This window comes from Aptenodytes patagonicus, chromosome 10 (assembly GCF_965638725.1).
Source record: "Aptenodytes patagonicus chromosome 10, bAptPat1.pri.cur, whole genome shotgun sequence".
Classification (NCBI taxonomy): domain Eukaryota; kingdom Metazoa; phylum Chordata; class Aves; order Sphenisciformes; family Spheniscidae; genus Aptenodytes; species Aptenodytes patagonicus.
In genome coordinates, this window is record NC_134958.1 from 12,066,156 (window position 1) to 12,133,103 (window position 66,948).

The 66,948-nt window shown below is 50.1% G+C and overlaps 6 protein-coding genes across 11 annotated transcripts in view; 3 read left to right on the top strand and 3 right to left on the bottom strand.

Moving 5' to 3' along the window:
- The first annotated feature begins 421 nt into the window (after window positions 1-421).
- RASL12 (RAS like family 12) lies at window positions 422-5,335 on the top strand. The gene is made up of 6 exons (XM_076348061.1): window positions 422-441; window positions 1,329-1,445; window positions 1,547-1,603; window positions 2,721-2,794; window positions 2,888-3,078; window positions 3,924-5,335. Exons 2-6 carry the CDS (start codon window positions 1,337-1,339, stop codon window positions 4,306-4,308), a joined length of 816 nt encoding a protein of 271 aa, XP_076204176.1. The 5' UTR covers window positions 422-441; window positions 1,329-1,336; the 3' UTR covers window positions 4,309-5,335.
- A 347-nt stretch (window positions 5,336-5,682) lies between these two features.
- SLC51B (SLC51 subunit beta) lies at window positions 5,683-13,718 on the bottom strand. Of its 3 annotated transcripts, XM_076348060.1 has the most exons (7): window positions 13,540-13,718; window positions 9,989-10,034; window positions 9,770-9,870; window positions 8,221-8,595; window positions 7,778-7,921; window positions 6,829-6,919; window positions 5,683-6,008 (listed from the first exon to the last, which is right to left on the bottom strand). In XM_076348060.1, the coding sequence occupies exons 3-7, from the start codon at window positions 9,807-9,809 to the stop codon at window positions 5,801-5,803; spliced, it is 858 nt and encodes a 285-aa protein (XP_076204175.1). In that variant the 5' UTR covers window positions 9,810-9,870; window positions 9,989-10,034; window positions 13,540-13,718; the 3' UTR covers window positions 5,683-5,800. The 3 variants fall into 3 exon arrangements, with proteins under 3 accessions (XP_076204175.1, XP_076204174.1, XP_076204173.1); XM_076348059.1 differs by lacking the exon at window positions 9,989-10,034; XM_076348058.1 differs by having other exon boundaries at window positions 9,770-10,034.
- A 4,461-nt stretch (window positions 13,719-18,179) lies between these two features.
- MTFMT (mitochondrial methionyl-tRNA formyltransferase) lies at window positions 18,180-24,099 on the top strand. Its single transcript, XM_076348063.1, has 9 exons — window positions 18,180-18,328; window positions 18,940-19,152; window positions 19,577-19,699; window positions 20,524-20,626; window positions 21,212-21,287; window positions 21,865-21,956; window positions 22,528-22,609; window positions 23,261-23,343; window positions 23,666-24,099. The coding sequence occupies exons 1-9, from the start codon at window positions 18,180-18,182 to the stop codon at window positions 23,864-23,866; spliced, it is 1,122 nt and encodes a 373-aa protein (XP_076204178.1). The 3' UTR covers window positions 23,867-24,099.
- Window positions 24,100-31,175: 7,076 nt separating this feature from the next.
- CILP (cartilage intermediate layer protein) lies at window positions 31,176-43,111 on the bottom strand. 3 transcript variants are annotated; one of them, XM_076348066.1, is made up of 10 exons: window positions 43,061-43,111; window positions 41,199-41,325; window positions 39,856-39,939; window positions 38,802-38,855; window positions 37,165-37,350; window positions 35,687-36,001; window positions 35,469-35,577; window positions 34,829-34,986; window positions 31,830-34,189; window positions 31,176-31,507 (listed from the first exon to the last, which is right to left on the bottom strand). In XM_076348066.1, the coding sequence occupies exons 2-9, from the start codon at window positions 41,257-41,259 to the stop codon at window positions 31,848-31,850; spliced, it is 3,309 nt and encodes a 1,102-aa protein (XP_076204181.1). In that variant the 5' UTR covers window positions 41,260-41,325; window positions 43,061-43,111; the 3' UTR covers window positions 31,176-31,507; window positions 31,830-31,847. The 3 variants fall into 3 exon arrangements, with proteins under 3 accessions (XP_076204181.1, XP_076204179.1, XP_076204180.1); XM_076348064.1 differs by having other exon boundaries at window positions 31,176-34,189; XM_076348065.1 differs by lacking the exon at window positions 43,061-43,111 and adding an exon at window positions 42,906-42,996 and having other exon boundaries at window positions 31,176-34,189.
- A 13,233-nt stretch (window positions 43,112-56,344) lies between these two features.
- On the top strand, window positions 56,345-62,725 carry LOC143164949 (gonadotropin-releasing hormone II receptor-like). The gene is made up of 4 exons (XM_076348067.1): window positions 56,345-56,618; window positions 57,892-58,401; window positions 58,947-59,148; window positions 59,430-62,725. Exons 2-4 carry the CDS (start codon window positions 57,895-57,897, stop codon window positions 59,837-59,839), a joined length of 1,119 nt encoding a protein of 372 aa, XP_076204182.1. The 5' UTR covers window positions 56,345-56,618; window positions 57,892-57,894; the 3' UTR covers window positions 59,840-62,725.
- Window positions 62,726-65,427: 2,702 nt separating this feature from the next.
- Window positions 65,428-66,948, bottom strand: part of PARP16 (poly(ADP-ribose) polymerase family member 16) — a 5,673-nt gene continuing 4,152 nt past the window's right edge. For both annotated transcript variants that reach the window (XM_076348069.1, XM_076348068.1), the window contains 2 exons: window positions 66,768-66,909; window positions 65,428-66,142 (listed from right to left, as the gene is read on the bottom strand). In XM_076348069.1, coding sequence (XP_076204184.1) covers window positions 65,998-66,142; window positions 66,768-66,909 — 287 coding nt within the window. In that variant the 3' untranslated portion in view covers window positions 65,428-65,997. The remainder of the gene's footprint in view (window positions 66,143-66,767; window positions 66,910-66,948) is intronic.

The following is a 66,948-nucleotide window of genomic DNA, read 5'->3' on the forward strand; positions in this document are numbered from 1 at the left end:
GCTCTGATTGCTTTTAAGGATCCTTGACCTGTGTCCAAAGGGGGTCGGGGGTCCCTGGAGGGGCTCTGCTTCCCGCAGGGGAGCAATCCCCATCCTCTCCATCCTCCCCATCCTCCTCATCCCTGGGGCTTGCAGGGACTTCCACACTCCCAGACTATTTTGGGAGGGTTTAAAAATATCCTCCCTGCATTAACGGGCAATAATCCCAACGGCGCAGCAGCCCCACATGGCCACGGAGCGGCCTTTGCCCCCCAGCCCTGGGTATGGTCTCCCACAGAAACCCCTCAGGGCCGGCCAAGGGGCCGTATCCTGCGGTCCTGGGTGCTGAGCCCCATCCCAAATGGCTGCGATTGCCATGACAACACTGACTTCAGCCTCTGCCACCTACTCGGGCTCCAAGCCCACTGGGTACTGGCTGATGGCTCGGTGCGGGCAGCAGCGGTGAGTACTCCCCGTGCTCCCCTTTCCCCCCTCGGGATCGCGTCTTTTGGGTGGAAAAAGGTTTTTTTTTTATCCCTGCAAAGTCTCTGCCAGCAGCAGGTGTGTGTGCTTAAATGGGCTGGGCAAGCAGTGGACAGGAGGGTGGCTGTGCTGGCAGCATCGCTCCCAGGTGCTGCTCCTGCCTGAGGGAGGTGTAATGAGTGCACCGGCCTCAGCCAGGGGAGTGGGACGGGGTTTTTGCTTGCTGGGGGCTTGACAAAGTGCCGGGGACATGGTGAGGTGGCCGCCAAGCACAGGCATGATGGGTTTCGGGGCCGGAGGTCCCTGCCCGAAGCCCCAGGAGCTTGGGGGGCCGGCGTCTATCCTGCTCCGGGGACCGTCCTCGGGGCGGCCGGGGCAGCATGTCCAGCCCGGCGCCGGCGCGGCAGCTTTCCTTACAAGGAGTTTGGCTGGGGCCCGAGCGGCGGGAGCCGCGCTCGCCTCCGCCTGCCTCATTCATCGGCAGCCCGGCGGCGCAGGGGCCGCTGCTCCCCCAGCCCTGGCCCCGGCCTCGGCCCCCGCGCACCCCGGCGAGCCCCACGTTTCCTCTGGCGGCGGGTTTTAAGGTGGGAGGCTGCGTTTCTCTTCTCTTTCTGGGGTGCGAAGGGTGGGCAGAGGGCTGGGGGGGTTCTCTGTCTTTGCTTGGGTGGGGTGCTGGCCGCCAGCATGGGATGCTGATGCTGGCCGCCCTGGCTCCAGGATGTGCATGGAGGAGAGCGGATCCCCCTCCCCGGTACTGCTGAGCCCCCCTTTCCCCCATGCTGGGGTACCCCATGAGCCAGGCGGTGAGAAGGTCCCCATCCGGCATGGCAGCGGGTGCCCCACGTCCCCCCCACTCTCTCCCACAGGACAGAGGATGTCCTCAATGTTTGGCAAACCCCGAGCCGGCGGCGAGCGGCCGCCCCAGAGCCCCCTCGCTGAATGCAACGTGGCCATCCTGGGGTGCCGAGGGGCCGGCAAGTCAGGTGAGATGGGTGCCCCGCCACCATGGGGATGGCCGGGCATCGGGGCAGTGCTGGTGCCGTGGGGGGACGCCCACCTCACCCGCTTCTTTCACCTCCTGCAGCCTTGACCGTGAAGTTTCTAACCAAGAGGTTCATAAGCGAATATGATCCGAACTTGGGTAAGACGCTTTCTGTGCGGGTGTTTCCCCCTGGTTGTCCCCCATGAGCTCCCACGGAGCATCCTTCCCGTCTCCTGCATTTCCCACGAATATGGCATTTAAGGGGGAAAAAAACCCAACACCCAAAATTACATGAAAAACAACAGAAGGGCTGGATTTGACCCAAACCCGCCTGTAAAAACAGAGGTGAAAGCAGCGCTCTCTCCACGGGCATGTCCCATGGGGGAACATCGGCTCCTTGCATCACCCTGAAGAAGCTGAAAGCTGAATTATTGGGGGTCCTTGGGGAGCAACTTGTGCCTCCTGCTCACTCCTGGGGGTGTCGGGCAGGGGCAGTGAGTGGGGGCCGCAGAGTGGGCGGCCCCGGGGGCTGCACTTTGCAGCAAGTAGTTCTGGGCATTTTTTTTTTTCCACTCGTTTGAGTAATTAATAACTATTTTCCTAGGCCTGACTCCAGGGCGCGGGGAAGAACAATAATGATTTATAGGGGACATTAGGGAGATATGGACCTTGTCCAGGAACCGACTCCAGCCTCTAATAACTCAGCAACTCTTTGGAAAGAAGGATAAATCCTTTCCTCCTTGGATCTTTTTTGGGAATGTAGTTTCATCTTCCCACGTCAAAACCTTTCTGAAACGCATCCATTAGGACTCAGCTGGGAGAAGGCATCTTCCTCCCAGGGGAACGGCTGAGCAGCTTTCCCTGCCTGCCCTCCTTCCAAAAGAAAGGGGTGCTCCTTTTGCCTGATTTATTGGGAAACAGCCCCGGTGTCAAGCCCCGAGCTCGCTTTATCTCACCAGGTCATGGCATTTAGATAAGGGCTGAGTCCCGGGTGCAGTGATGACCGTGCTGGCCTCCTTCCCCTCCCTCCTTCTCCCGTGGGAGCCCATGCTTGCAGCATGCAGGGGGAAATGCAGCGGCTTGCCCAGCAGCATCAATGCCAGTCCCCCAAAATAATGTTGTCTCAGGAAGGAGTGAGGTGGGAGGCATTGGTGGAGGACGTTCTTCACCTGGGGATGAGCTTTTTCCATGGTGCTCCAAGCATCCAAGGCTTTGCTTGGCTTTGGAGAAGACAGCACATCCCAGCCCGTCCTCACAACCACCCTTCTCCTTGCAGAGGACACCTATGCCTCGGAGGAGCTGGTGGACCAGCAGCCCGTGCTGCTGAAGGTGATGGACACCGCTGACCAGGTGAGGCACCAGGGCACTGCTGGTGCCAAACGCCTGGCATGACCCCTCTGGACCACGGCTGGACCACAGCTCAGCTGCTCCTCTCGCCCCCAGGACGGCCCCGGGAACTGCGAGCGCTACCTGCACTGGGCCAGCGCCTTCCTCGTTGTCTACAGCATCGATGATAGGAAGAGCTTCGAGGGCTGCCAGCCCTACCTGGAGGTCCTCGCCCTGCACGTGAAGGGCTGCCAGCGTCGCTGCCCCGTGCTCCTGCTGGGCAACAAGCTGGACATGGAGCAGTACAGGTATCGGGCACAGGGCAAGGCTGTCTTTTCCCGGTGAGGGAGAGCTCGCAGATCACCCCCCATCCCTCCGGCTGGGATGCAAAACCCAAATCTGTTTTTTTTGTGGTTATTTCCACTCCCGTTGGTGTTCGCCACATCCTCCTACATCTCCGAGGTTCCCGCTCTCCTGCCCAGGGGTTGATGTGTTTATTTTGAGCCCGTTGGTATTTTCAGCGGGATGCTTTTCGGCTGCGTGGTAATGCAGCGTCACCGTCCCCAGGCAGGGCTTGAGCCTGCTGCAGCTCCTCGCTCCCCTCTGGATGTGCCCTTTCCCTGGAGCCCTTTCTTGCCCCATCCCCGCTGCCAGGACTGGATGTCCCCGGTGTGTTTTTCTGGCCTTTTGTGTCGCTCTGGGGCTGTGCTGAGTGTTGGTCCCATGGGTCCTTGAGTCACACGCATTGCTGAACCCCCCTGTGCATTGCTGAACCCCCCCATGCTCCCAGCACAGAGGCTTCCCCCTCCTCATGGCAAGGACCTGCCCCGTCTCCTCCCCGCTTCCCAGTGCGCTGTCATCACATCCAGCCCCCTGCGTCCCTGGCACGCATCCCTGGCATGGGAGGTTGCATGATTCCCCAGGAACCCCAGCAGCCCGTTGCTCTGGGATTTCAGGAAAGGCAAAGCTCCTTTGGACTCATGTCCCCTGTTTGTCCCAGGAGGGGGGGATGAGTGGGTGCTGCCCCAGTGCTCACTGGGAAGCAGGCGTGGGATGCAGGGTCCGCTGCTCCCCGCCTGCACCCCTTGCTCCCCTTTTCGGGTGGTTGCAGCGCTCCAAGGGATGCTGCACCCATCCCATCCACTCCCACCAGGCAGGTGCCCGCAGCCGAAGGGATGTCGCTGGCGAGCAGGTTCGGGTGCCTCTTCTACGAGGTGTCAGCGTGCCAGGACTTCGCGAGGGTGCAGCACGTCTTCTACGAAGCCGTGCGGGAGGTGCGGCACCAGGCGGAGCAGAGCCTGCCTGTCCGGCCACTCTTCATCACCGAGGAGCGTCCCTGCCCACCGGTGGCCACGCCGGTCACCCTGCCCACCCGCCATGGCTTGGCCAGCTGCACCTTCAACACCCTCTCCACCGTCAACTACAAGGAGATCCCCTCAGTGGCCCAGGCCAAGCTGGTCACCGTCAAGTCCTCGCGGGCTCAGAGCAAGAGGAAAGCTCCCACGCTCACCTTGCTGAAAGGTTTCAAGATATTTTAGGACGCGTCCCCATGGGCTGCAGAGGGGGTGGCGAGAGACCCCCCTTCCCCCTGGCTCCGCAAGGGCTGAGACCATCCACGACAGACTCATGGGCACCGCAGCAGCTGCTGGCATATGGTGGCCCCGGTCTCCGCGCCGGGGCAAAGCCTGTGGTGACAATTCAGTGAGCAGACGGGGTGCTGAGAGTCTGAAATTGGCTGTGGCATCACTCTGCCTGCCCCCGCCCCGGCTCTCATCCCCCCTGGCCGAGCACTGCCGCGGTGTTTGCACCCTGTCCTGCCATTGGCACCGGGGGCCAGCCTGGCTTTCCGTGCGGATCCGTGCAGTTCCGGGAGCGGCCAGAGCCACGGGCACCACCGGGAGGGCGAGGGCCATCCCCAGGGCCCCCCAGCCAGCTTGGGCACCTGGCACACAGCGACGGGAGCCCAGGAAGGGGGAATTAATCATTAATCAAGCATGGAGGCACCCATCTTGTTCATCTCATGGGTCTCCTGACCGAGCAATAAGTAGGAGGAATTTTTATTTTTTTTAATCCGAACAAGAAAGGTGCAGATATTGTTTCAGTCGGCTGAAGGCCTCAGGTGTCCTGAAACCGACTCCCATGCATCGAAATAAGTCATACCAAAATAGCTGGGTTTTTAATCAACTTTTTACACTATAGTGCTCCTTTTCAAGGGCTTTGCAAGGAGAGATGCTTCACTGACAAGGACACGCTCTGAAAAGCCTTTGTTTAAAAGACCAATGCATTTCCAAAAATGTCTTGAATTATTTCATGGCTTCTACATGTGCCCAGCTAAGGGCGTGAAGTGAATCCTAAAGCAGACCAGGCTCCACCTGTGCCCAAGCCAGGGCCAAGGGCTGTGCGTTCGGCTTCATTTGCTCTATCAGGTTAAATATTCTGCTTCTTCCTGGAGTTGCAGTTACTCTGCAGAGTAAAATATCCACATGTATATTTGTACATATATACATATATATATATATGACCTTAATGATAGAGAGAGAGATTCAATACAGGATTTCGATCAACCACTTTGGAAAGTATTTTAATAAAGATGATTTCTGAAAAGAACAAAAGCGCCTCCGCTTCAGTGTGGCTGTTTTCCTGAAGGGACGTGACGGCGCGTTCCCTGGCTGACCGCAGGAAAAGCCTCCCGCCTCCCGCCTCCCGCCCCGGCTCGGCTCCCACCCGTTTGCGGCAGAGGCAGGCGGCATCTGAGGGAGGGGGTGAAGCTGGCGCGGGAGAGAAGGCTGGAGGCAGCCAAGCGCAGCGGGTAAAGACCAGCCAGCCAGGACCTGAAATGGGGGAGGCACAGGTTTGCCTCGAGTCCAGAGCCGCCTCTGCTGGTGCAGCTCTGCTGCTTTCTTTTTTTACTCTCTTATGTTTCCCCAGGCTAAACTGCATTTTTAAACTTCCATCACTACAAATTGAGACGTTCTGATACATTCTTTAGGGCCTATATGGTTTGACTTCAGCTGCCGTTGTAGGGCATCCTCAGATCTCTGTGTACAGAGACGTGACGGTCCCGTCCTTCCAGTGGACCACCACTTCTCCTGATCTCTGATCCTGGAGCACCGGCTCCTGCTTTCGCAGTTCAGCCGGGCTGTATTCCTCCTGCACAGGCATCAGGGCTTGCTTGGCCTCCAGCTCAGCCTGCTGGGTGGTTTGCACTGCTTCTCTATACACGTGGATCTTCCTTTTCCTGCAGGGAAGGCATAAAAAGGAAATGTGGAGTGAAGCAGCGAGCCCAGCCCCCACCCGGGGGGCAGGCATCTACCCCCAGCGATGGGTACATTCATCTCTTCGCACCTTGGCCCTGGGAGCACATTAGCTGCTTACGGGCAAACCCCGCCAGCTGCACTGTGTCATGGGAGTGGTCTGAAGTGTTTGAGTACACACAGCCACGGGGTTTACACTTGGAGAACACACAGCACGCAGCGCAAAGCGAGGCAGTAACACCCAGCAAGCCATCCTTAAAATGAGAGCATGGCAGACTTGTAACATTAGCTCTTCTCTCATTTTAAGATGAAAGCTCTGACCCAGCTGTAGGTTTTCTTGCTGTAGAAGACAGCAAGTTGCTCCTCAGCTGCAGGGTTGCTGTGCAGCAGTATGGCCCAAGGGAACACTGTGGGAATGTAGACGGGGAAGGGCTGGGGAGTCCTGTTCCAGAGCCCCTATGTGCTCCTGTTCTTACGGGAGAGCACCTCACACCACACATTTAACGTCACTTCCCTCCCAACAGCCCTGTTGCAGACTCTTTACCGGTGAGGATCCAGGGCCTGGAGAAGTGAAGTGGCTCGTTCCAAGTGACACACAAGGAGAACAGGGAGTCAGGCAAGGTTTTACAATGAAGCACAGTTCAAAGGGAGTTTGTCTTTGCTCTTCTCCCCATTGCTCAGGGCTTGTTCCTGCCCTGCGTCTCGGCATGCTGCCCTGCCCTGCCAAACCCACGTCTGTCTGCCTGGGGGGGGGTCTCAGTGCACCACCACACACCAAAAGACCCCCAAATTTTCCTGACTCACCTGTTTCGCACAATGTTAATGGCCAGGAGGAGAAGACCCAAAATCAAGGCCACGACGGAAAGTGCAAGAACGGAGTAATTCCACGTTGACGCTGGGGGAAAGCACGGAGAGGCAGCGTTAGCATGCACAGAGCACTGTGGCCCACAGAGCCCTGCCAAGCGTTTCCTGAGAATACCCAAGCTGACAGTGCCATGGCTTGGCTGCAGGATGAGGGCAGAGGTTCTGGTGTCCATCTCAGCACCCAGAGCAGAGCACCCAGGTCACATTTTTGGGGATAACCTCAGGCAACTCTCCCTCCCTGGGCAGAAGACTTACACAACTGCTTTCTGCTGCTCACAGCCCCCCACCTCGGGTTCTGTATCTCTCACTCTGACCACATGTGCCATGCATGGCTTTTCAACCTTGCCTGAGAGCTGTGAGCGGCTGTGCCCACGGGTGGGAGCAAGGCTGAGAGCTGCAGCATCCCACCCTGAGCACTGCTAGAAGGGCTCCTCCCCTCTGCAGCCTTTCTCGCCACTGCCACACTCAGGCAGGTAGATTTTGCCTTCGAACACTGACTGGGATGTGCAGCACAGATGGCAGCGGATGCTCTGCCCTTGATTTTTGTGGCTTTTAAGTTGATCCTCAGGGCACTGACCTGCTCGTATCGATCTGCTCCCTCCACCCTGCCAAAATCACTGGTCATCCCAGACCTTTGCTCTCTTGGCAGGCTATGCCTGGAAAGAGGCTGAACCCCTCTCTGGGAGGAGACACTATCTCAGTAAAGTCTCATGCCTGTCTTCACCCATGGCCTGCTTCTTCTGCAGGTGAGACTGAGGGTTTATATATCTGGGGTAAATCACCTCCTCGGGTAATTCCCTCGGGCATCTCTGTTAGGCAGGAGGGTTAACAGCCAAGGACTGTGTATCTCTATTTCAACTCTCAACCCAGGAACATCAATGGGACTTACGGTCTTCTCTGCGGAAGAACCAGAGCAGCTCCTCCAGCTCTTCTTGACCTATACCCAGCGCAAGGGTCATGTTGCCTGCTGTGTGGTCATACACGTGTGTGCTGGCAAGGGCTGCAGGGAAGTACCTGTCCTGCTCTGCCGTGGCTGTGGAAGAAAAGAGCAGAAAGATGGAATGGCCGCTCACTGTAATACTTTGGGCCAGAAATGGCCTTCCCCTTGGCTCCAAGGGTTGCCCAGCACATCCCTCCAAGCAGGCAGAACGCAGCCGTGAGGGTACAGCCTTATCTCATACACCGAGAAGTGTAGAGCGTTTCTGGCTCACACTGCAGATCCCATTCTGGTGGGGCACCCAGGGTTGGAAAGACCCCAGGACACTGAATGTGCCTTTCCACATTCCCCAGCAGTGTGTGTGCGGCACTGGTCCCCGGGTGTGCGGCACTTACCTGCTTTCTCCTCGCACACGCTCCTGTCTGCAACATCTTGCCATTGGGCCTTCAGGCCTCCCACGCTATTGAGAGCGACTCCTTTCCTGTTTGCCACCAGGTAGCCCTGGCTGCTGCCCAAAGGAGAGAGCAGAGAATTTGAGCAGTCCCAGCTTGTGTAGCCCGCGCTGCCGCAGAGACTTGTCTGCACTCTGTTGGCCCCCACCATGGAGAGGCAGCTCTGCGTGCCGTGATTCATCAAAGAATCGCCTTGCCAAGACCAGTCCTGGAAATCTGACTCTGGATTACAGTCCTCCAGCAGTAAATCCCCATTCATCGGGCTGGCTTGTAAACACAGCTTGACTTTAGCATTTTTCATCAGAAAAGCTTCAGTGTCTGCAAAGAAACCAGCATATGAGTGTGGCCACTCCCTAAGCACAGGACACATACGCTCACAGAGTGTATAGGGCAGATGGGAATGACACCCAATTCTAGAACTGGGAAATCAGCGTAGGGCAAAAGGCATTCAAGAGGCAAAGTGCCTCCAGTCCAGCTTCTCTCTGCCAGGGCTGTTGGGCTCGTAGCTGAGCTTTCCCTAACCCACGCTTCTCAGCAAACATGGCTCAAGCACGTTCTTTTGGGTGGGTCCTAGGAAGCCCAGCTAGACTTGCCCTTGCGACTAGTGCTGAGCTCTGAAGCTCTATTTGTAGCTGTTCCCCGGAGAAGAGATGACGGTAAGCTCCTCTCCTAGACTTGAGCTCTGCTGGGCCCCTTGGTGTGCTGGCTGGTGCCAGCCCACAGCACCATGCAGCCTGGCCCATGCTTAGCCCCTTCCTGCTGATTCTGGGAGGTGGAAGGCTGCTCTCTTGGTTTGTTCCAAGAGGCAGAGGAAGCTCAGACCTTTGGTGAGCCTCATTGCTGGCTTCTACTTTGCCTCTGGGGACAGACACTGCGATGTCCTGCTCCAGCTGGATGAACTAGGAACTGCCTCCAATGTCTCTGTTTCTGGGGAACCAGAGCGGGGAAGGGTTTGGGGCTCTGGTCTTTCCAGTTGTGCTGTCTAACCTTAAAGTGTCAGTTGGAACATCCCTCTGCACAGTGGAGGAGCAGATAGTCCCAACAGACATTGATATTTGGTTTTAAAAAATCAAATCTCCCTAAGTTAGGTGTCTTCCTAGGTGTCGAAGGATTGCAACAGTGCTGTGACCACAGGCTTAGGGTGCAACTTTCTCCATGGTTGAGTCAGGCTGCTGCTGTTGTATACTGAGGAAAATGGGCCCATGGAGAGGAAGAAACCATATTTCCAGAAAGTTAAGGTTTTTAATGCATGCCTTTGCCATAGTATTATCTGTATGTGTTTGCCCTCAGACAGTGAGATGCTCATAAGGTCATACAACAATGCTGGAAATTTTTGCATGTGTACATCCAACTCCCGTGAACCTGCCCTGCAGACAATGTCTTGTTGTAACCCCTGCTGAGCCTGGTGTGGGTGAGAGCCTGTGAAGAGATGCAGCCTCAGCACGTGTGACCTACTTCACCCACACTATTATCCTCTAAGCCAAGACTCTACCTTGCAGGAGGAAAAATGGGATTATCCAGAAGAACTTCATATTTGTATGTGCAGCTGGGAAGGATCACGCCTTCACCAGTGTTTCTTCAGTGCACAGATGCCTGGGAAAGAGAGAGAGCCGAGAGGTGAGGGATAACCTCGCAGTGTCCTCTGCTAGCTCCCACTGTGCGGTGCCACTGGTTTTATCAGCGGGAGCCCTGAAGTTATACGAGTTATTACTCAGAGGGACTGGATACAGCAGGCCAGTGAGTTTCTCCTCTGGTGTCTACAGATGAAAGGAGACAAAAGCACAAGTAGAAGTGATGATCTTTGAAATGACTCTGCGCTCATGCTGATTCCCCTCCCTGCTCCAGCTCTGTATTCAGAGAGGGGATCTGATGTACCCCTGCAGTTGTGGCATGTTTTCTTCTGTTAATGTGAGTCTGAGCTGCCAGGACAGGGTGCAGACATCCTGGGAGCCATTGAGGTGATAGCAGAGCGGGTCTGGCACGGGGTCTGCTCTCTCGGGTTGGACGCCTTGCCTAGGTGACCCCATGCAGATGCAAGCTCGGCTGCTGACAGCCAGCCCCTCCCCAACTAACCTCACTGCTCCCCTCCTTGCTCGCCTGCCATAATCCTTAGAGAATACATACTTTGTGGACAGTGACTACCTGCTGCCAATCCATGGATGGCAGAATAAGGGTGTGGAGATGAGTAAGTGGAGGGCTTAGCTCCAAGAGGAGGAAAAGCCAGCTTGCCATAGAGGCAAAGGCATCTCCCATCTCTCAGGGAAGCAGAAAGCTCCTCCTTGACCTTTAGTCCCTCATTTGTCAGTGGCATCAATCCAGCTTTTATGGCTGCTTGTCCAACTCAGTTCTTCAGCCTCCTTTGGAGAGACCTGACCTGAGCAGAGGGTTCCCGTCTGTCCACTGTGAGTTAGTTTGAGATGGTTAGGTGGCTCTCCCCAGCCCACTGCTCCACCACTGCTCACTGGCCCCATCTGAACCGTCACCCACCCGCAGGTGAATGACACCACAACACACATGCTTCCCTCAGACATGCTGGCCCCACAGGCCATTAATTATTATATGAAGACTTAGACTTTTACGACTGTGTGAGACTCTCAACTTTTACCTGCCTTTGTAGTGTGGCCTGGCACTGTCTGAAACTGTTCCCTGGAAATCGCTCACGAGCACGTTCCACCATGCCAGGCGTGCCAACAACACTTCTGCTGACTCCTCAGGGAAGCATCTGTCCTATCGGTTATAGACCTAATGATTGCTACTATTCCCCCCCCTTCTCAATGTCTTCACAATTCAAAGTTCACATTTTATAGCCAACCAGGCATGCAGGCTTGCTCCCTGCTGCCAGAAAACCACCTGTTAGCAATTCTTTGAGGACGGGACTCTGAAATACATGGTCCACTTTGACTCTGTATTTCAGAAAATATGGGTAAAGCTGCTCCCTGCAGTTAGGTATGCCAATTACCTTACCGTCCGGGTAAGCTTTAGCTTATTCACATGGATCACTCCTCAGAAAGGAGGAAATAAAGTCCTGGTGCCAATGAAATCAAGTTACAAGTCTGCTACACCCTAATAAGAAGTGCCACTTGAATGTGTTAAATCTTGCTGTGCAAGGCTTCCGTCTAATCATTTGCTCAAACAGGAATATTTGACATGCATGTTGCTGATTTTCTCTTAAGGTGTTTCATAACTTGTGGGCCACCTCCTGGCGTCCACACGAAAGCTGCCAGGCACAGCAGGGATGCTAGAAAGCTGCTAGAAGTACTTCACTACTTCATAAAGTAGTGACTGCCAAATCTCCCCCAGACGTGGGAGGCCGGAACTTCTCAGGTACAATACAGTAGCAGAATGGATATTTATTGTGCGTTAACAGGAAATTTAGGTAAAAGACTTTAAGGGAAACCTCAGGTATTTTAAAGATCTTTTACATCTACATCAAACTGACCAAACTAGTTTGGAAGTTTCATTCATCAAAGCTATAAAACAAAGTGTTCTCAGGCCAGCGGAGAGCCTGAGCAGGATCCAGCACACTGCCTGCACCACCCGTTTCCCCAGTAAGGAAACGGAGTCCCACAATTCGGCTGGACATGCTCTGGAGAGTTTGGCTCTTCCAGCCTGAAAGAGAGATTTTTAAAGTCATCTCCTCCAGCTTCCCCCACACAGCTGCTCTGCCCCGCTGCTCACATCCCAGTGTGGGTGAGCACTGCTCCACCAAACAAGCTGAGAGAGCATGGGTGATGTCTTCACTATTGCTCCCTTGCCCACATGTTTCAGCAGTCACTCTGGCTGCTGTTGGATAGGGATGAGCCCTTAGATCTGGGCCTTTGACAACTCTAAGCTGTGGACTTTGGTCTCCTAGCCCTCTGAAGACACCCAAGACCCTTCTGAGGTTGCTTCCCAGCTTGGGTACAACACAGGGAACTCAAATGAGAGAAAGCTCATGCATTTTAAGCTTGTATGGAAGGAGGTAGAAAGAACAAAGAGGCCAGCACCTCTCAAGGAAACACTTTAATTGTGTTATTTTGAGTTTATATTTACACCTGAACAATTTTGTAACTTTTTTCTTTTTGAAAATGAGATTTTCACACCAAAAGCTGCAAAATTTATATGCTGTGCATACTTCAGGAACAAAGAGTCACTTGCCAATGCTGTCCCAAATCCCCTCGTTCAAAATGAGGATCTGTGGACTTTGGTGGCATCCTATCAAATCTCAAGAAAGTACAGAAAAATGGCAAGTGACTCATTTTTGCTCTACATATTGATCCCAGCACTTAAATGGTAAAATTCTTCCTCATGATGGAAGCCTTTGGAGATATGAGACCCACCACACGCACAAGGCAGAGCTGAGGGATTGGTGCTCTAGAGGTTGGCATAACCCGTTGAGGGGCCTGTCCTGTGCGGGAACACGCGCGTCCCCAGCTGCATGTGGACCCTTTCCAGCCAGGGCACAGCACGCAGTGCTGTGAAACCGCCATGTGCTTTGTATGTTGGTTTTTACCAGGTGTAATACTCGAGGCTGCTTACCAAGCCAGATGTTGCCCTCACTCTGCAAATGAGAAGTCTTGAGATACTTACTCTATTGATATAAGTAAAGATGGGGAAAAAAAGTCTTCTGGAAAGACCATCAAGTACAGCTTCTGTTAAGATGATAATGTCCCTCTGGACACTACTCGCTACACAGTATGGGGCAATGCACTTATAATGTCCCAGTCTTTGTAAAATAGTCTCCTCTTTTCATTCAGACTCTCTCGCTGGTGGTTATCTCATCTTAACTGATTGTGTTAAAATGCGTCAGTTATTCCAAATATATTATAAAAGTGGGATGCCCTGTCTTTGGTATTCATACAGGATATACAATGGCACACCACAGAAATACAAATGGATGGGCTGGTTTATAAAGGTACATTAAGGATCGAGTTCAATTAAAGAACACAAGAAAAATGTTTAGTATTTAAAATACTAAAGTAAGAAGGCAGTCTGTACTATTTTTTAACCTTTGTAAAGTCAAAAGTTAAAGAGCAAATCTGAGTTATATTAAATATTTTCCTTTGACTGCTTTCCAGGCTGTTTATATGCAGGAGTTATCCCAGCCTGCTTCTCACTTGCCATTCAGTCTCTCCTTAAACAAGTCATACAGCCTTTGCTTAAAATTTCCAAGGATCCGAGCTTTCAAACTTAGATAAATAAATAAGCCTTTCTTCACAGATAGCTATAAATTAACCCACCAGCTAGTGCACCAGGAATGTCCGTTAATCTCCGCTAACTCACCAGAAACATGCAGTTCCCAGCAGAGAGGAAGCTACATTTCTCCTTTAAGCCCTGCTGTCTGAAGACGTCTCCTCCGAGCACCCGTCAGCGCCTTACTATGGCAACAAGGTCGCCTTTCCTCCTTGCCTTGGTGTGCTATGAGCTGTGATTCATTCTGCTCCTGAGTCATGTGTGAAGGACAGTCCAACAGGTGAGGTTTGCTCCAGCCCCTGAAAAAAACACACCTCTTTAGTGGGTACATTTACAGCATGGGGTGAACGACCTTTTCCCAAAGAATGAACCATAGGAACTTCCAGCTTATTTGCTCAAGCTATTGGCATAATCAGTATTAAAAGAGCACGCCAAGTAGAATGACACTCAGTAGTAAGTTACCCTGGGGTTAAAATAAACGATAACATTCTCTCTGCCTGGCTTAGTCCGCATTGCATAAAGGAAGCATGTCCTGATAAAGCAGATACTAGCCCTTTTTTTTTAGTGAATGATCTTTCTGAGGCCCTCAGAGCATCTTACAAGAGCGACTGACTTTGCAGGCAAAGCACAAAGCACCCATCAGAGATTTTGCCATCCTTGTTTCACAGGTGCTGGCAACGGAGTTGGCTAAGGCAATAGGCTACTAAGAGGCTTTGCAGCGTCACAAGGCTGATGTGCTGCCTTTTTGTGCCAGCCACATTTGGAAAGGATTCCTCCTCCCTGAACTATCTGATCCATGGCTGGAGCTGCACACTGCAAAGCAAGCTAGATACCTCTCAGTGATGGGCTTGGAGCACACAACTAGCACTGGTTAGCTTAAGCTTAATTGGAGATGGGCATAGTCTCCTTATGTTCATCCTCAGTGTTTTCCAGCTCGAAATGAAGTGTCTTTGGCATTGAAGCTGTGTTCCAATGCAATTAATCCTTTGAATCCCACCTTACATCCATCTCGGAGCTTCCTCTGGCTGCCCCTGTGAATTTCACCCAGCAGACATGCATACTCCCCAAACAGACATGTTTTACTGTTCAGCGTCAGCCTGGCAGCGATCGGATAGGAGCTCTCACTCAGAAACGCATCCTCCAGGAAACAAGAGCTCCTCTCTGCTCGGGGAGGCAGGTTGAGCCGGGACATCACACCACACTAAATCGTGCTGTCTTTCCTCCTCATTTTGAGTCGGATCATTTAAAAAGCGCCATCACACTAGGGAACGCTTTTCTACAGTGTCCTTGTGACCTTTCCATCGCCAGGGAAGGGGTACAGTGACAGGGCAACAAGCAGTCTCACAAGCTACACAACCAAATCCTCTGGCTCACTGCCTTTGAGAAAGGTGCAAAGAAAATGCCTGGCCCCTGTAGTGCAATCTCCGAGTAGAGGGATGGAGTCGCTAGCCATGGTGAAGAGCTGACTGTAACAGGAGGAGGGTGACTGCAAACCCCAGAAGGTCCCTTTTCATCCCAATTTCCTACATGGCTTGATTTATGTATCTGTATTTTAATTAAAAAAAACATTTTCCCCAACTGATGTGTGGAAGCTGGGCATGACGGTATAACCCACATTTCCCTAAACTGAAGCCTCTGAAACCAGGTGGAGAAACCTGATCGTAGGAGACAAGAGTGCCTGCAGCCCCTGGGAAGTCACGAGCACCTCTGCAGCTCCGCAGTGGCCGTTTGGGTCCCGTCCTGCCTTTGGGCTGTTTGCAGAAGAGGTCTCCGACAGCTCCTCCCGTACGGGAGACCCCCAAAGCCCTACTGCAGCCTTTGCAAGTCCAATGTCCCACAGCCAGTGGTGGAGTGATGGGCTACCTCCACTCGCCTCCCCGGGGTGGAGTGGTGTGGGTTGGGGACAAGCCCTAGTGCACCAGCAAAGCAGTTCCTATTTCACCCCCCATGCCCCCCAAAAATAGTGTCGAGATGCAGGTAGGTGGCCGAGATGCCTTTAGGACTCAGCGTGATGTACATGGAAATAAAACCAGTTTCCCACTGGTTAGAGTTGGCCCTTGTGCCCAGTAATCCTCTCCTTCCGCAGAGGACCACGAACGCGCTCAGGAGCAATCTCTTCAGCAATGGCTGTGAGTGTTTTATTTCATATTTCCCTGGACAATACTGGCACTTTTTAACGGGAGAGATCTTTTTACTTCTTGGAGACACTTTCAGTGTCTTTGGCTAGGAAGCAAAGTGGAGATAGGACGTTGATTTGTGTTCTGCTTCCTCCTCGGATTTGTCTTCACTACTCTCAGGAAGAACTTGTCTGACCTTGGCATTTTAATTTTCCTTATCTTTTTTGATCCCTTCTGTGTCTTTGACCCGAAATGCCTGGTTACAGAATAACTAAACATTCAGGGTTGGGTTGTTTTTTTTTCCATGTACAAAAGCAGAGTTCAAATGCAGCAGGAAAGCAAGATTTGTGAGCTTTTTTTTTTTTTTCATGAAACAATTAGATTGCTGCTTTCATTCTGCTGGAAAAATTTACATCGAAATAAATCTTCAGTTAAAATTCATGTACACCGTGTCCAAGGCATAATACTAAATAATAGGTGTAATCTGTTTGAACTGTACAGTTGTATCAGAGCTGAGGATGAATTACTTGGGAGCAAGTATAGTGGGTTGAATTTAAGTCCACTTCATAACCTCACTGCAAATGAAACATTACCTACTTCATGCGCAAGTCTGGCAAAAACTCAGCACGGAGTTTCAGTATTTCCAGGAGCCTTAACCACTGCCAGAACTGAGAATCCGTCTCCAGGGATTAAGTCCCCTGATGAGCAGCAGGTGAAGCTCCGCACACAGTACCGATGTGCTGCTGACACGTTCAGTGCCTCCCGTGCCGGGATCCTATACCTGGAAATTAACACCCAGCAGCAGCTGGATGCCGGATTCAAATTCCCAGCTTTCAGGCAGTATTTGGGCCATCCAGACATGCATGGTACGTCCCTGGCCTTTCTGAAGTGCTGGTGATAAATCCAGGGTTTCACCCAAGACCTGAGAGAGCTGGTATTTGCCGGCACGACACAGGACATCTCCTTCCAGCCTGCCTTCCAGCAATTGTGCTGTCTGCTTCTGGAAACCATGAGTATTTTTCAGCATCTGAGATAGGCGGTCGAACTACACGCTGTGTGGAACACTGCTTCCTCTCTTTTGGGTCCTGATACCTGTAAGTGCCTGTAATTGCTTAGTTATTGTGCAACGACTAATTGTTCCCTGTTTACCAGCTCCGTACTATCTATGATGAGACAGACTGCTCGCCTGCCCTTCTCCCCACGTCCGCTTTCCAAGAGGAACTATGCTGGTTGCTTTAATCTCTTCTCAAGCAGAAGCCATTCCTTCATCCTCGCTACCCTCATTCATCTCTTTATTTTTTTACAATATCATTTCATCTATGCACCCTGAGATGAGGCGGCTGGAATTGAAGGGTGTCCTGCATGCGACTAAACTGAGGATTTTCATGGGGCTCCCGAAGTAATAGAGAATTAAGTTTTCTGGAGCAATTGATTTTTATGTACTGATTCTCAGCTAGCAAATTACCTCAGTATTTGGTAGCGTGTTCTCCTTTCCTCGAGATGCAGGAATGTAAGCACTTCAGTTAGGATGGCCCAACTCATTTTTTTTTTACCTATAGCAGCACTTTCTCATTAGTTTTCCTTTGTCCGAGAGAAGAAAGCCCTAATGATGGGCGAAACAGACGTGACAAAGGGAATGAATATGCACGGTGCCGCTTAGCGCAGCACAGAATTTCACTTTCCTTCGTGATCCTTCCCTCATGTACCCGTCTGACATAAGTTCTGTCATCCAAGTAATTCACATGTTTACACTGGCATATGGGAAATGTTTCCAGATTCTCACATTCCGTGTTTTAGAAATTCCTAGTGTCAAAGACTGTAGGATATACTGTGATTTAGATGTGTAGGGAATTTGTGTATGTAATTTACATTAAATGAAAAGCTACACAAAAAACCATCTTCCCATGCGAGATAAGAATGTTAATAGAATGATAAAATATTTTCATTCTTATGTTATGGGAGAAGATAGTTCTTTAAGTGGTTATTCTGACCCCACAGTTTACAAGAAAACATTCTTTAAATTATAATCACTCTTAAAACAAAGCTGTCCACAGAGGCAGAGACAGAGATTAGCTTTTCAAACGCTGCATCGAGGCCAGCAGAAAATCAGTGGCTGCGGTGTCAACACCCCTTTCTGCCCCGACGTTTTTCCGCGTTATCTTCGCACTGCGGCAGAGCGGCCAATTTACGGTCATGAGGGCCAGGGTTACGGGTCCACCCCCACGGGAGACGCTCGCTCGGGCAGCACCGACGCTGTGAGGAGACAGAAGCCAGGGCTGGAGGCCGCGCTCGGGGCGCGCAGCCGAGACCGGGGCTGAGGCAGAGACCTGGCTGCGCTCCCCGAGACCGCTCGCCTTTTCCTCGGCGTGGTGCTACCGCCTCGGGGCCGGGGGGCCCGGGAAGCGCTACCCGCGGGGTAACACGATGCCCCGAAGCGTAGCTCGGAGCGTCGCCCCGGGCCGGCCCGGCCCGTGACTCCCCGCCGCCCCGCACCAAGATGGCGCCGCCGCCCCCCCCACAGCCCGAGGGGCGGCCGCGCGACGTCCCTCGCCCCGCCCCGAGGCGGGCTCCGCGCGCCTCCGTGCGTCATCGCCAGGCGCCGGAAGCGCCGCGATGCGGGGCCGGCTGCTGCGCGCCTGGCGCGAGGGGGGGAAGGCGGCGCGCGGGACGGCGGGGCGCGCGGGGGCGCCGCCATGGCGGGTGCTCTTCTTCGGCACCGACCGCTTCGCCGTCACCGCCCTGCGAGCCCTGGAGGCGGCCAGGTACCGCCCAGCCGAGGGGGCTGGGGACTGTGGGGAGGGGGTCGGGGCGGTGAGAGAGGGGCGGGGGGGATGGAGGCTGAGGGGCCGGGGACTGAGGGGGGGACGGCAGGGGCTGGGGAGGGAGGGGCTGGGGACGGTGAGGGAGGGCCGGGCACCGAGGGATGGGAGATGGGGGCCGGTGATGGGGTTCAGGGGCCACTGGGGGATGAGCTGGGGTCGGGGGGCAGGGACCGTGAGTTGGGCAGAGGTTGGTAGGGAAGCTGAGGGGGGAAGGGACCTTAGAGTGGGACAGAGACCATCGTGTCACGAGTGGGTCGATGGAGGGGAATCACAGGGGTGTCAGGACTTGGAGGGGGGGCAGGGACCGTGGGGCTGGGTGAGGGGGGTCTGGGATTGAAAGGAGGAAGCCAGGGGTGTTGAGGGGGCTGGGGGGTGGCAGGGTTGGGAGGCTGGGGTCAGTGGGGGGAGGCTGGGGACCAAGCAGGGGATAGGAATTGGAGGGGCAGGTGCTGTGGAAGGGCACAGGGGCACAGTGAGGGGTGGAGGTGACCCGGCCTTCGCTTCTCCCTTGCTTTGCCTGTGTGAGGCCTTCAGTGCCTTGTCCACCCCAGGGAGCCCAGCGAGGACTCGCTTGTGTCCAGGCTGGAGGTGGTGACTCTGCCCTCCCGCCTGCCTGGGGACCTGCCTGCGAGGAGGTGCGCCCGGGAGCTCCAGCTGCCTGTTCATGAGTGGCCACACACGGGACCTGTGGGGCAGTTTGATGTGGGTGTGGTGGCATCATTTGGACGTCTCCTAAGCGAGGACCTTATTCTGCAGTTCCCATAGTAAGTGAGTTAACAGGACATCTGTTGCTGCTTCGTTAGCAAAGCTGGACTCTCTTTTTGAGTCAGCACCTGTGACTTGTAGCAGGTGAGGTCAGCTTCTTCCCTGGGTTCATCTGCTTAGCCTGAACCCTACTTCTGTTGTTGTGAGGTTCACTGTTGTTCTTTAACACATTGATGAAGATCTATGCAAATGTTCAGCATAATGTGTTTACCTTTATTCCTCTCATCTCCCTTTCTGCGTTCACTGAGAAACTGAAGGTTATATAGTGGTTTAAATGTGTATTTAAACCAGTAACATTTCAAAAGGTCTGAGGAGTTAATTCTTAAAGTAGTTTCAGTGTAATAAATGTTGCACACCCCTGTTTACATATGGGTTCAGCTTCAGGTACCATTCCGATTCTAACTTTAAAATACTTTAATTCAGTGGCGTGCTGAATGTCCATCCCAGCTATCTCCCGCGATGGCGTGGTCCTGCACCAATAGTCCACACAGTGCTTCATGGTGATAAAGTGACTGGGGTGACAATTATGGAAATAAGACCAAAAAGGTATGTTAGATGTGCTTCCTAAAACAGCTCGCTGCTTCTGTTGCCTCTCAGGACTTTAAATCATCACCACTTAAGTCATCATTTAAATTATTCTGTGTAATCACTATTTTTTTTTAAATGTGTGTGTTTAATATTAAAATTTGAAACACTTAGAAACTTCCGTCTGACCATATGAGACTTGCCACAAGTACAGTATTTTAGTGAGTGCGTAATTTGCACTCTAGACTCTAGGCCTGTTCTCTAATTCTTAGCATTATTACAGGGAGCAGACAGAACAAACAGTCAGACAGCTAGATGGATAGCCTTGGTATGACGCAACAGAAAAGATCTGGTTTTCAGACTTCAGAGTTGCCTGTGACCTCCTGTAAGTGAAACAGAGGACAAGAAGTTGCCTGTCTAGGGATGAGAGAGAGATTATATGTTTTTGTTTCAGCAGAAACTCTGGCTTAAAAGGCTTGTGAAAACACATTATCATAGTTCTCTTTTCTTTCTTAGATGCTTGTCTGATAATAGATCTCAGGAAAGTGCGAAACAAACTTCTGAATACTTCAGGTTGTTCCTTCCAAGATCTTATGCTTCTGAACTGTAAATTGTGCATTCGTAACAATCTCAGCTTGCTGAGATGAATCTTGCGAAGATATATCTGATATTCTTTTCCCTGTTTTGTCTTGTGACCCAACCATTAACTGATAACGTGTGAAAAGTGAAGTCTTAGCGGAAAAAAAGGGTAATTAGTAACTGAGTTAATGTATTGAATGTAGACTTTTGAACTGCTAATTGAGTTTTAGTTTCTCCAGTAAGCTTGTATGTTTTCTGCTTTGTAGGTTCGATGTAGGTCCAATTATTAAGCAAGAAGAGATTGCTGTTCCTCCCCACTGTACTGCACAGGAGCTGGAAGCAATGTTATCAAAGATGGGTGCAAACATGGTAAAGTCATGCAAGCTAGTGTCGCTTCTGATTAGTACCTTGCTTTTAACGCGTAAACAGAGTTCTTTTTAATCTTGTTCTGAGTTGACTGCAACTGTTAAGAGGAGAGTGATCTGAAACTTAGTGTTTATGAGCACTTTGCCTTGCCGAGAGGAAAGCTGAGCGGTATGTGATAAGCTGTCAGTGTTGGTCCTGTGCATTGCTGTTCTGTTTTTATTCAGTGAAGAACTCAAGTGCGTTGTATGGAAACAGTGCAGTTGCTTCTTTCATTGAAGTGAATATCTGCTTTTCCGTCTTAACAATCAGCTTTCGTCCTGTTCTAGGATTAATATCAGAGAGGAGATCATCCATAAAAGAATACTTGGGTTTTTGAATTGTAATTCAGTGGGAAGGATGCCTTTAGTATGTTTGTGTGTATGATACAAGTCTTCTGAATATAGTGACCCGGTTTTCTAAAAGCTCACAAGAAGGTTTCACTGATGAAAAATTAAATACTGTATTTGTATGTCTTGGGTTTACTGTTACTGTTAATAAATATACTCTATTTAGCTTTGTTAATATTCTGCACAAAATTTAATTTTGCAGCTGATATCAGTTTTGAAAAACTTGCCTGAAAGTTTAAAAAATAAAAAAGAGCAACCAAAGGAAGGAGTAACATTTGGTAGGTACACATATTTAATGCAACTTGTTCATTTTTTCTTTTATCAGTTGGAAAAATAATTTTCTTCCTACTGTGCTGGCTTATTTTTTTTTTTTTTTAGATACCTTTATCAATATCTCTCTTCACTGCCTTCTCTGGCTTAAAGTCATACAGAGGGCAAAAATGCTTCAGAATTCTTCAGACTTACTACATGAATGTTTTTTTCCAGTTGCCAGTACAATATCAAAATCACTAGCAATGTCACAAAATCTGAGCCAATTTGTTATTCTTTGTGATTGTAACATTAACAAAAATGTTACAGCTGTGCTTGTAAATGTATGTTATCAGATTTCAGTGCAATGGGTAAATAAGAGGGCAACTGAGAATAAAATGTAAATAAACCAATTTGAGGTTTCTACAAAATCTTTTCTCCAGTTGCTGTCTAAGGTACATATGGTTAGATGGTAAACCTGCCATTGGTCAGGATAAAATCTGTTTTAAAATAGTTTAAAATAAGATAAAATAGTACAGCTATTTGTTTGCAAAAAGATGCAAAACAAAATACGAAGTCCTTTAATTTCTTTTTTTCCCCCCCTAGCTCCTAAAATATCTATAGCTAAGAGTTGTATAAAATGGGAAGAGCAAACGGCTGCACAAGTAATTCAACTGCATCGTGCAATAGGAAGTATGGTAAAACAGTAGATTTTTTTTTTTAACCCTTTTCTGTCCTGTAGCGTGTGAGTTTGGTGTAGATATTTTAACTAATGGCTAAAACTCAAGTTTAGTTATTTTAGCCTCTAAAACCTAGCATGTGTGTTAAAATCCCAGCGCAGTTTAGTGTTAGAGATGGAATTAGAGCAGAGGAGAATTTTCTTGAATTTGATCCCAAGCGTGAAATCAGCTCAATAGTTCTATTTTGTGTCCTTAGCTCTGAGATTTCCACTGATGCATTTGTGAGGGTTTCAGAGTGCTATATCGACATCTTTGCATGACAGTAAACAGCGCGACTGACAGCTACTGTAGCTAGTTGCTTAACTCATTACTGCATATGCTAATGGTTTGCTTGTCAATGAGATGAAGAACAACAAGGAAAACTAGATACAGTAAAGAAAGTCTCTTATCTGGACACATACCTAAATTTTTGCCCTAATGTTATTATCACATAATAACACATAATGTTATCTTGCATAAGAAAAAAACCTAGACAGTTGCCTGGAAATGGTGAAAATATTCTCAGTGTGTCATCTGCTTCTGTTTCCAGTTTCCTTTACAGACGCTCTGGAAGGGTAGTACTGTTAAACTTCTGGATTTTGTGGAAGTGGATAATATCCCTGGTTTTGCTGGTATTTACTTTTAAATCAATCTGTTAAGTTAGATTTTCCTGTCTTTTCAATCATTGACTTGAAGATAGTAACCAATTGTGCTAAATAATAGCTTTAAGTACTGCTTTCTGAAACTCCAGTAGAACTAAGTTAGTCTCATATATACTCAGAGTGCAATAAGTTTCTCTGCCCAACGGTGGGCATAAGATGGGTTTTAAGGGCATTCCTGCTTTGTGATGATGTTGAGCGAGCAGCAGGTGTAGTCCTCTGAATCCTGAGATTGGAGGATTTTAATCCTCTAATTAGTTAGGAGATCCTCTTCTAATGCCATTGTCTGGGGATCTCTCGTGAGGAAAGCTGTCCCTGTGTACCATCGCGTAAACTGTTTTCTGTAGCAGCCTGTTGGTCCGAGAGCCTTGTGGGCCAAGCGGTGTGCCAAAGCACACAGGGCTTAGCGGCTGTTTATGGAGGAGATAGGGAGCAGCGCCAGAGAGTGGCTGTTCTGATTCTACTCTGCTGACTTGGGTATAATAAAACACAGAATACAATAAAGTATTTTTGAGCAAAATAGTGACTCAAGATGATTATCACGATTCCAAGAGACATAAGTGTTTCAAACTTTTTTTGTTCTTGTTGGCATAAAAATGCAAGACAATCTTGCTTTGCTTTTAGATCAATTATTAGATGACCATGGAGCTGTTCCTGGTTCACTACTATACCATAAAGTGTCTCAAATGCTGATAGCTCGTTGCAAGGTAGGTTTTTCCCATTTGTTTTATATTCGCTGCCCTAAAGATGAGGTTTTTAGTATTTATGTGGTACATAACTTTTGTCTTAATTATCCATCGTTATTCACTGAACTAGTTTAAGATTAGCATCAGTCTCTTTATTTGATACCTTGAAGAACTTTTAATATCCATTAACAGGCTTTTCATTTGCAAGCAAGAATTTGACTTGTAATGTAAACATGATGACATTAAATAAAATGTGTTCTGTAAGCCAACCTAGTGGCAGCTAAAGATCATAATTTTAAAACATGGAAGAAGCTTACTGCCAATTTTTTGTTTTTATTTTTAGGAAGGCTGGGTTGGAATTAAAACAGTTGTATTAAAGAAGAAGCTTACAGCAGTTGACTTCTACAATGGATATATGCACTCTTGCTTCCAGAAGAACTCAAGAACAGTTCATCAGGAATGCAGATTTCAAACACTCAAACTTAGCGCGACAAAAAAGACTCTGAAAGAGAGGGAAATACTGGCACAGGGTGTAAAACAATAGATGTATTTTAAAATGTGGAAGAAGATGTCTGTAAGTTCATAGTAATATAAAATATTTTAATGCTCACCTATAGCATTCAACTTAGTTAAGGGCTTTCCTCCCAAAGTGTTTGATCTTACTGTCATCTGCATGTTTTCATCATGGATTCCTGACGATACTTACTTCTCTTTCCTCGTCAAGGAAGAGAATCTCTGTGAATGCTGAAGATAGTGAATAAATTCCTGTTTATACTGTTGGGTAATAAATTTATTTATATACAATGTTTTCAATTTATTTTTGAGGACTTTCGGTATAATTTTCTTCAAGCACAAGTTGTGCACAGTTACTTTAATGTGGAAATGTTAAAAACTCGTGCTTCTATGTAATTCATATGTGGTTTCACAAAAGCGAGATTCTAAGGACAGAAGCCTGTTTCATTTCCAAATAATTTGTGTCAAATATCTTCTCATCTTTGATAGGATGTCTAGCAAAAGAGTATCCATGCAGTGTTTTTCTTACACCTTTGATATACTTATCTATGGAATATTTTCTCGTGAAATTAATGGATGGGATTTGTCTAGGATATCTGCTCTACCTCAGTTTAATGCTCATTGAGACTCCTAGGTTGTCTAGTTTGATTTTTCTTGCGGACCCTTAAACTACCTTTGTATCCCCACATTGAGGTGAATAAGTTAAGCCTTAGCCGGGAGCATCTGGAGAATCTTTTCCTGCCTGTGATAGTTTTCCTAAGAGTCAACTACTTTTGAGACAAAAACATCCCTTGCTTCTGACTGGAATTTGATGCAGCATTTTGATATAATACCATACCTGGAGCTGTGTGCAGTTGGTCATATGCCTTTTTCGGGGTGGTTTGCTAGGTGGGGTTTTCTGATCAGTCTGATGTTCTGTGTGATCAACCTTTCCTTTTTTGTTTTCTGTTCTTGGTTGTTTATATATTTTCTTTTACCAACAATAATGTTACTTGACAAGCGACATTGTGGTGCTTGATGAATATACTGAATAATTTTAAGCTTTGTGTTGATCTTGCAGAATTCCCCCGTATTGCACTACTAGATATTTCAATTAATTGGATAAAGGACTAGCTAATGTGCTTTATCGATATTACATATAGTTGACCCCTTTAGTTCTAATACCCTGTAGTACTGCAAGTTGAATCCATATCAGAGCTCAGCTGTATCTGCGTTTAAATTGTTTCTATTTTTAATCCCCCTCAACAACTTTGCAGTTGACTCTAAAGAGGGGGGGAGATCTTGTCACATGAAATGTTACAATCATTCTTGATTTGTGGTAAGTTAAATGAAATTTTATCTTTTTTTTTTCTTCTTTTTACCCTCTTAATCCAACAGTCCTTGCCAACTGCTTAATTACATGTGTCTTCCTGCATTGTCTCGTGTATACTCTTAGTTTACCGGCACTTCCACGGTGCTGGAATTCAGTTTCAGTAAGTCTCAGATTTAGAAAGGGAATAAATGGAATATCCCTATTTTATTCTAATCTGAGATCTCATCCAGTTCTCTTAGGACCGTCATGTTTATTTGGGCCTGTTGACTTTGAAAATGCTGTAAATAGTAGGTACTATTTAATGTCATCCATGAATGCCAGCTGATTGTTTTTAGTCATCTGCATGTGATGTGAGCACATCATTTTGTTTCCTTTTAAATTCAGAAAAGAAAAATTTACTGTGTATATTTGCTTTTCAATACCAGTGACTTCTTGTAATCTCATTGGTTCTGTTTCTAATCTATAAACTTGTCATTCACTTTGTTCAGTAGATATTTTTCTTTGATATCTTTAGCTTTTCTGATCAATTTCTTACCTTTCCTGTTTAGTCATATTGATTATCATCTCTTCCTTCTCCTTTTTGTTTTCGTATCCTAGTATATATCCTACTTAATTAATTATTTGTGTGACATCCATCCAGAAAATTCATGTTCTACTGTCATACTTTCTCTCTGATGAGAAAAGTTTTTACCGGATGAGGAGTTGTTAATCTAATCCAAGCTTTTCCTCAACCTGCCTTTGGTTAATGGCATGTATAAGAAGGAGCATTTCATGTGAAGAACCCCAAAAACTGATGACTCTCTTACTTTCTTGTCTTAGAAGTAATGTAGCACTGTGAGGGTAACAGCAAAACAAAGACCGGCCAGATCTTAGGAGCTGCTCTAGTGTTATTTGCTCAATTTATTCTTGCTTTTTCTGAATACTACTGAAGTAAAAGCAGAGCCACTGGAGCTATTCAGCCTTGGGGAGGCACTGTTCTGTTAGCTTCATATTTACAGCATTACCACTGAAATTTTGGAAGCCTCAAAAGGAGAAAGAAAAAAAAAAAAAGATTTGTGGGAGTTGTGTAGGGTTGGTGTTAACAATGGTTCCATTTTGCTCACGCTCATCCTCTTCCGCGTGTCCTTTTGGCTCTTCAGACTTTTCAATCCATTCATGTCTTTTCAAGCACTCATGTCTGGAACTTAAAGCTCAAGTCAGGTGTTGAATTCATGAGACTTGTCAAGGTGACAGGAGCTTGACATGCTTAGTGTGACTCACTGAATGAAAGCAAGCAAAAAATGTAGAAAAATGTGTTATATAACATGGGTTAAAGTGTTTCAGAAGAAGCATCTGTTGAAGCAGATGCTGCAGTATTTTTCTTTCATTGCCATTGGTCCAACAATTAATCTGCCTCTGACAGGTTTTCCAGAACACATGATTCTCCAAGAAATCCAAGCCTGTAATCAGAGTCACAAGCTGGAAACAACAGTAAGGTGGAAGTCAGGCTCCTGTGGAGAATTCCTCTTGTCTTTGACCGCAGACTCAAGGGTGCAATTTGTGCTGCAGAAATCATAAACCCGGCAAGTTTGTTTCTAAGCAAATGATATATTTTAGTGCTTTGCTCCCTCCTACCTACTACTTACAAGTAAAAGTTGTGAAGTCATTTTGCTTTTACTCTGTTCAGATCAGTCTATGAAAGGTTAGTTATCACCTTATGCCAATAGAAGGGATGGTGGATGGGTGGGTGGGGTATTTGTGGGGATGGTGGGTGGGTTTCGGGTTTTCTGGGGTTTGTTACATCACTAGTCTCAGTTGTATGGCTGCTTGCCTTGGGTTTTCCCAGCTGGAGCTTCTGGGAATCGGTTATTTTTAAAGAACACTCATAGGCATCATTGAAATGCAAATATTCAGTGTTTGCTGAGAGTAAGAACATTTTCTCTAAAGCGTCTTCTCCATAGTGAGATTTTTTGACACTAATCAGCTGTATGGTAGGAGTCTGGCCTCAGGCGTGGATTGTATCAGAAGTTGAATTAGCAGAGAAATGAATATACAAAAAAAAAAAATCTACCCAAACACACCCCCCCCCCAACTTATAGATAATTTTAAGCACAAATGATAAAGAATTTTTGACCTAGGAGAAGTGAAGTATTTTAGTTAGCATGGGTGGACCCAACTTTTCTGATGTATCAGGTTCCCAGGCACTGGAAAATGAATTGTGGTTCATTATGACCTGAGCAAAATGGACAGTGAGATGCAACTCCCACAGAAACAATACAGTATCAAAAGTTCCAGCAATTTAGGCTTAAAAGTTTTTAGATGACCAAACTGTTAAATCAACTGCTTTGTTCTTAGGAATGACTTTTGAGGAAAATTGTTTGCAAGTTCTTTAACTCCCTTGCTTTTTGGAGTCTGCTCTGGCATCATAAAGCTGATAGCAAAGAACTATGTTTCTATCCCTCGCACGTCCAAAATGACACGGAGCAAAGCAATGTTACTGCTGGGTGGCATTAGCGCTGCTGGTTGGAATATCAACTTTCAGCCAGCAGTGTCTGTATTCGATGTTAGCATCGGAGAGAACCTGTAGGGCAATTTGTACATTTCTCGCTGACAGTTTTAGACTGCGACTTGTGTGAGATCTATTGCTGTTAGTCGTTGCTGGCGGGTGGTAATTTCAGTTCTAACTAAAGCACAGAGCAACAGCGAAGAGTTTCCCTGTGTCTTTGGGGGAGTTTCAGGTGGCGTGTGCTCAGAAACCCGGTAGATGGTGCTCGCTGCACTTCTTTTAGGGGAAAATCAAGGACAGCTGGACAGAAGATCATGGAAATCTGGTACAAAATGTCTTCAGTTAGTTGTTTAATACCAAATAATGTCTAAACCATGTTGTAGCCAGGACACGTATACTTGCAATGTAGTCTTTTGATCTGTGCAGAGTTTGCTTTAAGGCTTCTCAGAATTGCTTTCTGTGCAAGAGGTTATCAAAGATCAGACAGTTCTTTGTTGCTTAACAGTTAATGTCTTAGCTCCGAATAGGCACAACTTTACCCCAGTTGTTTTATGGAGGAAAAGAGGGTAAGATTAATTTATTTTTTTATGGAGGAAATCTTTGGCATGCTATTTTTGACATGGTAGAGAAGCTTATAAAGGGAATTGGTGTTCCCCAGGCAGCTGTTAGCCAAAATGTCTCTTTGGAAACTTTGCTTTCACCTGTAGGTGAAATCTGTAGGGATTTAACTCGGTAAGTAATGAAAATCTGATTATTTTTGCAGAACAGACAAAACAAAAATGGGGCATTCACTGATGAGGTGTGGAATAGCATGTCAGGGTTGACTCTGGAACACAGACATGGTGATTCAATCCCCAGTACCACTGCTGAGGTCAAGTACAGCCACCCTAGCAATTGGAAAGTGATACTAGCAAAATAAAACAGCTGTCCTCCTCTCGGACGAGAGAGGGAAAGTAGCAGAGGTATTCATAGACCCAACATCCGCTATGGCTCAGTTTAAGACCACTGACGCCAAATTACTGGTAGAACTGCAAAATGTTTGGGCACCAGAAGGGCTCTGGTGTTGGATAGGGGTGATTTCATCTTGGATTTCAAATAAATGTTAGAGGGAGTGATATTTCCTAGGATGCTGGTGACTCGCAGTTAGATGCATCTGTTTCATGATCTGAAACCTTAATACTCCCCCTGCTTCCTAGGAAACCTCTTTATTCCTGTTTTCTGCTGAATAAATTACAAATAAACAAAAAGTGTAAGTGACTAATCACAGGAGTACTTGAGTCTTTTTAAAAAGTCGATGGCAAAATCCCTGAATAATTTGAAGGTTGAGACTAGACAAGAATATCTCCTTTTGTTTATCCTAACTGCTGATGGCCTGATAGCTTCTGGGAAGCAATATTTTCCCTTTCTTAAAAACAGGAGGAGGGATAGGTCACCAGATTTGTCTGAGGGTTGGAAACTAAGTGACCTTAATGGAAGATGCTTTGCCATTAGCAGCAAACCTGCTGATGTTTAGGAGCCAGGTCTCCTGCTTCAGCCTGTGTCTCAAGGTTGGTGGTCCGAAGGCTAAGGCCGAGGGAGGAGCCGAGTCCCAGCCTTCCTGCATTCCTCCAGCTGATGCTCTCCTTTGATATGTGGGAGCGTGGATTAGGTTTCAGGTTGCAGAAAGGACATTGCCATACACTGACCATAAACACAAGCTGGAGAAGTCAGAATTGACATTGAACTCTAGCATAAAACTTGTGTGAGTGGTGGATGCCAGGACCTGCTGTAGCTTTTCTCCTGTATAAACTTTCTTAATGTATTTGGCATGGTGGCTGTCGGTAATGACGAAGTGTTAGCACTGAGTGGTTGTTGTTGGGCCAAGGTTGTTTTCTGTTGATAGTGCTTAAGCACCTGCGCTTGAAACCTCTCTGTCTTGCTTTGTATCCAATGTACTCTGCCAGCAGCCTCCTCCGAGAGCTCAGGGACTCAGTGAGTGCAGAGACTAGTTTGTTCCTCCAAGTCGGAGTTAAACTGCAGTGGGGGACAGTTTGGGGAAACTTGGAGAGCTTCTTGCTGTTTCAGGCCATAGGGCTGTGACCATTTCATTCCTGTTAAATGTGCATTTCTCCCCAAAAGGAAGAGCCCTGTACTCTGCTGTGTTTGGCTCTGGCAAGTCCACATGCAGCACAGGGGTGAGATCCCCAGCCTGCTTTCATCCTGGTTGGTCTGTAGAAGTTATTGGTGTTACTTCACCCTCAAAGTGATGAAACTAAGTTCGGGATTTGGCTGTCTGTCTGCAGAGGAGGAGGGGAGCAGAGGGAAGAGACATTTCTCTGTGAGTCTGCAGCACAAGCCAAGAGCTCTGTGGGAAGGTTCAAGCTAATGCTCCCCACTGGCTGCCTTGGCCCCGGCTCACGCCAAGCCCTTGCAGCAGACTAGACACAAAAGAAAACACAGAGAGTCTAAATTCATTGGTATGAAGAGGATGTGCCAGAGTATTCCACAGTTCTTCCTTTTCTGCTTCTCTTTGATAACTGTCAATTTGCATAAAAACATGGATTATTAAGGATTTTTTTTACCTTTTTAAGCATAATTCAGACTGCATAGGCACTCAGTCTTGCACAGCTCTGTGTTTAATGCCTGGGATGCCCTGTGTCAGACCTGAGAACCTGTTCTGAAGCTTGCTAAAGGCTGTTGAAAGATTACCCACGCCCTTAACAGGCTGTAGGTAGGACAACATAGACCTAGAACTGGCTTCATACCCATAGGAGGGGATTGGGTAGGAGGGGGAAATCCACGCTTGAGCATGTGTTTGAATTCCATTTTTCATCCAATAGCACTGCCCACCTTTTTGTGATCTCTCAGTGGAAATCTCGGTGTTGGGAGTCTTGCTGGCTTGCCTGCACTCCGAAAATTTATTGCCAGTGGTGTGTTTGGATGTAAACACAGGATGTCTTCTGTGCTGGTGAGGTCCTCGATTCCATGCTAGAAGTAGTGGGGTTTTGATAGGGCAACTTAATAGGTCACTTGGAGATGGGTCACTGCCTGTCTGACGCCTTCTGTGGCCATCTGTACCTTCAGCTAAGAGCAGCTGCTTGCCCAGCAGCGTCCTGCTTGCTGCTGCTGAATGTGGAGGGCAGCCTGTCTCCTCCCGGTCTCTGCACTTCCCAGCCTTGCTCTACATTGCCTGGTTTCCTATTATCCTTAAAGCACGGGTTCCCAGCCCTCTCTTCCCCCCATCTTGTCCCACTCTGGGAGCCCTGAGTCTCCTTAGTTCATCCCTTGCCCTGACCTGCTGCTCCACTTTTCCCAGCACTGTTGCTGTCTCCCCACATCTCGAGCTGGGGACAGATTCCCTGACCGCAGCATGCCGTGGCCAAGCCCTGGACCTGGGGGAGCACCAGCTACCCACCAAACCCCTCACCCGTACCCAGGATCAGTCTCACATTGGTAAAGCTGTGACCTGTTTGTGAACAGAAAGGTGCAATTTTGCAGGTTATTTGGTCAGCTCTAGATGTGGTTTACTTGGGCATGTCAAACACAAAAGCAACACAGCATTGTCGAAGTTACAAAATGACTTTTTTTATTAACCTACCCTATCATAGAGCATGGATTTTTCTTGTCAAATAATACAAGAAGCAAGAGAAAACTGTAGTTTTATCCATGTGGAGCCTACAAATCCACATGGCTTCTTCATACTATCAAGCATGTGAGTTTTTAGAAATGCAGCTGCCAGTAGTTTAGCTTGAATACAGTCATTCTAAAACAAGCTAGAAATAAATAAAATACTTACATTTCAAGTACAAAACCTTGCAGTTGAATTCAGTATGAGGAAATCAGTTTATTCCTTTTCATGTTACCAACTATTGTACAGGTACTTGGGCTGGCAAAGTCTGCAGATGCAGAACAGAAGAATATTTTATGTACATGACTTAATTGAATTATATGTTTAGTCTTCCCTTTAGGCTATCATGTGAAGCTGTTTAATGTCAGGCAGAAAGAAGATTTTTATGGATGCATTTAATAAGACACGAACCCACTACTGCTACTGGACCCCAATTTTTGCCTGATGTCTTTCCTTTCTGGTGCAAAAAAAAAAAAAAAATGCACCTTAATTATGACTCAAAAATAATGACACCTACCAGCTTTGAATTAGGTTGTTAGCAGGTAGATGTTACTTTCAAATTGTATTTAATCAAGTGCGAGTGACTTTACCAAGGCTCCTGTACAGCTCTAGTATGTGGGAGAACGTTGACCTCTCATCGGGATCCTGCCTTGGCTGGTTCGGCGGCTTGCCGGCTGCCTTCGGTACGCGGGGCTCTCCCCTGGCAGAACCAGCATGGACTGCTGGCCCGAGTTCCTCTGAGACTGGAAGATGCTCTGCTCCGCTGCGCTCCTCTCCGAACAGGTGAAAGTCAATCCAACGCCGATGTTGCTCTTCATAGTTCTGGAGGTGCCATCGGACGTGCCATCGAAACACCTGCCCAGGGCGATTTCCTTGGCGATCCTTGGGTCTTGGTCAGTGACGGTGTAGATGCCATAGTTGTGTCCCAGTGGGTCGAGAGGAGCCAGCATTGTGTACTCACTGGAGTCGTTGTTTGTAGCCATGGGGAGGTGGTTCACCAGGTACTCGTGGAGCATGCTGTTGACACTCTCTCGGCGGCAGCTGCCTTGTGGGACCACTTTCACGAGTGTGCGGTCCACGCGGTCTTGGTCGAAGAGCATGCCACTGCACTTGAACTCCAGGCAGGCTGCTGACACGTCTGGCTGCTTGGAGTCACGAATGCTGCGGACGTCCCTGATGCCGTAGAGCCTGCCAATGGTACGTGGGTGCGTCCCACCCATGTTACGAGACCTTACGTTCACCTCTTGGGGACCGTTTATTTTTACTTTAATGTAGCAGGCCCTAAATTCCATGGGCTTGGGCCACCATGCCAGGTAGTCATCGGTCCAGCTCATAAGGTCATCTTCACTGAAGGGAACGGTGTTGTAGTCGTACTGGTCTCCCTCTATCCTGTAAAACCTGAAGTGAGCAGCGCTTTGTGGAGCTTCCTCACATTCTCTTAGGTTTTCGTAGGCATAAATAGGGCCATTGTTCTCTTCTGGGGAATTAGGGCTTGGCTTGGCCATGTTAATGCTGAATGCCGTTTTCTTAGTGCTAGAGTCCTCGTGGTCTGTTCTCCTGTAGTTGAGCTTGTTGAGGTATGGCTGTGGGACCCCAATAGCATTAGGGTTGAGTTTGGGAGCAGAGGACACAGCTTCGAGCTCTTCGCCCCCCAAGCTCGCCAAGATATAAGCTGCATAGGCCTCAGGGTTTTGCTCATCGCAGAAGGCAGGTACGCAGGCGCCGTTGGGACCAGTGACCACACTGTCGAAACGGCCCCATGCTCTGGGGTTGGAGGAGAAACCTGGTTCTGGTTCCGTGTTTATAACAGAAATCACAACCCCTTGGATCTGCTCGCTTTGCAGAAATCTCTCGCTTCTGTACGCTCGGACTTTGATGTAGCACCGTCTGCTCTCTGGGACGTCTAGGTTAAAAAGCCGCCTTTCTTTGATCTCCATGTTCCCAACCAAAAAAGTTCTCTCCTCCCTTTTGTGCCGTCTACTTTTCTCAAGGTTGAAGTCCCCTTCTTCCTCCCATAATCCTGTCTCCGGGTTCAGCGACCAAAGCTTCATCTCTTGCAGGTGCTCTGGCATCTTGACCTGAGCAGCGTCCAAATGAACTTTCACCTCCTCTGCGTTAAGAGACTCGGTGCCCTGTTCATCCGTGAAGTCCACGGAAAACATGCCATACGTACGGAGCGGGAATACGTCTCCTTCCTCCTCTACAAAGTTCAGGTCACTTTGTGTCACAGGGGCTGTTGAGATGTTTCTTGGGTCCAGAAACGTCACACTGGCTTTCACTTTGCCTCTGTAGGCTTCTCCATTTTTCCTGTAAAATGCATTGGGAGGGATTTCTAATTCGGCAATTGGATCATCTTCTTCCATTTCTCCCAAGGAAATCACGTTGGTTTCAGTGGACTCCAGCATAACAGGGGCTTTCTTTCTTAGAAGCTTGATCTCGTGAAACACAGCACCTCCGTTTTCCTTGAAGGGCAGAACTTTTGTTGTGTTCACAAACTTCTGCAGCCGATCGACGAAAGTTAGAACCAGTCTCTCCGTGTCTGCTGGGATGTGGATGGAGAAGGTTCCCTTGTAGCCGGTCATACTCACTCTCTTGTTCCCCATGTAGATGTGGCCAAACCTCAGTGGTTCACCGTTATCTGCCGCTGTGGCTCTGCCTCGAACTGTTATTTTGGTCTCGATGCATTTTTTGCAGCCACATTCTATGACTACTTTAGTGGGGAGCGTGTACCCGTTGCAGGAGATGTCTCTGGTTTCCATCTTGGACACCCCGCAGCAGTAGGCGACATTGTCCTTACACCGGAGTCCCTTATCCAGCTTCCCAGCGCAGGTCTTTGCTGGGCACTTGCCCACGTCGTAGTAGAAGGAGTTGGTTGCTTTTTGGAAGCAGTCGTGTGGAAGTCGGATGAGGTGGCTTTGGGGTTGGGAGTCGCAGGCTGCCTCTTGTCTTCCTGTTGAATAGGATTTCTTAATGAGCAGCATGAAATAATTGTACAGTCATCACTGTGATCTGAAACACTCAGAGCTAAACATTGCTTCCAATAACAGTGAGGTTTTTGCAGCCATAAAACAGATGCTTTGCAGGATTTTGGTTAGCTGAATTCATCTGTCCTCCTTTTCGGTGAAGCAGGTGCTCAGCTTTAACTTTAGGTACCTGATTAAGAGCAGTGCTGTTTGCAGGAGCGTCCCAGCTCCTGCTTACCCACCACTGCCATCCAACCCACCCTCAGCTAGATGTTCTGCGGCTGCCTGGCTTTTTGGCTATGGACAGACCAAAATGTGTCCCAGCATTTAAAAAAACCCCAAAAACCAAAAAACCCAACAAATATTCACATGTCAGGCTGCAAGTACGTTGAGAAATCTGCTGAAACCAGCAGACTGAGCTTGGCAGGTCACCTACAGAGCTCCAGTTTGTAGAGAGCATCTGGTTTATAACCGGCTTAGACAAGCTTATCTGCTAACGAATGCATGAAATAAATGCCAAATATTTTTCCTGCGACTTTTCTTTCCTGCATGTATCACAATTTCTGGTTTCTGCACCCCGCCGTCTCCCCAGCTGCTCTTAGAGCATCATGCACATGTTCTCTTACCTATGACAGCAAGCTTGGCAGATTGGGACTTTGCCGACCCCCCGGCACTGCTGGCCTTGCAGAAATACTCTCCTGACTGGTCTCTGTTCAAGTTCTTCAGAATCAGGTTGTTTTTATATTTGTATAAGGAAGGATCCAGCAGTGAGCCGTTGTGGTACCTGCCAGGAACAGGCAGGCAGTTAAGGGGACAGAGACTGACTGCCTGGCCGGAGCAGAGTGATGGCCTAATCCTGCATCCTGCCGTGTGGATTTTACCAGACCTCTTGCCTCAGTTTCCCCATTTGTAGTCTGGCTAGGTGGCATCACCTAAAAGTTATTCCCCTTCCCCTGGCAGTACTGAGATGTGGCTGCTGGGTGGCTGGCAGGCAGGCAGAGCTGCCAATTGTGCCTGCTGAGGTTTTTCAAACTCTTATTTGTATTTTTTTTTCCAGTAAGTCCCTCTGCAGATGACATTACCGCACCTGCGAGAAACGCCAGCTTTGCACATCTCGAGGAAACCACCATTTCCAGCAATCAGTTCTCGGCGTATTTAGCTGTTTTATAGCTAAAAACCCACCTTTATGGAGATGGTAAGGAGATAAAAGTTGAAGGGACTGTGGGACAAGTAAGACTTCTGTCCGATCCAACTCGAATTCCTTACCAGAGGTAGCGGTCGGGGGCCGGGCTCCCAAGGGCATCGCAGCAGAGCGACACGCTCTGTCCCACTCTCCTCGCTTTGTCCTTGGGGCTCCTGAAAATGTAGGGTTTGCCTGCAGGAGGAGGAAAAGGCCATCTCGTTACTCTTCCCCTCCTAAAAATCACAGTTTATTTCCAATTAGTGCATAAAGGCTGCTGCATTCCCCGCCTCTTTGGGGCTACCTGATCGTTGCAGCTGCACTTGGATCGCCAGGTTTCTTCTGTTGCTCTCAGGCATGGTGACAGTCGCTGTTGCGTATTTAGCCTTCTTTATTTTAAGGGTGTTTTTGCCATCGGGGCAGACTCCTGGGATCCTAAACATGCCCCTGTTGTTGGCTGTTGTCAACAGCTTGAGTTTCTTGGCTTGCAGGTAGACCCGGGCATCGGCAGCAGGCGACCCATCCTCAAGGGAGACCTTTCCGTGCAGGGTCGCATCCTCGCACATGCAGGTGTCGCAGTCGGCGTTGACGCGGCCCATGGGGCAGGTGATATTGCAGGCTGGAGGAGAGGTACGCAGGTCAGAAAGCAGCCCCAAGTCCCTGTAACGCTCACGGCACGGTCTTGTGTCTGCTTTTAATTTAGATGCAATAAAGCAGATACTGCATAAGGAATAAGTTGTATCCAAAACATATTTTTACTGATTATCAACAGCTGTGCATTAGAAACACAGGGATGATGTCGTTTTGAACCTGACAATTAGTAGAAAGCAGCCACGTGGATATAATTACAGCTAGGAACTGTTATTTACCTTCCCCAAAGGGCTGAATTTCAGGGAAATTTGAATCCAGATCAGCATGTGAGCTCTTAGCTCAACCCTGGCAAAATTACAAATCCAAATGCATTAAACTTTGTAGGTTTCTGTTACCAACTCATGCCCAAAAGTCATGACTTTGGTCTATCTTAAAAGCTGTCTCCCCTTATTCAACGGTATCCTGGCTTGGGCAAGACACAGGTTCATTGCCAAATGAGTATTATCTGATGGATTTAACGAATGGTCTCCCAAACAGTGATTCTGAAACATTTTCATTACCTATAGTAATTAATCCTAAATAATAATCTCTGTCTCTTCCCAGTGCAAGGGCTCAGGTAATTCCTTTTACAATCACAGAGCATCCCTGTACAGTAGCTACCTGATAATTTTTTTAAGAGCTGGAAATAAATGGAAGAAATCAGGGGAAAACCTGAAACAACTTTCCTGGAGAAAACATGAGCTATTTCCAGAGTGACTTGTTTAAAAGGGGATTATAAGAATAATATAATTAATTACAAACCCCTTTAGCAGGGGCTGTGGCAATTCAATATTCCCAACTCTCCTCCCTCCTGGAGACTGCATGGAGTAGGCAGCTGCCTGCAATTGCTGACTCCACCTTGAGAGCTGCTGTTACAACACGATTAACGGGATTTTTCCTATATCCCCAGGATCTTTACGGGTCCCTGATGATTCCCCATATCTGGATCCTCCCCTCATCTTGCTATTTGGCTATAAACTCCCCATGCTCTGCTCCCTTAGTACTCTCCAGCCCTGCTCTGGAAGGTACCGGCATCATGAATTCTGGCAAGGGAGAGAAAGATGGTAAAACGGTGGTGAAGGGAGTACAACGCCTACACAGTGGTGAGGTCAGGACGTTGTCCCCTGCCCTTAAGTGAGGTTATAGGAGCACCTGAGCAAACATGTCCAATGCAGAGCCGCCCTTCCTCAGTTGCTTCATTACAGTGCGTGCCCCAGAGGCGCTCAGCTAGGCAGGACCTGGTACGCTTCTGCACGCCGGTTTGGCCACACTTTCCTGAGCACTCGCTCCATTTTGACCACGGAGACAAAAACTGTTTTGAATCTTGCACCAGTGGACCTTGAATAACATCAGCAGTGTGTTACTGAGATGCACGTTACACGTATGGCTGCCCGAAAACGGGCAGTTGGTTTCTTAGCAGCTTCTATATAGCTCAGACTATGCATTTGGATATTACACACCACATGGATTAAACAAACTCAAAGCATGTTCAGGGAGCTGGGAAATAAAGCACGAGAAGGCGCCTGAATGCTTCTGACTTAATTCCCCGCAGGCTACCAAATTCGAGATGATTAAGATAAACTCGAGGGGAGCAAAGTGCACGCAGCTCATGCTTAGTGTTGAATAACTTTGGCTTAAAGGAAATCAAACACACATTGTCATTTAAATGCTGTCTGAGAGGCAATGCTCGCCTACGTTTCAAATGTGGTTAAATAAAAAAAAAATAAAACAAAGAGAGGGTAAAATTGTTGGTATGATCATGTTGAATGTCTTTACCCATACTTCAACATATGTTCTCTGTAGGGGAAGTGTGTGTCCTATTGCAAGCACCAGTTTTACTGTGTGCAAACAGAAGCCTAAGATGCTACCGAGCAGGCTGAGCATGTTAGGGGCCAGCTGATTTGTAAAACACAAAGAGGGTTTATTGAGAGTTTAATATGCGGTTAGATTTTTTTAAAGGAATTTCTTTAACCGGGCTACTAGATGGTATTAATTTAAGCTGCTTTGAATGGATGAGTTATACTCCAAGTCTGTGGTTTGGGTTTATTTTTAAATGACAATGTTCTAATAATGTTTATGAGGATGCGCTTGTGACTAAAGTTTCTAAAAATGAGTTCTCTTGGAAACGTGTGCCATGTCATCTCCCACACCTACTCTTCCACCTGATTTGTAATAAACCAGGTCGGGTTATTTCCTAGAAAGGCAGACAGGCACACGGATGGACTATTTGAATAGTGATGGTCAAAACCAAACCCCTGGCTTACAAAAGCAGGTGGCTGGAAAAGACCATTTAAATGAGAGCAGCCACGGAAACGTCATGTCTGGTTTGCAGTGAGCGCTTGGCTTAGATGGGCAAGTTTTTAATCTCAACGTTGGCATGTTGGCATCTCCAGTTCAGCATCCCGAGTGGTGCATCCATAGACCTTATTGAGCAATTTGGCGGATGCAGGAGGAGGTGGGCTTGGGGATGTGGTCCCATCCCAGGCGGCACATGGATAAATGCCTGTCTGCACTTGCCCCAAGCAAAAATTTAACATGCAACACGTTAAAGTGGGGTCTCAGTAAAATCTTAAGCTTGTTTGGGATTGGCTGCTTTAATCTGCAGGGCTGGTGATGATAAGAAAGGAGGAGGGGAGTTCTGTGGAGGAAAATGGCATTATATGGCTCTGGGTAGCACCTTGACAGCAGAAAAAGCAGAAAGCGGAGGACGAGGGAGAAGCCGAGGGGTCGAGCACTGCTAGGGACTGGGGGAGGGACAGGGCTACCCCGTGGCACCGGCAGGAACGTACTGCGTCTGGTGTAGGCGAAGGTCGGGTCTCTGCGGCGAGAGCTGCTCCTTGTACCTGTGGGCAGAGGACGCGTGAGGTGATTCGGGCAGGGCTTGCCTGCTCCCTGGCTGAGCACCAGTCTCTCCTGCTGGCCGGGCTGCATAGAACCTGGCTGCTCAACCCGACCAGGTCTGGCACACCCTCTCCCAGAGGCAAAAACTGAGTTTACAGCTCACTGCTGCCAAGGGCAGATGCTTTAGTTTCCAATTGCATTGGTCAAAACCTCAAGATTTTGCTTTATTTCTCTCTAGAGAAGCAGGGGTCACCCACTGCTCTGCAAGCCCCAGCCTCAGCATCACTGCCTTGTGGCATCCACTTTGAGGGGAAAACAATTTTCCTGGTGGTTTTCCTAAAAATACCTCTCAGCAGGTGGAGGGGACCTCTCTCTGAGTGTCCGTGTTTTCGGTGCTTTGATTCTCTCCAGCAGCTAAGAGCTGCTGGGAGCAGGATGGAAGGCTGGGAAAGTCCCCTAATCCCTCGGCTATGGCATCAGCATGTCCAGCCCTTTCAGTTCCTGCTGGAATTTAAATCTGGAGCCCTGGGCAGTAAAGCTTGAGGGGTCGGGGTATCTCCTGGGGATTAACGAGCAGAGTGGGCTCTGCGGGTAATTAATACCCCAAGGGCTTTAATCCTAAAGCAGCAGTGTCGCAAACTGCCCCGGGCATGGGGACAGGCTGGGCAGGGGAAAGGCAGGTCGGAGGATGTGCTTGCCCATCCCTGGGCTCTCCTCGCCCTCCCAGCCCAGCGAGGGGCCGCGCGTGCCTTGCGCGGGAGTTGGGGCTGTGGTCACGCACTTGACCTTCACTTTTCCAGGAGAGGAGCCAACAGCATGTGTCAGCGATAGTCAAAACCCTACAGGAGGTTGCGGATGATTAACATTTATTCCATCGCCTAAATGTCCTCATCTACTCAAATAATATTGTTCGGTTGTAAATTAAGGCTGAAAAAAATAATACGCGTGCAAACACCCTTTGTCCCGGTGAGGGAAAGCTGCCCGAGCTGGGAAATAACTTACTCTCCAAGCTGAGCATTACCAGCGGGCTGAAGGTTTTCTGTCCTATCCGGATCCTGCCGAGGGCTGGTTTCAGAAGCCTTTGACCTAAGGGTCAATAAATTAGAGATTAAATTAGATTAATAATAAATTAATTAGATTCAAGGGATTGGGCATCCTTAGGCCAGATTTCAGATTTCCCTTTGAGTTGTGGCTGGTTAGAGCCGCTGGTTAAACCTCCTGTGGGATGCAGTGCAGGAGATGACAAGTGACGCGTGTGACAGATGTCCCACAGCATCACTGCGGCTCAGGTATGATGCAAATTTGCCATTTCTCTTATCACCCATGAAAAACTTTTTTGTGCTTTCTGTGTTGGAGCAGCTCAGATCAAATAATCTTTTTATAGCTGGAGATATAAAATATATCCTGCCTCTCCCTGTGTGGGGAGAAATGAACCTGAGGTGGATGAGGTTGGTTGTCGCTATGGGACACAGACGGGTTTCTGCACTTGCTGGCTGCCTGTGTGCCCGAGGGGAGCTGGTGGTCATGGCTGGTTCCTGGTGTGCTTGCTGGGACCAGTCCCATTTAAACTGGGGAGCTAAGCCTGAAGTAGCCCAGCACCGGCTCTCACCCGTGCCCCGCTCCTGGGGACTCAGCAGGGCTTCTGGGCACCTCCCCAGCAACAAATTGACTCTCCCTGTTCTTATCCCCTGGCGTCTGGCCAAAGCACTTCAGGGCAAAATTCCTCTATAGCCTCAGAAAACAAATCCAAAGAGCCTGCAAAGAGGTTTTCTCTGCAAGACCTGCTGGAGCAGAGGAGCAGGTTGCTTATCGCTCAGTGCTTTGGTATGTGTGGCCCACCAGAGCCCGCAGCGGACAGATCCTGCTGCTCCCAAGCATCTTCTCCTGGAGAAGAGCAACGTCGCTGCTTCCCAATGGCTTGGCTCTGAGGCTGGGGTTGTTTTGTGCTTGGGCGATGGATAAGGCACCAACCAGGGTGGGTCTGCTCAGAGCAGAGGGGAGCCAGGATGGGAGCCTGGGAGCGGGCTGGACACTGCGGGGTCTCGGGGTGGCAGGCAGGGATGGTCCCAGCACGGCCAGTGGGCAGGGGAGCTCATCCCTGGTCAGCCAGAGGCTGGCTGACTCGCAGATGGGCTTTGCCTGTGCTCCGGGGGCTGGACGGGCGCCAGCCCTCGTCTGGAAAACATTTGGCCGGGCGAATGCCACAGTGACCCAGAGCAGCGCCCGGCATCGGTGTCGGGCCTGTGTCTGCTGGCTCAGCGGCCACCAGCAGACGTGCCTTCATTCCAGTGTGCCCGCAGGCAGGGCACAGCACAGTGACGGGAATAGAAATGTTTAACCTTCACCTAAAATGGATGTGGCTCCCAGGAGGAGGAGGAAGAGGATCCATCCTTTTGCAGTGATCATCGTTGTCTCCAGAGGTGACCAGGGGCTTCTTGGAGTATTCACAGCCGTCCTGCACCTTCCCCAGACCTGTGAAGACAAGCCCAGCCATGCCGAGGCTCACGCAGGGTCCTGCCGCCTTCAGGGAAGCTTCTCCCAGGCTGAACCAGTCCAAAACACGCTGCGGGGCCACTTACACTCCCTGCCCACCCACCCACCCCCAGCAGCCCCCCACTTAACCCCTGAGCGGAGAGCAGCAGGGGCTCCACATTTGTGCTCGCATCCCCTCCGCTTCTTGCTATTGCATCTGAGCCGCAAGCCCAAATCTATTCTGCAGAGCAGTGCTTTATAATGACATCTCCTCAAAGCGCCTTTTAACAGCTTAAATATTTCTGCAGGGATGCTCTCGCAGCCCACACAGCTCCATGGGCCCCTCGGCACCCCGCTCTGCCCCCCACATGAGCAGGGACATCTCCATGCCTCCATCCCTCTGCCTGCAAACTGGGCTTAGTGCGAGGATAATGGCTCGTCCCAGTACATCCCAGGAGTGTGGGGAGGGGGAAGGCTCCTGAGTGCCTCTGAAAACAGAAAATCCCATGCACAAGCCAAGCCTTTGCTGCAAATGTGAGCAAGAAGCCAAATATTTTCCTTTTTTTGCACGCAGAGATGAGGGACTGAGGCTTTGTGTTGCTCTTCCCCAGCTCAGCGACTTCAGATCTTGTTTTAGTGAGTCCCTTAGCCCTGCGGCTTCAAGCATTTGGGTATTTAATTTCTGAAGGTACCCATGGAGCTGGTGTTATCCCGACTGATGCCAGCTGGAATTACAGGTGCTTTATTTTATGCGCCCCAAATTAATGAACTTCGGGGGGGGGGGGGAACATTGCCTCAGCCTTTTAGTGCCTCAGTTTACCCATAAAACGAGGCTTATAAAGAGCAGCCGGCAGTGAGAACACCCTGTTATTTGTAAGGGGTATTAACCATCCCCTTTGAGAGCGGGGAATGTGGGACTAGGAAATACTTTGATTATGGCTCAGCAAATCCCAGTCAAGCAAAAATAACAAGCAACACATGAGCGGTGTTTTGTGGGCTTACGGCGGGGTCGTGAACTCTCAGCCAGACAATAACCAGGAAAAATTAATCCAGGCTGAAAGCCTGTTTCCCACTCGGCAGCTATTTTGGGAGCTGGCTGTGACTTGTTTGGTGCTTGGTTTGGAATGGGATGCGTCCCTCTTTCCCCAGGACACGCGATGCTGGGAAAAGGGGGGTTCAAGCAGCCGGATCCTGGCAGTGGAGAGGGTTCGGCATCGCCCGCGTCCCCTCTCTGGCAGGGGGCTGGGGGAGCCGACGCAGGACGGAGCCACGGGAGATCAAACAGCCCCGCGTAAGCAAAGCACTGTCCCCTCCCAAACCCCCCGCTCCGGCTGTCCCCATAACCCTACCCAAACCCATTAGCTGGGATGAGGAGGGGAGAAGCGGCACGCATCCCCACCGATGTTTTCCAGCCCATAGCCTCTGCACCTTCATCTGCCCATCAATTAATTTCCACCTTGCCCTCAATCACAGCTGCTCTTAATTACGCCACCTTAATAACACAGCAAAATTATATAACCACTAGCTGCGATGAAGGGGAAAAACTTAGCAGGGTTGGGGTTTTTTTTTTTTGCTCTTACCTACAAAACCCATAAAAACTCCAATTAAGGAAAGTCTCGTCCTCTCACCGCGGAGCCGCCAGCCGAGCTGTGGTCCGGGGGCGAGGCGAGGGCTTGTCAGCCGCGGGTTAAGGGATTTGCAGCGGTTGGGAAGAAGAGAGAGAGTTGCAGCTTACCGAAACCTCCCCTGCGCCGCTGCTGAGCCGGGCTGCACGCGAGCCTCCCCGCAGCCGAGGCGGCGAGGTCGCTTATATAGCCCGGCGTGTAGCTTAGGGGATGGCAGCGAGCCACCGGCCGCCGAGCAAAAACAGATCGGACGAGCGAGGAAACCGCAGGCTGAATAATCCCTTAACAAGGTGATGGTAAACACAAACCCTTGTCGAAACAGTAGCCACCGGGGCTGGCTGCAATGCCACGGCTTGGTAGGGTGCTGCTGGCGGCGGGGCAGGGCATGGTGCGGGTACCACGTCCCGGAGTGGGCCACCGCATCCCGGCATGGCACCATCACTGTTAGGGGTTCGCCCGGGGTCCAGGTCCCAAATAGATGCTGCTGAGCGTTGAAGATGGAGTTACAGTGTACAAGCACGCAGTGCAATGAGTTTCGGGGATGCTTTTTGGCTCTCGCCCAGTCCAGGACAAAGACAGTGCCCACTCAGCATTGCCCGTGGGGTTCCCACGTTTCGCAGGCGTGGGGCAGGGCTTGGCTCAGTGCCACCCCCTGCACTGCCCATGCTGCCCACACTGCCCATGCTGCCCACTTGCCTCTGCCCTGGCACCGGCTCTGGCAGGGGTCAAATGAGGATGCTGCAGGGATGTGGGACAAAGCCAGATAGATTGGTTGGGACAACCAGGGTAGCACAGACCTGCAGATTTGCAAGGGCCATCCTTGCAAATAAACGTGACTGCATCTCACTCGAGCCATGGGGAGATCTAGCAACAACCCCTAATGAGAGCTCCCCGCCTGCCCCAGGCTGGCTTTAATCCCCCCAGGTCCTTCCTCCCTCTGCAGCCATGTTATTGCCATGTAACTCATGGCAGCCAGTCCTGGCTCGGGGCTCTTGGGTGTTGCATGAAGTGTGTGGCCATGTGCGAGCGGGTACTACCCATGCACGCAGGCCCGGGCACCGTGGGGCCACGCTACTGGTTTGCTGTGGGAGCCTGGTGCGAAAGTGTATGCGGTGCACAGCGGGAGCCATCCCTGAGGGATGGGGATGGGTGTTGGGGCGGCCAGCGGCCAGTGGGATGTGCTGGCGGTGTCCTGGGCTGCCTCTTAGTAATCCTTGCCGGCCCTGCTGCCAGAGGGAGCATTGCAAGAGGAACATCAATCAAGGTGTCACATAAAAAATAATTGTCAGTGGCCTACACCGGCTCCTGTTTATGTTTACAAGGGAAAAGGAAAAAACACCCGAGATGTGCCAAAAAATGGCAGAATATTTAACTGGTGGGCAAGGAGTGCCCGGTGAGCCAGAGGCTCCGGACCTGCGAGATAAACACAGAGCTCGTCCACATTTCCCTGCCGTGATGAGGACAAGATGTGGGAAAGGTGCCGATACTGAGAGCAAAGAATTCATATTCCCCAGGCAGCACCTACCTCCTGCTGCGGCTGGCCTGTCCCTGGCACAGCACCGATGCCTCGGCAGGCGGCTCTGGTCCCACCGGCTGCTTGGCACGCACTGGCATCAATTTCCATGGGTTGCGCTGCAGGGTAAGGAAACATGCTTTTCTGCAAAAGGCAAAATATGTTATTCTTTATGTTATGGAAACCAGGTGTTAGCTCTAGCACAGCGCAGCCACAGGCATTTCTGCATGGGATTTTGCAGCCTCCTTAGCATAGGTGTCTCTGCTTAGCATAGGTGTCTCCTCCCCAGCGTGGCTCCTGCAAGACAAGCTCAGGAGACACGTGTCTGGATTCAGGAGTGCGTCTGGGACACGTGAGCTCATGCAGAAACCAAGTCTCTAGAACAGTCTGGTTGTGCAATCTCTCTTGGCTTGGCCATCCCTCGCTGCAGGCCCGGCATGTGGCTGATGTTGGATGGAGCAGCACGAGCAGAGCCCCAGATGTTTCCAGCGCTGAGCACCACTGGCTGCGCCGCGGCTCCAGGAGATGCTTGGCTGCTTTCTATCCGCCCGAGGTGGACAGTGCCCCGACCCGTGGGGTGGAGGGGACAAGCAGGGTGCTGCCCCATGCCCAGGGCAGTTGCTCTGCAGGGCTGTAGCACCCGTGGCCAGCAGGGAAGGATGCAACCCAGGCCAAACTGCTCTTATCTTTCTGGCTGTGGGTTGAGCTGTCCAAGGCTGGTGTTTCCCAACCAAAGCATCGGTGCAGCAGAGCCACAGCCTCTCAGACTCATTCCCCTCCCGGATTAACCCTGGTGACCCTGCCCAGCCCTCATGGTTTTTTCCCATGGTTTCATCATCGATGTGCAATTCCAAAGCCATAATGCATTTATGTGAACGCTGCCGTGCTTAATGCTCCCCCCCAACCAGCGCCGAGACTGGGGCAGCGTAAGAGGACTGTGATAGCGGATGGTGCAACAGCATCTCCATCTCCACGCTCCTCTGTGGATGTCTCCATCACTCTTCTCATGTCCTTCTAATAAACCCAGGGGAAAACAGGCTGCTGATGCTCATCCCAGCTATTTGTGCCTCCCACCCTTTCTGATACGGCATTGGCAGAGTGACTGTCACCAAAAGCCGACTGCACCATGCTGGGAGGGTGGCGGGAATGGTGGGGCTGCTCTCAGGGCTGCGTGTGGGATTTACAAGCTGTGGGGTCTGTGAAATGCTCTGTGGGGTCCATGAAATATCCTATGGGCTCCATGAAATACCTTATGGGGCCCATGATATGTCCTTTGGGGCCAACGCTGTGCTCAGCTCCCCGATGGCTGCTCCCGTCCTCCCTCCCTGCACCCTTTTCGCTCCACCAAAGGAAGCTGACGGTTATTTTCCCCTGCTGCGTGTTTCTGGGCTCGCTCCTGTTTACGGAGATGGGAGTTAAAATAACTGATTGATGACTTTGTTCCATACCAAACACTTTGGGAAGTTTGCATGGTTTAGGAGGGTGAGCAGGGAGCTGGGATTTCACTAAGCACTTGGCTCCTGATACTTCTCCAGCCATGCTCCAGGGGTGGCTAATGTTGTTTTTTAAATCCTGTTTTGCTATCCCAGGAGCCGGACTGGCAATTTCCATGGTTTGTAGGAGAACTTGGAGATGTGGCGGGTCCCCGGAGTTCACTCTGAGCTCTGAACACCAGCAAACCTCACAGCCACCACAATACTGTTTCACTTAAGCCCTCCTCCACCGCTTCATCAGCACAAAATCGCACTCCAGCTGCCTAAAAGCTTTGGAAAAGAGCCAAAAAAATTGACTACTGGAGTTTGTTTTTATTGTGCGGATGAGGATTTACAGGCTGTGGCTGGGAGAAAAGGAGCGAGCGGACCTTCCCCCCCTGGAAGGATTTATTTAGGAGCTAAAGCCTCGACCATGGCTGAGCAGTGCTCAGCTCCACATACATCATTTATGAAACAGATGCAAAAAGCACCACAGAGGGGGGATGACATGAAAGCCAGGAGCCAGGAAAAGACTGATTTTAGCTCTGGAGGTTGGGAAGGCTTTTTCTGGAGCAGTGAAAGAGACGGGTGCTGGGGGAGAGCAAGTGGCTGTGGCCATGCTGCTTGTGGGGTCCAGCCACGGGGTGAGCCCCTGAATGCCTGCTGGCACCGGCACAACACGACTGACCCCCCCGACATGTAAAATGGGGGGTGTCCACTGTTCTGTGATCACATCTGTCGAGGAAAAGGGCTTCTCCTAGTGCTTTTGCAGGGAACGGCTGTTATCTGAGTGCCCAGGGACTGTTACCTGCATCCCTGCTGCATGCATACAGCCCTGCATCCAGACCCACATTGCCGGGAGAGGGGTTCACTGGTCACTGGGATATCCCGGACCACTGAAGGGTTCTGCCGGGGTTTTCCTCCTGGATGCCATGTCCATCCCAGCTGTCTCTCCTTCCCCATCACAGCTCAGAAGAGCAGAGACAGGAGATGCTATGAGAGCACCAGAAGTGTCTCCATAGTGAATCCCTTTTCAATTACGTTGCTGAGCTGGGGAAATTAAGATAAGTATTCTGCCTCGTTTAGAAACTCTCTGCGAGATGGAGAAGGCCATTATTTTCAAGCCCTCCATGAGTAATGCACGTCCCAGCCTCTCCCTGAACCGCGCCTGGAGCATTAACTCCTCGGGGACACTCGCAGGGCAGCATCACGGTGCCACGTGCCGGTACGACACCAATATTTGCCGGGAACATCCTGGCGGCAGATGTGGGCGAGCAGCAGGGCCTGAGTTATTGCACAACCTTGGTTCGGTGATGGAAACGCGGCCACAGGACACAAATGGGCGCGATGGGAACGTGGCCGGGTCCGAGCCAGGGCAGCACCTCAATGGGGGCATTTAAACAGCAGGGGAGGAGCAGCCCACTGGCTGTTTGCTTTAGCTCTGGACAGGACTTGGTGGACAAAGATCATCCTGTGTCGAAGCACATGTTGCTTTGGGCAATTAATTGCTCCTGAAGAAATCCTTAATTTATTGCTCTTATTTACGGGCACTAGCTTTGGGCTTGGGTGCTCTTTGGGCTGTGCACCCATGCTGATGGGGAGGGCAGTCTCCCACCCGTGGGATAGCGGTCCCTGGTCTCATCTGTGCCTTTTCCTCCTTGATTTTTTTGCTATAGTCCATGTCAAGGTGGGCCGGTTTGCAGCTGATTTACAGCAGCAAAGCACTGGCCAGTTTTTCCGAAAAAATGGCAAAATCCTGCGTGACCTGCGAGCATGCTGGGAGGGCTTGCATCTTCCAGCACCCTGCGGTTTGTCTCCCTCCTGTTCTGCAGGGATTCCTGGCTGATGCGCACCGGCAGCACATAGGCTGTGCAAGCCGGACCAGAGGATCTGGTGTTGGCAGCAAAACTGGAGCATCAGATTAAAAGCTGCTTTTTAGTGTGTGGATGAGCCTCTACTTGGGATGGGCAGAAAATGTGCAAGGGATGGAGCCAGGCAGGTGGCGGGGGCTCCTCATTAAACCATGTGTGACTGTATTTCAGGTTAATTATTGCACTGAGCAACATGGAGCTGAGCCTGGGCTGGGGTAATCAGGGCTCATCTGCCTCCAAGTTTCGGCTTCAAAAGAGTTTGCCAGCATCTGCGCTGGCAAAAGAGGGCATGGAAACGCCTCCCCTTCCCAGAGCACCTGTGGACATGGGGACGACCGGAGCCATAAAATATCTCACGACCTCATGCATCATGCTGAGGGCATGCTCAGAAAAGCCGGTCTCTGCCGAGCTAATTCCAGCACTGCCAGGATTCCCCCTGGGGCAGTTGTGGCCACATCAGCTTTCGCCAGAGGGTAAACATGCATTTGCCAGCAGCGCGGGCAGAGGTGTTCAGTGGGGGCCAAGCGCTGCCGAAGGGAAGGGCTGGGAGCCGCCCAGTGTGAGCACCTTGGACCGGCTGAGAAGAAAACCGCTGGGAGCAGGTTGGGAAGGCGGCATGGGAGATAAGCCCTTCCCAAGAGAAACTCAGTGCAACACACCCGGCATCAGATCGAGCGCTGCCTCCCAGAAACGCCTCCCCAGGAGCCCAAATCCGCCTGGGGGGAGATGTCAGCACTGGTGCTCTTCCCAAGGGACACTGGGGTCCCTCAGTCCCAGGGCTTGGCCCAGAGCAGGTTTCTTGCAGGAGGGTAAAAACAGGGTGGGGGAGCAGAAATTATATTCCTCCGGCTCATTTAATTCAGCATTAATGGTATCTCTCCTCCTTGAGCCACTGATCCTTTCCGAAAAGGAGTTGTGTCCCCACTTGAAGCTCACCTAAGCGTGTTTTTAAGCCTTGAAAACTGCTTGGAATCATAGAATCATAGAATCATTGAGGTTGGAAAAGACCTCTAAGATCATCGAGTCCAACCGTCAACCCAACACCACCAGGTCCACTAAACCATGTCCCTAAGCGCCTCATCTACACGTCTTTTAAATACCTCCAGGGATGGGGACTCCACCACTTCCCTGGGCAGCCTGTTCCAATGTTTCACCACTCTTTCAGTAAAGAAATTTTTCCTTACATCCAATCTAAACCTCCCCTGCCGCAACTTGAGGCCATTTCCTCTCGTCCTATCGCTTGTTACTTCGGAGAAAAGACCAACACCCACCTCGCTACAACCTCCTCTCAGGTAGTTGTAGAGAGCGATGAGGTCTCCCCTCAGCCTCCTTTTCTCCAGGCTGAACAGTCCCAGTTCCCTCAGCCGCTCCTCATAAGACTTGTGCTCCAGACCCCTCACCAGCCTCGTTGCCCTTCTCTGGACACGCTCCAGCACCTCAACGTCCTTCTTGTAGTGAGGGGCCCAAAACTGAACACAGTATTCGAGGTGCGGCCTCACCAGGGCCGAGTACAGGGGCACAATCACTTCCCTACTCCTACTGGCCACACTATTTCTGATACAGGCCAGGATGCCATTGGCCTTCTTGGCCGCCTGGGCACACTGCCGGCTCATGTTCAGCCGGCTGTCGACCAACACCCCCAGGTCCTTTTCCGCCAGGCAGCTTTCCAGCCACTCTTCCCCAAGCCTGTAGCGCTGCATGGGGTTGTTGTGGCCGAAGTGCAGGACCCGGCACTTGGCCTTGTTGAACCTCATACAGTTGGCCTGGGCCCATCCATCCAGCCTGTCCAGGTCCCTCTGCAGAGCCTTCCTACCCTCGAGCAGATCAACACTCCCACCCAACTTGGTGTCGTCTGCAAACTTACTGAGGGTGCACTCAATCCCCTCATCCAGATCATCAATAAAGATATTAAACAAGACCGGCCCCAGTACTGAGCCCTGGGGAACACCGCTCGTGACCGGCCGCCAACTGGATGTAACTCCATTCACCACAACTCTCTGGGCCCGGCCGTCCAGCCAGTTTTTGACCCAGCGCAGAGTCCACCTGTCTAAGCCGTGAGCCGCCAGCTTCTCGAGGAGAATGCTGTGGGAGACAGTGTCAAAGGCCTTGCTGAAGTCCAGGTAGACCACATCCACAGCCTTTCCCTCATCCACTAGGCGGGTCACCTGGTCATAGAAGGAGATCAGGTTGGTCAAGCAGGACCTGCCTCTCATGAACCCGTGCTGGCTAGGCCGGATCCCCTGGTTGTCCCGCTCATGCCTTGTGAGCGCCCTCAAGATGAGCCGCTCCATAATCTTCCCCGGCACCGAGGTCAGGCTGACAGGCCTGTAGTTCCCCGGATCCTCCTTCCGGCCCTTCTTGTGGATGGGCGTCACATTGGCAAGCCTCCAGTCTTCCGGGACCTCCCCCGTTAACCAGGACTGCTGATAAATGATGGAGAGCGGCTTGGCGAGCACCTCCGCCAGCTCCCTCAGCACTCTCGGGTGGATCCCATCCGGCCCCATAGACTTGTGAGTGTCCAGGTGGCATAGCAGGTCATTGACTGCTTCCTCCTGGATTACGGGGGGTTCATCCTGCTCGCCGTCCCCGTCTTCCAGCTCGGGGGGCCGAGTACCCTGAGGATAACTGGTCTGCCTGTTAAAGACTGAGGCAAAGAAGGCATTGAGTACCTCAGCCTTTTCCTCATCCTCAGTGACAATGTTCCCCCTTGCATCCAATAAAGGATGGAGATTCTCCTTGGCTCTCTTCTTGTCATTAATATATTTGTAAAAACTTTTTTTGTTGTCTTTAACGACAGCGGCCAGATTGCGTTCTAGCTGGGCTTTTGCCTTTCTCATTTCCTCTCTGCACGACCTAACGAGATCCCTGTACTCTTCTTGAGTCGCCTGCCCCTTCTTCCACAAGCGGTAAACTCTCCTTTTTTTCCTGAGTCCCAGCAAGAGCTCCCCGTTCAGCCAGGCCGGTTGTCTTCCCCGCCCATTCTTCTTACGGCGTACAGGGACAGCCTGCTCCTGCGCCTTTAAGACTTCCTTCTTGAAGATCGTCCAGCCTTCCTGGACCCCTTTGCCCTTCAGGACCGTCTCCCACGGGACTCTCTCAACCAGCGTCCTGAACAGGCCAAAGTCCGCCCTCCGGAAGTCCATGGTTGCAGTTTTGCTGCCCCCCCTCCTTACTTCACCAAGAAGCGAGAATTCTATCATTTCATGGTCGCTAAGCCCAAGACGGCCTCCGACCACCACATCTCCCACCAGTCCTTCTCTGTTAGTAAACAGCAGGTCGAGCGAGGCACCTCCCCTGGTAGGCTCACTTACCAGCTGTGTCAGGAAGTTGTCTTCCACACACTCCAGGAACCTCCTAGACTGCTTCCTCTCTGCCGTGTTGTATTTCCAGCAGACATCCGGGAAGTTGAAGTCCCCCACGAGAACAAGGGCTAGCGATTGAGAGACTTCTGCCAGCCGCTTATAGAACGCTTCATCCGCCCCTTCATCCTGGTTGGGTGGTCTATAACAGACTCCCAGCAGGATATCTGCCTCGTTGGCCTTCCCCCTCATCCTTACACATAGACACTCAACCGTACCATCATCACAATCGTTGAGCTCTATACAATCAAAACACTCCCTAACATACAGGGCCACCCCACCGCCTCTCCTTCCTCGCCTGTCCCTTCTGAAGAGTCTGTAGCCATCCATTGCAGCACTCCAGTCGTGAGAGTCACCCCACCATGTTTCTGTGAGGGCGACTAAGTCATATCTCTCCCGCTGCACAATGGCTTCCAGCTCCTCCTGCTTGCCGCCCATGCTGCGTGCATTGGTGTATATGCACTTGAGCTGGGCTATCGATTTCGCCCCCGGCATCGGCACGCCACCCCTTGGAGATACCGAGCACATGGGAAAGAGGTGCCAGGGGAGGTTTTCCCTGCTTCTCACTCCTGCAAGCCCTGGGTAACGCTGCTGAGGGTCCCACGGGGCTCTCAGCTTTCCCCACATCTCACCTCTCCCACAGCAAAACGGAGGAAACCAGCCCTCGAGTCTGGCCTGTGTTTGGGAAGGAGCATCCAAAGGGAGCGCTGAAACATGGTCTTGGTCACACAATCCAATTTGGGAGCATGGAGAGAGAAGGATATTTGAAGTTTGGAGTAATGCAATGGGCAGGTCCCACAGGGAGGAAAAAAAAGCAGAGGATAAAAGAGGGCACGAAAGGCAAAGACAAGGAGAGCAACTAAAACCCATCCAAAAACAAGGGCAAAATTGTTCACTTCCGTGGGTTAGTCACAATGAAAACATTGAGATTTCATAATTTCTTCCAGCTCAAGAAAAATACCCAGTTAGGGCAGCGAAAGCCCTGGCCGAGTTGGTGCATGCCAGAGCCGAAGGGGACCCACGGCCCCTCCATCGAGCCCGTGGGTGATTTTCCTGGTTTATTGGGGACAGGAGCATCATGGGACCGGGGTGCCAGGTGAGATTTCCCAAATAAATTCCCCCCAGCTGGGGTTTCCAGCCTGGGCAAGGAAGAGAAGCTGCTGTGGGAAAGATGCACTGTGGGTGGAGCGGCAATGCATGCATCCAGGTTTTATCTCTTGGCGGTGAGCGGACAGGGCTCAGCACCAAAGCCCACCACGTTTTCTGGAGCTTGACCTCAGGATTTGGTCTAGGGTGATAAATTCACCCTTCTCTCTTGTCTAGTTTAGAGATGGGGAAGGGGGATTTTGCTCTGGTTGAGATGTCCTGGTGAAAGACCCCGAGAGCTGCTGCTCTGCGTGGGAAGATGTAAATTTGGGGAACCTCTGGGAATGATGCTCTGGACATCTGGGCTCCTCTGCCAGTGGGGTCCTTGTCCTTTACACCATCCTGGCTCGGTACATGACTTGGACGTCCAGCCTGACTTGCTGGGCTCAGCAACACCAGGAGCACCAGCCAGGGTATTAAAACATGGGAATTGTAGTGGGTTTGAGCATCGAGAGCATGTTTTTCTCAGCACCACTGTCTGATGGCATGATACCCCCCTGAGAAGGACTTTTACTGGTGAAGGCTCCGGTGAGGCTCCGATATATGAAGCCGCATCAGAAACAGCACGTTATTTCACCAAGAAATGGCCCAAAGACACAGTTTGCCAAGATATTGAGCCGGGTGGGCAGGAAAGATCCCTCCCTCTGCTTTAAACAAGGACTTTTAAGAGGGGGACGGGATGACCCAGATTATCCCCACGAGGGACAGCAATTATAATCCCTCTTGGCAGGCTCGGCAGAATGGCCAGGGCCGGGTGAGCAGACAGAATGAGCCGCTGGTTTATCCCCCATGACCGCTGAGCTTTGGTCCTCTGTCTTTTGCTGCAAAGACTTCGGGGAATTTAGGGTGATGCCCCGCGATAGCCAATGCCCAGGGTCCATCTGTAGCATACAGCCAGAGGCGGCACTGCACTGCACGCAGCCCCGGTGCTGTTTTTTAATAAGGATGAAAACTGGGAGCTTCACAACTGCTTGACTTGTGAACTTTGGGTAAGAAGAGAAGCCGTTCCAGAGGTGAGCTCATTTCTAACCTTGGGAAATGACTTCATGGACGCTGGTATTTACTCACAAAAACATCGCATGTCAGATGTCCCTGACTAGACTTTCTGTTTCGAGTCCAGTATGAGACAAAAATTTCCTTGGACGAGCTGCTCCTGTGACAATTCAAGGCTTGGAGGAGGAAAAGAATATTGGAGGGGAAAAAAAATCAGCATTAAAAACTGAAATCATGAGGTTTGTCTGAGCAAAGGGGAATTTTCGGACAGCCAGCCCGGCAGAAGCACCTGCCTGGAGTGATGGTGCTGGGGGCGAGGGTGCAAGTGAGGGTGCTGCTGTAGGATGGCTCTGCTCGAAGAAAAGCCATCATTACCCCCCTGTAATGCCCAGCAGCAGGAGTTTCTCTCAGAGGTGAAAAGACAAGTTTTTCTCTCTTTTGTGAAGCCAAGACCCTGGCAGTGATTTATTAGGATAAATGGCAGCAGGTTCCCTGCCCTGCGTTTGCACTAGGTTAATGGAAATGATACCCCATGCCACTTTCCCTGCACGAGAAAAGGGAAAAACACAGTGCTTGTACTTCTGTTCAAGGTCTGCTTGTGCAAAAAATTGCCACTGGGGCTGTGCTACCTGTTGTGGCTTTCTGATTTCTGTTTTCTCCGGCATTCTGGGATGATCTGCATGGATTTGGGGAGAAAAGTCCTATTTGGGGACCCTGGAGATGCTCTGACTCCCTGGGACCCAGTGCTGGGCTGCAGCTCCGGGGATGTACTGGGGCAGCATGCCAAAAGGAGGGGATTTCGGAAAGAGCCGAGCTGGGGTGTATGGAAACAAGCCCTGCCTGCCAGCGCTGTTTCCTAATCCTGGGGACCAAAACCCTCTGATCGTTAAACCAGTGTTCAGAGATTCAGCTGAAGGCTGCTGAGCAGACAACATCCAAGCTGGCCTTTGAGGAGACGAGCAAAAAGAAAAGAGAAAACACAAGGGGGTTACTGCGCAAACGCCGGAGAAAAAAGGACCCCACCCTTAAAATAAGACTTATTGCTAATGCATGCCCAGGACATTTCTGCGTGATGGCATGCTAAAAAAATCCCCTCTGAACAGGGACCAAAAGCTTTGTTGTGGCATGAGCGAGGCTTACAGTTCCTAAGAAAAATCCTGTCCCTTTTTTGCATCATAGTCAGGGACGGAGAGGACATTTCTAGACAAAAAGGCAGCCAGCCAGGAAGGAGGACAAACAGGGAATACATTCCTGACTCGCTATTTAATTGCTTTAGTGCAGGTGCAAAGAGCTAAATGAAAAGAAAAATAAGGATGAGCATGTGGGGCCGAATTAATCTCGGCTTTAAGCAGGAGTCTAATGCAAGAAGGAGGTGGCTGCTGTAATAAATGGGCTTCCACCCAACTTCTCTGTAGTTTCCGTGCTTTTTTTTCCCCAGGGACCAAGCTGTTTCCCGCTGTGCCGGCAGGCGATGCTCTGGCCAGGTAACGAGGCGATGGGGACAGTCCCCTCCTGCATGGCAGGGGTGGCTGGTGCTCGCTGGGCACCTGCCCTCCCGCTCTGCCCGCGGTGGCTTTGGGGTTTCAGCCAGGCTCCGGCAGGACTGGGGGGCTGGTATCCCCCTCCGGAGGGATATTGTTGATGCCGGGGCTGCAGCTGTTAAGCAGCTTTGAAACGGGGTCTTGGCAGAACAATGTCCCTTCGCTCTCAGCTTGTGAGACCGCATTTTGGGTGGAGGGCTGGCAGTGCTGGGGGTGGGTCTGCTTTTCTCTTTCCCCTCGGATGTAAACCACTTTGAACGCATAAATTGCCCTCCGCATCTCTGAGCAGAGAGTTTCCAGCCGGATCCCTTTTGGCAGTTAAATGCAGAAGTGATGGAGGGTTTGAGGGACCCCAATGGACAGTGATGCCTCAAGGGCTGACATAGTCCAACGCCTGCAGCATCTCCTGGGTCTCAGAGGCCGGTCTCTCTGCCACACAATTTGACTCTTAACCCCACAAAGGGGAAAAAAATCCTCCTTTTTTGCTGTGCACTCCTGCAAGCAAAGCAGCCTCAAAGATGGTGCAACTTCCCCGCCCCCCCCAGAGCTTGGGTATTTCCTCCCAAAAATAAGTGGGAATAGGTTTAACGACGGAAAACCTCCTATCCCAGAAAGTGAACCTTGTCCTCTCGGGGAACAACGTGGAGCACCGCTGCCAGCCTGAGACCTGCAGTCCCCCCGTACACCATGTGCTTCTTAATTTAATAGACCAGGAGATGTGAAGGTCTGTTTGCATGTGATTACTGTCCCCGCGATGCCCCTGGGAGCGTGCGTGCCGGCGCTGGCTCCAGAGGGGCTTGGGGCTGGCCCACTGTCGTCCCCACAGCTCTTTTACTTTTGCTGGCCGGAGGAGCAGGGCATCCTCGGTTTCCCTCCCTGGCCTTGCATTGCGCATTGCATTTTTTAAGCCCTTGTGAGCTCTTTCTCCCTCCCAGGCTTTCACACCGCACATCAAAGCTCTCACTGCGTTACGCTGAAAGAAATACAAAAAGAACAAGGTGGGAACTGATAGAGCGCAGAGGAAAGAGTATATTCATTAAAATGACAAAATGACCCAAGTTTCTCCTTATTAATTCCCTCCCTACAGCATTTCCAGTCCAGGCACGTACCTGTGTTCATCTGTGATGCTCCCACGGACCTGTGTGGTCCAGGAGCATTGCTGGGGCGTGTGTGTGTGTGTGTCTGTGTGTGCTGTGAGTCTCCCGGTTGTCTGAGCAACAGGACGTTCATCACTAACTCCAGGGATAATTAACTCATTTTCCTGTATTTATAGAAAACCGATGCAGGGAGTGTTGGCACTTATCCCTGATGGGGCCACATTTGGCCACAACATCTTGAATTTTGGCCATTTCTTGCAATACAGCGGCTTTGTCATCGTCCCCACTGCTTGCTCATTAAGCCTGAAATTGGGCAGCTCGTTAAGCCCGCAAGGGCAGGGGTGCCAGTCCCTTCCTGGGGGTGAAACACTGGCAGCTGCCGAGCCGGGCTGCCCGTGGGTGCCCACCTCCGTGTGCCCCACTCCTGGTTTGCCAGTGCAGGGGATGTTTGCATCAGCATTGCCATCTCCAGATGCCTGCATACGCCTGTGCTAAAAACAGCGTAGCTCCCGGCTCAGCCACCAGCAAGGGAAAATTTTGCTGCTTCAAGGGGTTTGTTGCAGGGATGTGATGCAAAGACGGGCTGGAGCATCCTGACTCGGCACCGTGGCGGTGGGAGACCCGTGGGGCAAAACAAGGAGCATCTTCTCTTGGCATCAGGGCATGCGTATGCCAGGTACGTTCCCATCAGCTGGGACAAATCCAGACCTCAGTATGGGTTTCCCCTTGTTTCTCCCAGACAGCCAGCAAGCAGCTTGGTACTTTTCAAGTGCTTTTTCTTTTCGCTGCTTGCTTGTTGGGTTGATCTTTGGAGAGGGATGGGGGCGAAGACAGCAAGGGGGCTCGGTCTCAGGGGCTCAGGGTATGGGTGGTGGGGGCTGGAGGAGGGCGGCTTGCTGCAAGGTGTCGGCATCTCCATCCCGCAGAGCTGGGGAGACAGGTTTGATCTCTGCTGCTCGTGTTATTTGTGCAACGGTGGGGAACACTTTATTTTGGTATCAGCAAACCAGAAGGTGCTTGAAACAGTAAGAGACATACCCTACCTGTAGCTGGGACCGTTAAAAGCTCATGTCCCTGAGATTTGGAAGTATTTGCCCTTGAAATGTGAGTTGTCCCCAAGCTGGTTGTGCTCGGGCAAAAAGGGCAATTAAATCAAGCCATGGGGGACCACCACGCTGCTCATCACCCCCAGCTCCCCCCAGTGTGGGTGTGTTTCTACCTTCACCTCCTCCTCCTGCTTTGCCTCCCGAAGGCAAAGGGACAGAGGTGTTGAGCTGGTGCTGCCTGGGTCCTGGGAAGGTCCAGGCTCCTAAATGCCACCGGGATCCTTTCCTGAGAGCCACTGTCAGTCCCCAGACAGCGTGGGATCCCCCTTCTCCCTCCTGGCCACCCCCAGATGCTCCCACCCACGGCCCCGGATCCAGCGCTGGAGATGGAGGTGGGCCATTAAGGTTTAACACACTAATGGAAAGTGCCGTGGGGTTTCTAAAAAGCTGAGCCCTGCTTGCAAAGCCCCTTTGGAAGGACAAATCCTTGAACCGAGCACGGCTGCCCCAGCACAGGCTGAGCCAGCTCCGGTGTGACCCATTCCTGGCCAGGCGCTGGCGGGCAGCAGCTCGTCTCGTGGTCCTGGCCACTGCTCCCACTTCCCAGCTGCTCAGCCGCCTCGCAAAGAGCTAAAAATATATGTCTGTGTGAGCAATCACTATAGCTATGGCAGGGGTTAGCCAAAGAGGGCAGCCGGGCAGTGTCACCGCGACCGGGAGGTGCGGCAGCTTGGCAAAACGGGCAACACGGAGGGGACAGGCAGGCACAGGCCAGGACTGGCAGGTTGCTGCTGGTGCCTCTAGTGCAGATCCCACCATTTCCCCATTTCTCCTTATATTGAAGCTGCAGCACATGACACAGCCCATAAGAGGGGGTTTACTTTGCCGCTTCCATTTCGGCAGGGGATGAGTGACGAGCAGCTCCCCGCATCTTCCCACTGCCCCACCGTGGAGGGGGACGCCAACATCTCGGCTTATGGCTGCCCTGAGCACTGGGTCAAACCCCGGTTCACGCAAGCGGCGAGGGTCCGCGTGATTGTCACAGCCATCTTCTTCTTGCTGGCGGCAGGCAGCAATGCAGCAGTGCTCGGCAGCCTGCTGAGGAAGAGGAGGAAATCCCACGTGCGGCCACTGATCCTCAGCCTGGCGCTGGCTGACCTGCTGGTGACGGTGGCAGTGATGCCCCTGGACGCAGCGTGGAACGTGACGGTGCAGTGGTACGGAGGGGACGTCTCCTGCAAGGTCCTCAACTTCCTCAAGCTCTTTGCCATGTACGCGGCCGCCCTGGTGCTGGTGGTCATCAGCCTGGACCGGCATGCGGCTGTCCTCCATCCCTTCTCCCGTGCTCGCCGCCGCAACGGACTGCTGCTCCGCGTCGCCTGGGCCAGCAGCGTGCTCCTGGCTTTGCCCCAGGTAGGGCTCAGTGCCCTCCCTGTGTGGTTTGCCCAGGCTGGGGTGGTTTTGGAGAAGGGCTTCCCCATCCCGGCAGCCCCAACAAGTCCATCCCAATCCACGGGTTCCACCACCACCAGATTGGCTTTGCTGAGCAAAGCGGTGTGGTTGCTGCATTGGGTGTTCAGCACCCGTTCATTGCAACACCATCAGGGTGTTACGCTAAGGGCTGGGAAAAAATTGTATCCACTATTTTTTATTTTTCATGCACGTGGTTATCTTCTCCCAAAAATGCACTGCTGCACCACTGCAAAACATGTTGGAGCAGACCAAGACAAACCTGAGCAGTTCCTGACCAAAATAACATTTGGCATGGCCAGAAAATGGGATTTCACAGCTGTCAGATCCCACGTGTCCTGGCCATAGCCATGAGTTAGGTGCCCAGAGCGCCTCTCCCAGTCTGACAGCGGCAGGGAGGTGCTCTCCGTGCACAGCCAGGAGCATCTGCAGGACGTGGTGCCCTGTTCCAAAGCCTCTCTGAGTTATTACTTGGTTCTCTATTTCAGCTTTTCCTCTTCCACCTGCACACGGTCCCGGGAGGGAACTTCACCCAGTGCGTTACTCATGGGAGCTTCCGAGCGCACTGGGAGGAAACCATCTACAACATGTTCACCTTCACCACCCTCTACATCACCCCCCTGAGCGTCATGATAGTTTGCTACATCCGGATCATTTGGGAGATCAGTAAGCAGTTAAAGATCAATAAAGGTAAGCAGGTCCCAGCCCTTTAGTGTCCACCATGACTCTATGACTGAACATGCTCCAGCCTGGAGCATTGTTGGGTCTGTCCCAACACCCTTTGAAGGGTAACCCAACTAAGGGGTTTTACACAAACTTCTTGACGCCCCTTCTTGGTGTCTTCTGCTTCCCGTGGGCCGTGGACCAGACCATGAGATGGTCTCCCCGCTCTGGCAGAAGCACATTCATGGATGGTTTTGTTCTCCTGGTTTTATTCCATCTCCAGCTATCCTTTTGACTCTCCCTGGCAGGTTTGATAAGAAATCAAAATGACCGCATCTCCAAGGCACGCATGAAGACTCTCAAGATGACCATAGTGATTGTTGCCACCTTCATCATCTGCTGGACCCCATACTACCTCCTGGGCTTGTGGTACTGGTTCCAGCCAGCCATGATCCAGAAGATGCCAGAGTATGTCAACCACAGCTTCTTTCTCTTTGGCTTGCTGCACACCTGCACCGACCCTGTCATTTATGGACTGTACACCCCCTCCTTTCGGGACGACGTGCAGTTGTGTCTCAGGGGGATTGAAACAGCCATTACCAGGCATGAGAGACACAAACCCGTCTCAGTCTCAGAGAAGAACATCAAGGATGGTGCTATAAATGGTGGGGTGGCATCAGGAGGCTCCAATGGGACAACTGTCAACACGGTCTGCTGAAGAGATGTACCCACAAGGAGATGGAAGGCACAGCTTTGGGGGCTGCTTTATCCCGTAGGATCATTCTGGAGACTGTCATAAGGAGGTTTGCCACCCAACTTCGGTGGGTGAGGGTCTCTGGCCAGAAACTGGGAATGTGTCTCCTGCCTGTACTCAGGGTGAAAAACATTTGGGGGTATTTATGGTTGTGCTTCCATATGGAGGGGCTCGGGCAAGAGGGGTCTGAAGAACTGCTGTGGGATGGGATGGGGTTTTTTTCTCCCTTTTGGAGAGAGACAGAAGGGAAAAGAGTCCCTGCTGCCTTGTTCTGGCACGCAGGGAGCAGTATGAAGACATCCTTACATAGCAGCTCTTTGGGACACAGGGTTGACCAGGAGAGAGAGTATTTGGGGTAACTGGGGAGTGAGAACCAGATATGACACTGCCCAGCCCCTCTTGACTGTCTCTGTCCCCAGGTCCCGGGGCACGAGCTGGCAGGTCTCAGACCACGCGCTGGGCTGTCCCCAGCAGCTGGCATGGGCTAATAGGAGCAAACCCCACATTTTCTCCTCTCTGTTTGCACCTCGCTCGTTTATATACATTTTCTTTACCTTAATGGCTTAGCCCAACGCCAGCATCTCGTCTCTGCCCCAAGCAGGGTGGGTGTAGCCACCCCACAGGTGATGCCTGGGGTGTCCCAACGAGGAAGGTGATGGGAAGCACCTGTGGGTGAAGGGGCCCATCAGCACCCATGGGTGCCAGGTGGGTGCTGATGGTCTTTGGCTGCACTGCGAGGGCAAGGGAGGCTGCTGGAGGGCATCAGCTAAGCTGTGGTGAGTAAAATGGATTATTTTGCTTTTCACCAATGTGCTAGAAGTTGCTTGTGAAGGTGGAGGCGTCTTCTCTGGGTGTGAGTTGAAGAGGTGGCTTTATTCAACCGTGTTGTTCCCTTTCATGCAATTAGAAATAGTAGATTATTTATTTGTTATGTGCTGATTGTTGTTAAATGCATTTTTTGCTTTTGAAGAGATATTTAGTTTTGAGCCAGGTGGGTTGGGTTTTTTTTGTTTTGTGAAATCTTTGGGCAGCTCAGGAGCTCTGGACTTGGCAGGAGGCAGCTCCCTGGGCATTTCTGCGGCCACTGCAGCTTTGAATGAGCGTCTGGACTTTAGCAGGATGAAAGAGCTTTGTTTTAAAAACAATTCTTAACTTGCTGTGGCTGCATGTGTAGGGAAGCTGGGAGATGTCTTCCCCCAAGAAAGCAAATCTCCTTTGGGTGCCAAGGGGGTCTGCTCAAGCCTGTATCCAAGAAGGAATGGATCTCCATCGGTCAGAAAGGATCTGGACTGGTCTCCCAGTGCCCCAGCTAACAAATTATTAAAATTAGAGATGTGGCAAGTGGTGTTTGCAGGTTGGCTGAGGCTGGGCAGTGAGGATGCGGGAAGCCATGGTGCTCAGGGTGATGCCAAGCTGGGGACACGTGTCGAGCCCTTACCTTTCCCCACACTAACTATCATTTATGCTAAACATGCTGCCCAAGGAGAAAAAAATTCAGTTAGAGCTGCAGGAGCCCAGACCGGCTGGTCGGGATTAGTGTGAGCCCTTTAGGAAGCATCCAAACTCCAACAAGATGCGTAATCGCCGCTCGGCTTTCCTGGGCTCATTCTGCTCAAGGTTAATTACGCAACGCTAACGGGAGCGGGGCTCGCTGCTGCCAGGCTGGCTTGGCTCGGCCAGTGGAAATAAAAGTTTCTTGTAAGGTAATGGGAATGACTTATGGTACGGGAAGCTAATTTATTCATCAGATGCTCATTTGGTCTCACTGTTTATATTACTGATGATGGCTAATGGGAGGCAGATCCTGAAGGTGTGTTTGTTTTCTGGCAAGCCTCAAATAAGCAGTAAAGTGTCTTTAACGTAAGAGCGTTCTTCATCCACTTTCTGCTGAGAGGGGGAGAACAGGTCCAGCATTGCGCACACACTTTAGGGCACTTGTCCCCTCTTATACAGCGGCAGGAGAGCTCAGAGACCTTCTCTGAGGAGCAAGAAGCACTTTTTCCCTTGTGGGAGGGACCCACCCATGTAAAGACACCCCATGGGTACAGTGAGAGGGCAGAACCAGTTTTGGCTTTAGGTGAAGGGTAGGAAAATAGGGATGCTGGCAAGGATACATACCTTGGGAGGACGGCACATCCCTTAGGATGCTTGCATGCACTCTAGCCCTGCTCTTTCTGCCTGCCTTTTGATACCTTCCCTCCCGTTGCTGGTGCTCAAGGCTGACATTTTGGGAAGCCCAGAGCGTTGGCAAGGTGCCCAAAGTGACAGCTTTCATGATAGAAGGAAAATGTCACTGGAAGAGCGTGCTGCCAAGCTCTGCACCCAATGCATGCAGGAAGGGGGAGTGAGCAGGCAGGCAGCACCTCCCTGGGGGACTGGGGCAGCCTCTGGGTCACTGGGGATGGACCCAGGTCTGGGTCCTGCCAGAGGTGGACTGAAGCCCAGGCCTGGTTTGAATGTCCCCATGTTTCTGATTCTGCATTTCTTAAATCCATTCATACTTTAGGGAGCAAAAGATTTTTGCATCACTCATCAGGAATGCGAAACCTGGAGCCTCGCTCCTCCCCGCCCTGGGGGTGATCCTGCTTTCTGCAGTGGTTCCCTCTCTCCCCACGGTGCCTCAAACCGTGGTCTCCAACAGCACCTGCCCTCCTCCTCAGCTGGCTCCTGAAATCTCTCCATACATATATTTATTATCTGTTTCCCCTTATGGGAGGAAAATTCTCCCACTTCCCCAAAATCTGCCCATTCACCCTGGGAAACACCAGCTGCCACGCTTCTTGCAGTCACAGCAGGGTGGGATTTGTCTGACTCGGTAACAGTTCCTTAATATTCACCACAGTAATGTAACGAACATATTAATAGGCACAGGTAGCTCTGTATTTTACAACTCCTCGACCTCACCCTGGGCTGCCTGCTTCAGACACAGCGGTCCTTTGTTCGGGAGGAAATTCTGATTCATTCCCCATTAGCATTTTTATAGTACTGTGCATGTTCAAAGAGCCACGCAAGTGGCTTAAGAGGTTAACGCGAACCTTGGGTGAATTCATAATATTGTTAGTTACTCAGCACAATACTCGCATGAATTCAGCTGACTGCATCTCGCCACGTTGGGAAACACATGCTGAAATCAGCAGGGAGCACAGAAAACAAGCGTGGGAGTAGGATATTAAGTATTTTGCTGGCCTGCTAAGGTAGAATCTGAGCACCTTAAATGTATTTATTTTCCCATTGCCTTTGAGGACAGCGTTACCCCGCTCTGCAGATGTGGAGCTGAAGCACCGAGGAGGTTGTGCCCAGCATCCCTGCAGGCCTGGGAGCGTGAGGGATGGGGCCACGAGCCCTCCGAGGGGCACTCGAGACATGTCCGTCAGGACTCAGCCCCTACCTGCAGCCACCTCTTTCTTGTGGGTCTATTTAAACTGCGCAAAGCAGAACAAGCTGATTTTTTCCTTCGATACCTGCTGATTTAATCGCAGTGCTGAACTGCATGCATCTGCAATGAGAGCCCCTGCAAGACTTTTCTCTCTGGGGACACAGCCTGGAGCAGCTGGTGCAGAAGACCAGCTTGGGAACTAGCTCCCTACAGGGATGCTGTTGCCCCACACTTGGGAAGAGAGCTCAGCTAATGGCTTAAAGCCAAATAAAAGCCCAGACAGACATTAGGAGATAGTGCTGAACGGCCGCTATGCCTTCATTCCTTTTGCTTACTCTTCAGAAACTTTCCTATGCAAAGAAACCCTAAGAAGAGAGCCTCAAAACCCTGCCGTGTCCCTCCCCATCTGTTCCTTTCGTCTGACTCGCGGACTCCCAGGTTTGTGCCTTTCCCTGCAGTGCAAACAGCCATCCACCCCACAACTGCTGCCTAACCTCCTCCTTTTCCAAAGGGCCCCCGATAGCCTGTCTGTTCCAAAGTATGTTTCATTTGCAGATGTAAGAGCCTTTTAACAACACGATATCCTTTAGATAGCATCAAATACCTCTAGGTTTTCTGGCTGGTTTTACCCTAAACTGACACATATATGGCACATTATATATCACATGCTGAGGTGGACCAGAAATGGGCACATACTCCCAGGAACCCCATGCACGTCTCAAACCCCAAGTTTCTGCATTGGAATATCAAGGAGTAAACTACTATAAAGTAGTTGAATTTGTTGTGCAATAAATTGTTGGTTTATGTATATTTTAATTGCAAATCAACGCTATAATTAGCACGTACATTTCTTGGGCTGAGGCAACGCAATGTGCTTTAACAGTGAGCGTTATTAATGGACTGTAAAAGGCAATGGGGAATTGGATTATAATGTTCTTGTTTTGCAGGCTGTATGGTGAATAAATAAATAAATTTGTTCTGGCAGCAAAATTAACTGGAATAAATGCTTCTAGCTCCATCCACCAAGAAGAGGGGTTGCTGTAAATGAACTTGTTCTCAGCCTTGAGTTAGAAAACCTGATTACCAGGTCATTATTTCTGGCAATTAGGTACCAGAACAACATGAGAGAAAGAAGAGATTTTCTTTGAAATATTTAATGAGTAAGGTAGTAATCATAGACTCATTTGCTGGAAATATGTGATGAGATTTTTTTTTTTTGTGGTTAGGGTTCACTGTGCAATGAAAACTTGTGTTTATCAAGTCCACTACTAAAAGCTAGACCGCAAGCTTGAACTGTGGCACGTATCGAGCTTTTCTTTGCCTAGAATTCCTGGGCTCTTCATCGGGTTTATGCCATGCCCAATCGGAGGACAGTCCTTTGCTCCTTTTTCAGTTTCAGGTAGTTGTAGGTTGCTTTGTAACAACAGCAAATGCAAAGGACTTGGACTAGGGCAGGAGGGGGAGAGTGTTGCCCTGTTTATGTTGCACGGCTAACTTGTGCATACCTGTATGTGTGTTTTCAGACAAATCCCCAAAATGCCCTTCAAGATTAGAAAAGATGAATCTGAGAGATACTAAGGTTTTACACATCAGCGTTAAGCCAAAGCACTTCAGCGTAACTGCCGTAATTCTGACCAGAGGAAACTCAGCCTCTTTGTGAGAACTTCGTGTGGACAGTCTATCTTACAAACATACAGTATCGCGCACAGGTTGTCACGCGGAGGCCTAAGTGAAGTCTACATGAAGCTAACTATACCACAAATGTTCACAGACATAAAATACAACCCTACCAGTTCTGCTGCCATTTTACTCCATTTCTTACAAATGTTTCAGGAAATAGTTGGCACGTTACTGCTAGTTAGTCCATTTGTTCATAAAGGGAGGCTGAAAACAGTTCAATACAGGCAAAAATGTTGAACCGGATCCCAAAACCCAGGCAGCCCCAACCCCAAAAAGCCTGTCAGGTGGCAGCATAAGTGGAACCCTCCATCCGCCCTCTTCTTGGTGCAGAAAATACAAGTGGAAGGCAGTTTGATAGGAATAATCCTTACAGTATTGATGCTGAAGGGCCCAAGTTTGTCTGATCCGCACACTAACCAAGGACAAGACAGATCATGGCTGAGAGCACGAACCTTGTAGATGTTTTACGGGGGAAAAAAACCCATACTAGACACCATTTAACTTCTTCCATTTTGGTTGTTGTTTTATTTCTTGTTGTTTTCTTACAATCATTATGCTCAAATATAAAAATTCCTGGCCAAAGCCAAAGTTAGTTTTAAAAATGATCCCATCTGCATTGATACATGCTAAACATCACTAAATTCAGTTTCTGAAAACAAACTAGTAAGACTCTCTACAGGTTGCTTTGCCTGCCATGCAGAAAAATCCTCCTTTCCAACTTGTGCAAATATTACCACCTCAGTTTGACAGAAAGTACTTACACCTGAGTGTTTCCACACTGAGTTTTCATGAATTTTAAATAACTTTTTCCCATGGACCCTTAACAATTGGTTCATGCTAAGCTGCACCATTGTGATCCTTTTCAGCTGTACTGGGCATCCTCATGAATCACTGGAACACAGAAATTAGAATAAATGGAAAGATGCCATGAGGATAATATATTGGAGACAGAACTGGAAAGCTCCAGGCACCTTTCTTTCCAGAGCTCTGGAACAGATGCAGTGCATTGCAGATTGGCTATTATTAAGGCACGTGGTGAAAATAACAGTTTATCATCTCGGGCAATTCATCTCTCTGAGTCAAACATTCTGTGCCAGTAGTATACGAAGGTTGGCGAGTTGCTGGCCCCTATCGCTATTAGCAGCAGTAGGTACAGCATCATCATGACGGCAAAACGGTGGGTGTAAAACCAGGAAGATTGACTAGAAGGCCTGAAAAGGGAAAAGTGCATGAATTCTGTCAGAGACGCACGAATACCTTGGCAAAGAGTATCTTAGGTTTTGTTATTTTAAATGGTTAAGCTAGTGCAATAAAACCAGAAAGCTGTTCCACAATCCCCGTAACTAACAAAGCCTGTTTTCCTTATCCCTTTTCCCTAAGTCACCGTGCACAACCCTGTCTTTTCTCCCCATGTTCACACCTTTCTCTGTGGCTTAGAGCTGCAACTACCTGGCCTGTACACGCATGTTGATTAGCTGGGTGAATGCTGCCACTTAAGATAAATATGGGCAGAGTTAAAACTGCCCTAGTTTTAAGAGCTGCAGTTGTCAGTGTTTCACTCTTTCTTTCCTGCCACAAACGGATTATTAGAGCTCTCAAAGATACTAAGTGCTTACAGGTCTGGCGAAAAAGCAAATTTAGCTGAACCTGGGGGTGTCAAAGAGTGAGACAGAGGCAACATGACGGTGTAAGCCTTATTTCACAGGAAACAGACTAAAACCAAATTCTGGCAGTGCCGCATATCTTTCTTGCTTGTTTTCTGTTGCTTTTCAAAAATGAGATGTGCTTATCTGGCTGTCATAGCATGCTCATCACTCTAGACAGCTGAACTCTTACCTCCTATGCTGTTTCTGTGAATATACTAGCAAGTATTTAACTCGTAAGAGCTGATTGTTTGTGACAACAAAGTATTTCTGTGGTACATCACCCCCTTCGCTGTTTTTCACTCTTGCTCTTTTTCTGTCTATTTCTTCTGAATCTGCATGGGAAGAGAAAAGAAGTGGTCTTTTGGGGAACA

What these genes read in the sequence shown, in the direction of transcription:
- SLC51B (XM_076348059.1), bottom strand. Translation starts at nt 9,809, where the DNA reads ATGAAGTTCTTCTGGATAATCCCATTTTTCCTCCTGCAAG. An exon ending in CGTGTGCGAGGAGAAAGCAG is followed by an intron (nt 7,922 to 8,220) that starts GTAAGTGCCGCA and finishes TTTCTTCCACAG; the next exon opens with CCACGGCAGAGCAGGACAGG. An exon ending in GTTCTTCCGCAGAGAAGACC is followed by an intron (nt 6,920 to 7,777) that starts GTAAGTCCCATT and finishes GCTTTCCCCCAG; the next exon opens with CGTCAACGTGGAATTACTCC.
- MTFMT (XM_076348063.1), top strand. Translation starts at nt 18,180, where the DNA reads ATGCGGGGCCGGCTGCTGCGCGCCTGGCGCGAGGGGGGGAAGGCGGCG. An exon ending in ATGGAAATAAGACCAAAAAG is followed by an intron (nt 19,700 to 20,523) that starts GTATGTTAGATG and finishes TCTGCTTTGTAG; the next exon opens with GTTCGATGTAGGTCCAATTA. An exon ending in TGCTGATAGCTCGTTGCAAG is followed by an intron (nt 23,344 to 23,665) that starts GTAGGTTTTTCC and finishes TTTTATTTTTAG; the next exon opens with GAAGGCTGGGTTGGAATTAA.
- CILP (XM_076348066.1), bottom strand. Translation starts at nt 41,259, where the DNA reads ATGATCACTGCAAAAGGATGGATCCTCTTCCTCCTCCTCCTGGGAGCC. An exon ending in GCCCCCGACCGCTACCTCTG is followed by an intron (nt 34,987 to 35,468) that starts GTAAGGAATTCG and finishes TGTTCCTGGCAG; the next exon opens with GTACCACAACGGCTCACTGC. An exon ending in TGCCAAGCTTGCTGTCATAG is followed by an intron (nt 34,190 to 34,828) that starts GTAAGAGAACAT and finishes CCTATTCAACAG; the next exon opens with GAAGACAAGAGGCAGCCTGC.
- RASL12 (XM_076348061.1), top strand. Translation starts at nt 1,337, where the DNA reads ATGTCCTCAATGTTTGGCAAACCCCGAGCCGGCGGCGAGCGGCCGCCC. An exon ending in CGAATATGATCCGAACTTGG is followed by an intron (nt 1,604 to 2,720) that starts GTAAGACGCTTT and finishes TTCTCCTTGCAG; the next exon opens with AGGACACCTATGCCTCGGAG. An exon ending in TGATGGACACCGCTGACCAG is followed by an intron (nt 2,795 to 2,887) that starts GTGAGGCACCAG and finishes TCTCGCCCCCAG; the next exon opens with GACGGCCCCGGGAACTGCGA.
- LOC143164949 (XM_076348067.1), top strand. Translation starts at nt 57,895, where the DNA reads ATGAGTGACGAGCAGCTCCCCGCATCTTCCCACTGCCCCACCGTGGAG. An exon ending in TGCTCCTGGCTTTGCCCCAG is followed by an intron (nt 58,402 to 58,946) that starts GTAGGGCTCAGT and finishes TCTCTATTTCAG; the next exon opens with CTTTTCCTCTTCCACCTGCA. An exon ending in GCAGTTAAAGATCAATAAAG is followed by an intron (nt 59,149 to 59,429) that starts GTAAGCAGGTCC and finishes TCTCCCTGGCAG; the next exon opens with GTTTGATAAGAAATCAAAAT.